The sequence below is a fragment of the Brassica napus genome, chromosome A5 (assembly GCF_020379485.1).
Source record: "Brassica napus cultivar Da-Ae chromosome A5, Da-Ae, whole genome shotgun sequence".
NCBI lineage: Eukaryota > Viridiplantae > Streptophyta > Magnoliopsida > Brassicales > Brassicaceae > Brassica > Brassica napus.
The window spans coordinates 19493179-19559853 of NC_063438.1; the positions used below are offsets into that span (position 1 = coordinate 19493179).

Genomic DNA, 66675 nt, shown 5'->3' on the forward strand with positions numbered 1-66675 from the left:
CTGGAAAATGGTTGGAACAGATGTAGGAAACAAACTATTCTTGAAAGAGCCATCAGCCAATGTAATTTTGTTAGATTGCATTTCATCTGAGTCCTGAGAAATGCAAAGTTGTGACATATTTTGTCAGATTACATTTGATTATGTCTCCAAGTAAGCTATAATATATACACGACCTGAAGATGAAAATATATATGGAAGACATGAAGTGCTTTCTCTATATTTCTCTAACGTGCAAGAATATTTTTTCCCTACAAATAATAGGAATCCTAAATAATAATTTTGGGAACTTTTTTCTAATAATAGATCATTATTTTTTATTAAAACAAAATGAGCAGTGGACGACATATACATGTATATGCTAGACAATTATCATAATTTAATCTCCTAAATTGTAAACCAACAAAGTGAAAAATCTAACTAAACAAAATTTACAATCCCCATAAAAGATCAGGACTATTAACACAAAAAGATATTAAAGACCAAGAACCAGAAAATACTATAAAAAAGCAATACCAACAAAATACAAGCTAGAATGCACTTGACATTTTTTTTTTTTTTTTTTTTTAAGAAAAACTTCTTTATTTATTTTGCAAAACCGGATTACAAGGACTAACAAACCTACCTTACTCAAAAAATCTCCAAGGGACTTAACAATGCCCTTAGAAAATACTTAACCAAGAACCTAAGTAAGTAAGAGAGGTGCTGTCTGTGATTCTCATGTTTCGAGATAGAGGATCAAGCTTTGACCGAATAATCTGCTTAACTTCTTGAATAATAGCTTGTGTGGGCCTGCTCACAGATGAATGTAAGCGGGCGTTTCTCTCCTTCCAAATCATATAGAGCACAGCTTGGAATATGAGCTTAACAATGAGGAGAATATTTGTGTCTGTTGAAGAGGTCTTTAGCCACCTAAGACACTCTTCAAACAGGACGGGAGGATGTACACGGGTACGAGAACAGAAATACGCCCACACTTCCGAGCTGTATGCACAGTCGAAGAACAGGTGCTGTCTAGACTCCTCACCGCTTGAGCATAAGAGACAGCTCGGGGAAACCTCAATACCCCACGACCTCAGTCTGTCTCGAGTAGCTAATCTGTTCCAAGCAACCAACCAAGCAATAAAAGCATGTTTGGGAATTCTACCTTTGAACCAGATTTGAGCATGCCAGGGAACCGGAGGAGAGGGAGGGTGCAGAGCAGACCACGTCTTAGCGGTAGAGAAGATAGTTGAAGGGGAATCATTTCCCGTTCTCCATAGGTACTTATCAACACTAGATGATAGCACAATCTGATCTGGCGATGGCAAACATTGCTTCAGTAATGTGATTATGGCGTTCCTACTACGAGACGCACTTAACCACCACTCTCCATTTACTAAAGCTTCTGCCACCGTCGCATCCCTGTGCAGACCCGAAGCTGCAGGTCCTCTTCCTTCTGTTAAGTGGAACAAGGGACCAAGATCCGTCCAATTATCGTACCAGAAGCTAGCTAAATGCCCAGACCCCACTTCGCAACAGACAAAGGGGCGGGCTAACGTCCTCAGCTTACACAGCTGCTTCCAGATCCAGCTGTCCCCTCGTCGAGGTTCCAGTTCCCAGAAATTTTCGGATCCAATTTTATGCCTCCACATCCACGAAACCCACAATGATCCCCCTGCTGCAAACAGAAGCCATATAAGCTTCAGTGCCAGCACCTGATTCCAATCTATTAATTTTCTCAATCCTAAGCCACCTTCATTCTTCGGTGTGCAGATAATGTCCCAGCTTATCTTCGCACCTCTCGCAGACTGTGGAGCTCCACTCCATAAGAAAGCATTACACATTCTTTCAAGGATCGAGATGCATTCACTTGGCAAGATGAAAATCGATGTCCAGAAGGAGATTGTGGAGTAAATGACTGCTTGAATTAGCTGGAACCGTCCCGCAAAGGACAGATGTTTCTTTGTCCAAGAATTAAATCTTGCCTCCACTTTGTCGAGCAAAGGTTTGAAATCTGACTTCTTCATTTTCTTGGAGGACAATGGAACTCCGAGGTATCTCACCGGCAGTGCCCCTTGCTTTATTCCCATAGACTCAGCCAATTCTTGACACAAAGAGTGACTTCCACCATCAATCATAAGCTCAGTCTTATCTCTGTTGATACTCAGACCCGAGATTTGCTTAAACTCATCCAAAATCTCCAAAATCCCTCGCAACGAGTCCTCTGAACCATCAAAGAAAACCAAGACATCGTCTGCAAAACTCAGGTGCGTGATTAGGGGTTCCTCGCATGATGGATGTGGCCTGAAGCGATTGTTCACAACACCAGCATCTAGCATTTTTGATAGAACGTCCATGGCAAGCACAAAGAGGAGAGATGAAATTGGATCTCCTTGCCTGAGACCTTTTTTCCCTTGAAAAAATCCATGAAGCTCGCCATTCACTACTACACTGAAGGAAGTAGTAGTGACGCACTCCTTAATCCACCCAATCAGCTTATCAGGCAGTTCAATGGCTTCTAGCAGGTTCAGAATAAAGTCCCAACTTATATTATCATACGCCTTCGCCAAATCAATTTTCAAGCATCCCCGAGAAACTCTACCTTCCACATGAAAGTCAGTTACTAGTTCCGAGGCCAGAAGAACATTCTCACATAACAACCTTCCTTGAATAAAGCCTACTTGATTTCTTTGCACAACTTCATCAATGAATAGTTTGATCTTCTTTTTTAGAAGTCTCGCTATCACTTTGTAGACAGTAGAGCATAAGGAAATTGGCCTGAACATAGATAGCCTATCAGCGCCAGTTATCTTTGGAACCAGGGAGATGGCTGTGGCGTTGAACTTCCTTAACATTCTCCCAGCCACAAAAAACTCTCTTATTGCAGCCATAACATCATTTCCCACTACTGACCAAGCACTCCAAAAAAACTCAACTGGAAACCCATCAGGCCCCGGCGCTTTACTCTTGGGCATTGACATTACAGTCGCGAGAATCTCCTCATTGCTGGGAATACCACATAAAGACTCAGTCAAGGCCTCAGGACATCTATACGTCATAGTAATCTTCAGATCATCCACTGAAGGGGGGGGGGGGGGGGAGACCAGGGTTGAAACTGATCCAAGCAGGTGCTGAAAGTAAGACACCACCATATCCTTGATCTGTGTCTTATTTGTGATTCTTGTTTCCTGCCCATCAAATAAAAATCTGATGGCGTTCCTTGCCTGATGAGCGATCACAGCTTTATAAAAAAATTTAGTATTAGCATCACCCTCCTTCAGCCATCTGATCCTCGATTTTGTCCTATAGAAGATCTGTAGCGCAGAGTCCAAGAATTTCCACGTTTTCCTTGCCACAAACTCACGCCTGAACAAAGACTCTGTTGGGGAGACTAACATCTCACTCTGAATCTCCTGAAGCTCCTCCATAGCCAGTCTTGTTTTTTGTTGGATGTTTCCGAAACCAAGTCGATTAAGACTTCTGCAGGCCTTCTTTACCTCTTTCAGACGCTGACCCAACGAAAACAGTTCTGACCCCACTGCTATCTCCTTCTGCCATGCTGCTAATATCTCCTCCTGGAACTTAGGATGAGAAGCCAGAAATGAAAAATATTTGAAACTCACTTTCCTAACTTCTGGATCTGCTCGCAAATCAACTACACAAGGTGCATGGTCAGATTCTCCTTGCGCCTCAAATTGAGCAACCACATCTGAGAATACCTCCCTCCAAGCTTCATTCCCCATGGCTCTATCAAGCTTACGAATAATGGGATCTTCTGGTCTATTATTCGTCCAAGTATAAAACACTCCCCTTAACTCCACATCCTCCAACTCACATTGGAATAGACAATCTCGAAACTCCTCCATCCCTCTCAGCGGTAAGTCATAGGGTAGGATAGAGAAATGCTCAGATGCCGTTAGAATTTGATTAAAGTCTCCAAGAATAAGAAAGGGTTTATCCTTGACCAGGTGATGGTCCGAAATATTCACTATCTCTTCCCAAAGCTGCCTTCTCTGACCTTCAGTGTTATACGCATACACAAAACCCACAGTTATATATGTCTGAGTATCAGGATCAAAGACCCCACACACAATCATCTGCTCTGATTTCTTGAACACAACCACTGATAACGACTGTTTCCACACCACCCAAATCCTACCTCCAGCTACCTCCGAATAGTTACTAACACACTCCCAACCTTGAAGTAAAGCAGACATCACAGCAGCAGAATTCTCTTCCCTCACTCGAGTTTCCACCAAAGCACCTACTGACGACCCCAAATTATTCAACCAACTACGGATATTATTCTGACGACCAAAATTATTTAACCCCCTGACATTCCAAGAAAAGATCTTCATATATACAAGATTGAAGACCGACTTGCGGTTAGCGAGCAGAAATCCCAGTCGAGGCTGCACCCCGAGATAAGATAGATGAATCTTTTGGAGGAGTTTTCTCTAGTAAGGAAGCCTTCCACAAATTCTGTCTAAGCGCTTTGCGAACAGCCTTAGGATGCTTGAACCAAACCCTCTCATCTTCGTCTGGATCAATACCAACACCAGGAGACTCTGGCTCAGACACTACTTCTTCCTGATCTGACACCTCTAGTTCACTCACACTAAGAGACTCTTTAGGTGGAACTACTTGTACAACGCTCTTGTCTCTAGCGAACTCATTTTTCCCCCTGAAGTTGGCAGTACCTTCAATAGCAAGATCGAGAGCTTCCATGTCTCCAGAAAGAGACACCGGGCCTCCTTCTCCTCAATCTGAGACTTCGAGAGAGCACTCTCAACTACCTCCGTAGCGCGAGATCTCAACCTACCCCTTCTCTTAGATTTCTTCTTCTTCTTTTTTTCCACCAGCACTTCACTCTTCGCCACCTGAGACTCGGGAAGTTCAAGTCCTACTTCCAGCATATTTGACTGCAGGTTAATCTCTGTAGAAGTTGAGACCATCCTTTCTTGGGACAGACCCACCTGCTCCAGTACCTTCTTCTTCTTGATTATAGGTTGCGTGCAGCGGTTGATAAGGTGGCCAAACTTATCGCAGTTTATACACTTTGGAGGGAGGCTTGGGTAGTCAACTTTGATTCGCACCGCATTACCTTCAGTATCTCTAACTTCGACCAGTTGTGGTGGAGCCGCCTCAAGAGTAATCTCTATCTTCACCTTAGTGTCACCAAAGTGATATGGGTCCAACCTTGACTTTTCCGTATGGAGAGGCTCTCCTATCGCACTCGCTACGACGCTTATCCCATCAAGCGAGTACAACTGAGGTGGGACGTTCCGCAGAATAGCCCAAGTTGGAGCAGTCTTTAGCTCCTTCTCCTGTAGATTTCCTTCTAGAGACCAAGGGAAAACTAAGAAAGCACAATGATCAACTTGCCAGTACCCACCTGTAACACCCACTCTCTCGTTTGAACTGAGGGAACGTATATGAGGCAGCTGGTTGGAGAGACCGTTCGGACAGTGATGTTTCCAAACTTTCCCCAAACCGGGTTTAAATCGGCGATGATTTTTGCCGGGTGAGGTCTTCGACCGTGGAAATGAGCCACTATGTGGTCTTTCCATAGCGTAGAAGCTTGTAGAAGAACGGCCGGTGGAGCTTGGACCACTGGTGTACCGTCTTCGAGATAGGTTGGATTCGAGATCTTACGGAGGTTCCTGAGAGACGATTTGAACCTTTCGGCATACGTCGGAGCTGATGAAGAAGGAATCTCAGCCGGAATGGACGAGACCTGAAGCTTAGCATCGATCTGAGAATCGAAAGCTTGTACTTCTTTGTCCGAGACTGATCGAGGAACTTGAGATTTGGAAACAGCAGCAGCGTAAGAGGCCATTTTGTAAGAAAGGGGGAGGGAGAGTTCTCGTCTTCAGGCGTGAGGCCTGGCGGCAGCGGCGAAAGGGGAGAAACCCTAATCGCACATTTTATCGCATGAGAGAGAAAATCGCTGTTCCGTTTTATCATTTAAAATCGCACTTGACATTTACAATACCCATAAAAGATCAGGACTAAAAATTGCATACAAAAGGAAAGAATTCAAACAAAAAATACATTACATCCATACGCGTGGGACCGATTCTAGGCACCATGCATTTACGTTAGTACATTTTGAAAGAAAAACATACAATACCCTTACACTAATCACTATGTTTTTTTTATCAAATCATTATGTTATTTCGATAGAAAAAGGTATTAAATAATTAGCTATGTTTTGACCAAAAGATAAATAATTAGATAAACACTTATACACACACAGTTAAAAAAAAACAGAAAATGCTATGGTTTAAATGTTAACTAATTCATTAACTAAGCCAACTGGTTAAGCAAACCAGGTCATTACAGTTTTATAAAAAACATAAAATGTTTCTACTCATTTTTTTTCTCATTGAGAAAGCTTCAGTTCAAAATTTAGCTAATTCATTAACTAAATCTATTAGTTAAGCAAATGGGGTTAAGTAAATTTTGTTGGTGTTATATAATCATAAATTTTTGAAAAATTTAAATATTTTTTTTAAAAAAATAGACTATTGGTTGTAAATTTAAGGGGATAGTCCATTAAATTATTTAGAGACTAATTGGAAACAAACTTTATAAATAGTTTTAACTGAACTGAAACATTAAAACAATTTAACCAATTAAACACCATAACTAAAATTTAATTAAGTTTTGATCATTATGCTCTTCACCTTATATATAATTTTTAATTAAAAATTTTATTTTTTTGAATAGCGTAAGACAAAAAGATTGAATAATTTAAAATTATTTTATATTTATCGATAGCTATTTATATGTTTATGATAGATTATAAAATTTATATATTAAAATAAACATACTAAATATATAATCAAAATTTAAATTTAAACAAAAATCCGGGCGTAGCCCGGACCGATCCTAGTATTTGTAATGAGACACCGAAAAAACAAATTTTCACAGAACTTAAAGAAAAAAATAATTATATTATCTTTGGTAGTGTAGTGGCAGAAAAAAAACAATAATATTATCTCTGTCTTATTGGAGAAGGAATTGTTAATAACAATTTATTATTGCCACTAGAATCATTAGAAATGATATATTTTGTTAATACGAGATATTTTTTAATAAAATAATATATATACATATATCGGTATACTGTAAGTGGGCCACGAACCACGAGACAAATATTAGTTAAGTTTGAGCCCACAAAAGTTTAATAATGGACCACTGGCTAGTTTGGATTTTGCCAGGTGGGTCCCATTTGTTTTCAAGATTTCGAAGTTGAACCCCATACGTTTTTAATTATTAGCTAAGGGACACTTGGGATTGTGTGGCTCTTTGCCATGGAATCCAGACAAAAAAAATATAAAGATAAAACAATAAGGATCAAAAGAAAAGGAAAAGAGAAAAATAAAGGAGAAACACAAGCTGTAAAGTTTGACAATAGGAGAATTTGAGAGCATATAATCCAAATTTTTGTGATGGTTAAGAAAAAAAGGTAATGATTGGTTGCCTTAGACTTTTGTAATAATTATATACATACATGTTTAATGTCATGATATAGACTCACTACTTATTAGAAACTAAGTATACGAAAAGACACTATAGTTTATTAGTTTGAAAAAACTAAAGTTCGAATTTCAAACTATTCAATTTCTTGAAAATGATAAGATGTAAATTTTTAGAGGTTTCAGAGTACCGTAGACAGAATTGTTCGATGTGATCTTATGTTGCGGAGAGAGCATGTCTATCAAGAATATCAATGACATATATGCAGAACCGTCCGTCGATCCAAATGTTTCGGGAAAAACTTCATCGTAGAATCATTGTTCTTGGACTTGTCATTATTATCGCATATGTTGCATATAGTTGATCATATGTAATTGAGTTAGAGATTATATGATGATGTAATGTGTACTATTTATTGTTAAAGAAAAGCAAATATATATATATAATCGGTTTAGTTTTGAAGCTGCTCCACTGTACGATTTATTATAAAAGTAAGGACTTTTTTAAGAAAATGGTTTACGTGGCAGCATCTAGTTCAACTTTACAACTTTTAAATATCTTTTTTAAGAATATATATATTTTTATACCAAAAGCTTGTGAAGGCAGTGGTATGAGATACAGCTATCAAAAATATCATCGTTAAACACACTACACTACACAGTAAGATATCAAGTCCCAAATGGTGTTGTTGCTTTGACAAAAAACATCTCTGCATTAAAAGAACGACCGACAAAGAAAAACCGAAAGAAAAAGGGTGATGGTAAAAAAATGTGGAGGTGCTAATTTGGCAAAGGTTGTATGTTTTTAAAGTTTGCACGCGTTGGGCCCCCCTTGACTTCCTTCCACTATTTCCATATGTTTCAATATTATTTCCACTATCAGAATGTTTTGACAAACTTTGTTACATTCGTTTAATTAGTAATTACGGTGGGGGTATTGGATTTAGAAATTTGATAGAATTAGAAGGAATTATAGTTTCCATTAAATTCCACTGTTATTCAATTATTGATTTCATAAATTCTTTTAAATTCTTGTGTTATTGGATTAAGCATTTGTAATCATTTTTTTAGTTACTTTAAATTCTGCTGTTATTCAATATTTGATAGATTTTGTAGTAATGTTATTTGATAAGAATTTAATGGAAAATGTCCATCAAAATACAAAGAACCAATTCTTTGCTTCTGTGAGGAGATTTGTTATGCTCGTGTGAAAACACAATAATAACATCTCTCTGTACTTTCATTTGTTCAAAAAGTACGTTAATATCATAAAATCTCAACAAACCATTTTTAAAAAACGTTTTTTTATTATAGATCTATCATACTCAACCATATAGCAACGAATCCCTATAAAATAGTTCTTATCTTTTTCTTAAAAAAACAAAACCTAGATCACTTCTCTTATATATACAGCACTGCGTATCCAGTCATTCTCAAAGCAAAAAAAATCATCAAGAAAAAGTATAGTTTTCCCAAAAGTTAAACTACTAGTTTTTGTTTCTGTTATCATTACTTCATGGCGTTTTTTCCAGTAGTCTCCAATAGTTTTTGTCTATCATGAGTTTTTATTTCTGTATTTTATATGTTTAATCACTTACGTGTGTATATATCATATAATCTGCTTTTATATGAATGTGAAAGATGACTAATAAAAGTATATTATTTCTGTATTAGGATGGAAACTGGAGAAACGTCGCTACCAAAAAAAGCTAGAGCTGGATATCTGCAATGGACATCTCAAGAGAGTCAATTGTTGATGCGCCTTCTAGTTGATGGTATCAGGCGGGGATGGCGTGATTCAAATGGCTCCATGACCAAAACAAACAAACAACTAATAGCATATAATCTTTACAAAATAGTACCTACTTCAATTTTAAAATTTAGAACTTAACGTTACATATTTCCTATATAACCCATATATCAAAGTAAAAAATCAAAAGTAAAAGAGAACCTCGAAAACCAAATTTCAGTTTCTTAAAGATTCATTTTATAATCCTTGGTTATTTTTTCATGGATCAAAATTTCCACGAAGAAGAAGACATTTTGATGGATATCGATCAAACAAATAATGATGATTTTGATGCAAGCCTATTTCTCATGGTGGTGATGGTTGCTATCGGAGCTCAGTTTCAAAACTCAAGAAAGCGTATCATGGGTCAACATTTCATTGAACGTCCACTTCGTCGACCAGTCACAAACCTTGGAGAACAATACATACAAAAGGTATTAAAAGAAGATTCTAAACATTTTCGGGTGTTGTACCGTATGTTTCCAGATGTATTTCTGAAGTTATCCAGTATTCTGAGAGAGAAAGCTGGTTTACAAGACACGAGATTCATATCTGTCGAAGAGATGCTTGCAATTTTCATGCTTACTGTTGGGCAAAATTCACGATATTGCTCAGTAAAGGATACATTTAAAAGGTCCAAGTTTGCAATAAGCACTGGCTTTAATCGTGTTTTGAAAGCTTTACTTGTCATAGCTCCAAGCCAAATGGTGAAACCAAATGGTTTAGTTCCTATGAAAATTAGAGAAAGTACACGATTCTATCCATATTTTTAGGTACATTATTTCATTTTTTATTAAAATTTTCTGCTATTTCATCTTTGTTATTTTTTTTTTAAAAAATGTGATTTAACCTTTCTTTTTAATTTATTTCAGAATTGTGTAGGGGCGCTAGATGGTACACATATACCTGCAAGGGTAGTTGGACGAGAGGTGGCAAGTTATCGTAACCGAAAAGGAACAATATCACAAAATGTGTTAGCTGTATGTAACTTTGATTTGGAGTTCATATATGTTCTTAGTGGATGGGAAGGTTCAGCACACGATTCAAAAGTATTAAATGACGCTTTAACTAGAAGAACAAACAATTTCCAAGTACCAGAAGGTAAAAATTTACAATTTATTTATAAATTACATGTCTAACCATTATTAATAAATTACATGTCTAACCATTATTAATATTTATCTTTTATACATTTTAGGTAAATTCTATCTAGTTGATTGTGGCTTTGCAAATCGAGTCAATTTTTTGGCTCCATTTCGTGGTGTTCGATACCATCTACAAGAATGGACTGGCCAAGGACGTGATCCTAGCACTGCATCCGAATTATTCAATCTTCGTCATGCTAGTTTGAGAAATGTGATCGAAAGGATATTTGGAATGTTTAAATCGAGGTTTGCGATTTTTAAATCTGCACCTCCTTTTTCTTACAAAAAACAAGCTGGATTAGTATTAGCATGTGCAGCGTTGCATAACTTCCTTCGTAAAGAATGCCGATCAGATGTTGCTGAATTTCCTGCTGAAGAAGACACTCAACAATCTGCAACGACTACGAATCAAATTGTTCAAGAGCCTTTAGGAACACAAGAGCAAGATAGAGAAAATGCAAATACTTGGAGAAAGACTATAGCAGAAGATATGTGGAGAGATGCTACGAGTTAAGATGATCCATAGATTTTATTTATTAGTTTTATGATTTTATAATAAAATTGCTACACTCAATAAAATATTGTAGTACTTATTATTATTTTTCTTTCAGTTTTAATATTAATAAATATTTTATTCGTGAAAATTTTAAAATATATATTTCAACAATTTCATAGAATTTAGAGGAATTAGTATTCTATCAAATTTATGTATACTCCTTTAAAATCCATCATAAAAAGAATTGGATGAATGCATTAAAATCTCATCAATTCTTTTAAAATACTGCAGAAGCTTTTACTTATGAATTCATTCAAATTCAATTACATTCCTGGATCCAATACCACCCCATCTCCCCACTGCATCTGATTCTTACCTACACGAATCATAAATTCTTCATACTGTTTCATTCTTGTAATTTCCAAAAAACAGATCCCAACTACAGAGTCCACTAACTGATGATCCGACCAAACACAAGAACATATCACTATTTTACGTACAAGTTCGCTAGCTCTTGCTATTTTTCCCTAAAATAAATTCACCACCAAAAGCACTCAAACCTTCTCAAGAAGAATGAATAATTTTGTTTTGAAAATTAGAACTTCAGTGGTTTTGCTTTTTTTTGGGTTTTTTTGGAACTGAACCTGTCAGAATAATATAAACACTAATTGTACACAATGCTTAAAAGCACCTCCCAAAAAATTGTCATCACTTGTGAATGGTTTGCCCCGTCTCCTTTTTCCGACTTTAAAATCTTTCGTATCGCCACCACAAGCTATAAACCGCAACTGTCCGAACCATTCCGTGTCTTCTTTTTTTTTTTTTGCTTTTTAAGTTTAAAAATGGTTTCTCGGGCTTCTTTCACTCACCCGCTTGTTGCTTCTGATCTGCGGGTTTAACCTGAACCGCAGAGGGAACCGCGTGTACATACGTGAACCCTGGAGGCCCCAGCTGATGTTGCTGCGTTTTCCCCATTCCACCTCCTCCTTTCACGTTATTCGCTGCTGCGGCTGCGGCTGCGATAGCTTTCGCTGGATCTGAAGTGGCAGTTACGGCTCCGGTAGTACAGCCGGAGAGGGTGACAGAAGTGGCGCCAGCAGCAGCAGCGGAACCTGGCTGTTGCTGATGTCTTTGAATGAAATAACCACCGGAAGGAGATATTGCGATCTGCTGCTGCTGTTGATGTTGAGATTGCATGTAAGGATTAGAAAAGAAGAGCTGGGCTTGCTGCTGCAACCCATGCTTTGACAACTGTTGCTGTTGGGACTTGGATCCAGAGCTCGTGGTGGGGTTTCCGAGAACAGAAGGACCATTATTCCTTCCACCAGTAGATGACGCCACAGATGCAGACTGCAAGTTCTTGGACGGCTGAGATGATGAGTGAGTAGTAGAGGAAGCTTGTCCAGCTTTGTTCACTGCTGAGGAAGCGGAAGCAGTTGTCCTTGGGCTTCCCCCGGCGTTTTTGGAGACCGAAGATGTAGAAGGTGATCCAACTAACATTGGTGGAGACGGAGCTCGGTTGTTGGCACCTCCTTGCATCTGCTGCATAGGTGAACCAGAAGCCATAGGTTTCGAGTTTGCCGCAAAAGATATTTGCGATTGCTGGGGACGGCTTTGCTGTTTATGCGAGACGTTTCTCAGGGACGATGCAGCAGCAGCAGCAGATGATGATGGGGACAGTATTGAAGGAGACTGAGCTTGGGCAGTGCTTGTTGTCCTTGGTGAATTGTTTTTCCACTGAGTTGACTGCACCTGATTACTAGGTGACTGAACAAGGTTCTGAGGAAAGCCTGAGTTGGCATTTGGAAACTTGGCACCTCCCGCGGGCGATATGGTGATACTGTGATCAGGAAAACCACTCCCATTATTCGCCACCGACCCTTTGGTTCTAGCAGCAGATGCAGCCACTGATGTTGCATACCGTTGCTGCTTCTGGAGATACATGGTGGGATAAGGTTGCTGCGATTGATTCCGTTGCATATGCTGCTGCTGCTGTTGTTGCATAAGCTGCTGCTGCTGCTGTTGCATAAGTTGCTGCTGATGAGAAGTCGGCATAGAACTGGAACTCTGTGGCATAGCAGAACCAAGGTTTAGCAAACGGGATGTATCAACGATGCTACCACTCGGTACAGCAGAAACAGATGCATCAGCCAGGTCGTGTTTGTTAGAGAAAGCAATAGACTGCCCACCATTCACACCACTCGTTTTCCCTGTCTTCCTTTGTTCTTCCATCGTATTAGCAGTAGCATTAGATCCAGACTTTCCATCATCTGAAGGAGCACTGTAGTTCATTTTCTGTTGGGCTGCTTGAGCTGCGGCAACATTCGCTGCCATCATTTGGTAACCTTGCCTTGCTGCTTCTGGCATGCTGTGGAACATAGGGTGATTCTGAGGAATTGATGACATGTTCAGGGAAGGAGCACTACTAGTGCCATTGAATGTCGCAAAGGTCATAGCATAACCCTGGGACTGAAACGATTCCATACCAGCCTTTGAACCCTGCTGCTGTGATTTCTTTTCACAATGTTTGCTCGAGGATACGACCACTCCCCCTCCTGGGACTGCTGAACTCATCAAACCCAAGTTTGTTGGTTGCATCTGCATACCATAGTTCTGGCCATAGGCAACACTCGAACGAGAAGACCGGCTATCAGCAGTTGATGGGCTATCTTCTCCTACAGTCTCGCTATGTTGAGGCGTATTTTCTCTATGTTGATGCCTCTGCTGAAAACTCAAAGGCTGAGACTGGACTTTGTGAGTTGGAAATCCTTGGGAGTTCCCATGATTGATCGGCGGTCTCAGCTGTTGGTTCTGCAGATGCTTTTGAGCTGCAGATGAACTAGTGGAAACACTTCCATTCTGGTTGCTTGGAGAATGGCTCTGGGGAATTTGACCAGCTTGCTGCTGCTGCGGTTGCTGTTGCTGCTTCTGTGGCTGAGAAAACGGAGGCTGGATCATTTGGGAGGAGTAGAACGAACCATTAAAAAATGGCATCGGCTGTCCAGGAGCTCCTCTATAAGCAGGTGGTGCACCAACATGTGCTGGGACTTGAAAAGGATAGCCATTATTCTGCAAAATGGCCAGGTACTGCGTTTCATTGCCTGGCATGCCTGGATAACTGAAGGTCATTGTTGGGGCACCAGCTGGAGTAGCCGATGCAGAGCCATTCATGGAGTTTGCAGTAGCTGTCGCACCAGAAGAACCTGTGTTGCCACTATTAGGTCTGACAGATGCGGCAGCTGCATGAGGCTGTTGGCCCACGGGGATAATGAATGTAGGACCATGCTACAATAAAAGAAACAAAATATGAGAAAAAAGAACAATCAGCTTTCAAGAAAGACGACCAAAACTTGGAAGGAGAAGAATGCTTAGATGGACGACAAAGAAAAACTAACCATCATGTTATTAGCTGCTCCTGGAGGCAGAGCTTGTTGGAGTAATATTTGATTTCTCTGACCTGTATCTGAGCCTTTGGAAGTAGATTGAGAGTTGACATCTGGACCAGGATTGGAACTTCTTCCCAAAACAGTCCCCTGCAGTTCTGTGGGAGGCATGAGACTGAGATTGCAGGCCTTGGTCCCGTACAATGGAGCTGAGCCTGCTGCTGCAGGCCAGAACGGATTCATCTTTATGAACTGCTGGTGGGATTGGATATTACGAGCAATGTAGCAGTGTGTTGCACATCTCTTAGGCCTCGGTTGATTAAACAGTAAATGTGGAGGAGGCTGAAAGAGATCAAAAAAATTAAATTAGAAATGAAAGAAGATTCTTCGAACGCATCAGAAAGCTATTAAAATTACCTGCATTGCTGCTGAGGATAAGGACCTAGTAGTATCCGCAGGCACAACACCTTGTGTAGGTGGCATGTACCTGTTTGATAATCACAGAGTTTTCTATTAGTTCAAGTGAAACAAAAAGAGACTTCCCAAAACTTGACCAACTTAAATTACAAAACGCATACCCCATTGTAGGAAGACCTCCAGGCCAGCCAGGCATTGACATATGCAGAGGCATAGGGGTAGCTTGAGCTGGAAAATTCAGGAAATGAATGAATTAAAGAAACCAAAACTTAGCAAGAGTAAGAAACTCGAGGAATATAAGAAGAGATTATTTACCTGTTTCATCTGGAATAGATAGCTGTTGTTGTTGTTGTTGTTGTTGTTGTTGTTGTTGCTGTTGCGGAGGTGCCTGTTTCTGAACATGATGCTTGTTTACTACACCCACATTATCAGATTTCTTCAAGTCGAGTTTGAGCTCACAACTCCTCTCTGACTTATGAGGTTCAGCTTCAGCCACCGCTCTAGATCTCTTCTTCTCCTCAGACTCAATCGTCGCATTACCTCCATCCTCTTTTAACAGAGGCTTTGCTTCCTGCTTCATCATGCATGAGAGAATTAAAAATGGGGCAAAAAGGAACAAGATAAGAAAGAGGGCCAAAAGTAAAAAAGTAGAAAAGTAATGATGGATATCCGCAATTATGACAAAATTACCAAACAAAAGTAGGTCCCACTCACCGTTACCACTTCCGTGACTTTAGGGTTAGCTTCTGCTGCCACACATTCCATCTCACCGCCTCTCTCCGATGTCGATCTAACCGGAGGTGGCGCCTACACCGGTTTAAAAAATAGAAAATAATATTTTAAACAAAATAGGAAGATTTTTTAACAAATCTTACAATTAAAATAAAAATATTTTTTTTTAAAAGGAAAAAATCTTAGAGAATTAATTAAAACAAAAAGAAAAACTGAAACTTACCATCAGATCTATCTCAAACTTCTTCTCTTTCGCCGGCGAACTTCTGCATGATTAAACGGAGACTTCACTGAGCACCAGAACTAAGGGAAGAAAAATAAAAAAAAATAAATGTAAAGGTTGTATTGCTAACATTTTAGCCCCATCACCATCGGATCTAAATCCTGGGGAAGTTTCCACTTTAGGCGATACCGTTTCCTCTTTCGGCGGATTATTTTCTTTCTTCTCCGCTGATCTCGAATCTAACGACGCGTTGCTTTCTCTGGGCTGTGGATTGGTCGAATCCAACACCGCGCTGCCTTCTTCGGCTGATCCCGATCTCTTTAGCTGATCGCCTAACGGAACTTGACTTTTAGTCGGAGCTTCAGCTTCGGATTTAACGGCGCGTGACGGTAGATTAGAACTGTTCTCGTCGTCGTATTTGATAATCCTCGGCTTCTTTCTTTTAGGAACTGAGAAAAATCTAAAATGAGCAAAAAAGGAGAAATCATCAACAGATCATTGTGGATGAAAAGAACTTACCAATGGCTGAAACATTAGACGAGCTTGAATTTGCAGCTAATGTGGTGGTGGAAGACTGAAGAAGAGCTTGTGAATTAGAGATGGGTGAAGATACTCTGGATTTGACGTCCACGGCTGTTTTCGCACCTTCCTCACCGGCCGATTCTTGTTTCGACGCCGCTAGAGGCATGCGCATCATACCGTACAGCACCTCAGCAATCTCTATCTCGATCTCGTCTTGAACAGCCACCGGAGATGATGATGATGATAGCTTGCACGGCGCTGGCTTCGGCGGTAGAGGCTTTTGTTTTGTCCCCGACGGCTTCAGATCAGAAAAAAAAAAGAAAAAAAAATTAGTCAAACGAAAGAGAAGATGAAAAAGAGATTTGAGAGGACGAACCATCTTTTTCCGTGCAGAGACGTTAGATGAAGACGGAGATGTAGGAGCAGGAGGAGAGGGAGACGCTAAATTAGAAGCCGGAGACACTTGGCGGTGGATTTGCTCTCCGGAGGCAAAAACACCACCGCCGCTAGCACTTGATGCCCATGATTCATGCGGTCTCTTTGTACAAGCTGTAACCGGAAGAAGAAGAAAAAATTAGATTAACAAATGAAAAGAGATTTGATCTGCATAAAACTATATTCACCTCTCTACCTGACCGAGCTTTTCTAGGAACGGCTACACCGATCATCTCATCGGCGGCCTTCCACGACGAGACGACAGGTGTCACCGGCGCCGGAGAAGGAGGCGATCTGAAGACTTTCGACGTTGGCGGAAAGTTTTTTCTCTGGTGGTTGTGGCTGTGGTGGTGATGGTGGTGGTGATTTGAAAGAGACGATGAAAAAGAAGCGGCGGAGATGTTGCTAGAAGGAGGAAGCATCTTTAACGAGGACGGTGGTCCTCCTCCGCCGTCGTCATATTCTTCATCGTCGTTGACACTCTCTTCCGAGCTGTCGTCACCGCCGTCGTCTCCGTGAACCATCACTAACCGTTCTCCTCTCCGTCTTTTGCTCCGGCTATGTAACCGATCTCGCTCTCTATTATCCCGTTCTCTTTCCCTCTCACGGTCTCTGTCACGTTCCCGATCTCGTTCCTTCTTCGAACTCCCTCCTCGATCTCTCAGCCTCGCCGCCTCCGGTAACTCCACCGGAACATCCTCCTCTGAAACAGAAAAAAAAACCATTAGAATCATACCTTCAGTCCCAGATCTGAAGAAGGAAATGGATAATACAAACCTGGAGAATCTCTGAAGCTTCCGGCTCTATGCCTCCGCCGTGACAGGCCATTTCCGGCAGCCGCCATGGGTACTCGTCTAGCTTCCCTATTTCTATCCATCTCTCTAATTGCTTCCGCTTCCTTCTCTCTCTTTCTTTCTTCTATCTCTCTATACTTGCTTCCCATTATCTCCTTTATTTGTGCTCCTCATAATAAAAGCAGTAGCGACCCGAATAAATCCACGGCTCATATCTCCTGCCGTATTACCTTTTCTTAATCTCCACCGTCGGTGTGTACGCATCCAACGGTCCCTAATCTGTATGTACCAGCGTGACTACATCTTGGCCCTCCATTATTGAGATCTCACATCAATAACCGATATTTCCTCTTTTATTATTAGCAAAAACGTATTCTTTCATTATTTTAATAGTCAGCATCTAATGTGGGTCCCACACCAAAATATTGGTTATAAAATATATTTACATTTGTATTTTGTTAACATACTTTAATTTCGATATTTTTTAATAATGCTATTCCGGGGTTCATGTGAAAAAATTATTAGGACTGTTACCAAAGTTATTAAACATTAAACTGCCACGTGTCAAAGTTTGACATCGCACACTTCCGTGTATGTTATCGCTACCAATATTTTATTGACTTTATTGTGTCGAGAATTAAAAGAAATGAAAAGAAACAATAAAGGTATTGAGAGTCTCGAACAAGCAGATAATAATATTTAACTAAAAATAAATATACTATTTCAATAAACTATTTATTAAAAATGCTCCTGGGGTAGTGTACTGTTGTCCACTAATCGCGATGACTCGTGTGATAAAGAAAACAAAACACTGACATATACACGCACAAAGATGATATTATTTTAATTCAAATGTGTCTTGAGAAGATGTATCACCGGCTAGTACCGGTACACAAAGACCTTGGTAAAGGTGATCGGACGATCAGAATGGAATCTTTGTGACCACCAATTCACACCGATCCAACCGGTAAAATTAATCATATCAGGTTCCACTTCTCACCCTCTCTTCTCCATTTGTTGTCCTTTAACAAAATCAAGAGAATCAAATGGCTACTAGTTTTTTTATTGGTGGCAGTAACTAAATATTTGATTGGAAGTGCAGTAAATAAAAGGTTCTTATTTACCTTTTCTATAGCTGATTTGTTAATACGAATTTATTACTTAATGTATTCTTTACTTATTATTCATACATGTAATAAAGTTACCACACCATACATAAAGATGTCTAAGATGGGTTTGAAAGAATTAATACCATGTAATAAGTCTTATCTTTTGAACTTTTAAAGTTTTAGAATTTGATTGATAAGGCAAAAAATCAAATAAATTATACCAGGAAATCTCTTTTTTTTTAAAATTATATAGAGGTATCATAATTCCACAAAAGTGATTCAGATTAGTCACATGTTGCCACGTGTCGGTTCTCTGTCTCTGACGATGTCGAAATCGCTTATTTTAACTATTCAAAACTTTATTTTTCATGTTTCAATAAAAATAAATCAAAACTGGGAAGGTAAGAATCAATATATCGATCATTCCTAGGTTAGATTGATACATTAGTCAAATTGACATAACTTCAAATCAAATAATTATATATATGGTCATATATGGATATTTCTAAAATTGAACAATTGATATAATAGTCTCGGGATTTTTTTATTCAATTAGGGAGGAAAACCTATAAAGTAAGTAAGTTGGGCCCACTTTAGTCTAAAATATAATACAACTCATATAATACAAATCGACGGCTGCGACCATTTGTTGCCAATAACGAAATGCTCACTCAGCCGTTAGATTGTTTTCCAGTTTATTGTTTCCATAATTTGCTTAAAACAATCTGACCTGGCAGAAAGCGTCATCCCGTAAAACCTAAAAAGGTGTTGAGTTGGCACCAAACCGGTTGATCTGAGTCGTTCATTAAAGCAACCACTAAACGGCTCAGATGAGAGGAACTTCACTCAAGTCGTGGTCACAGTACTTCCGAGAAGTGTAGGGCCCGCAGTTAGCTGCCAATATGGAGTTGCTCTTCTCCTTCCTTTTTTTTTTTTTTTGGCTAAATCTTCTCCTTCCTTTTTACTACTCTATCTTTTTCAATACATTAGTTTTTTTTTACAATAGTTATTTTAAAGTATTTTCACCTTACTCTCTTTTGTCTTGTTTATTTACCAAAAATAATAAATTTGAATTTAGAATTCTATTATAACTATATTTATATGCACTGAAAATCGTATATCTAATTTTTTTTATTGGATCTTAGGGAATTAAAATTTTAATCGTATATGTTTGGTAATTTGTATTGATACTATTATAGTGTATGCCTGAGCAGATGAAAAATGCTTCGAATGATAAAAGAATGTTGTTTAGTTAGATGTATATTATGTGGTGTATCTGACCCCAAGCGCACACACACACAAATGTGGTGTATGATAGTTATTACATTATTTTCATACTCTGACACGGTCTAAACCATCATCTTGTAAGATGTATGAGTCCAGCAGATCGTCCGTGGGAATAAAAAGGAAATTAGAAATACGGAAAGATTTCTACTTTTAACTTGACAATCAATCAACGTTATTTTCAAATGTATATAATATCTGTTTTACTTAGTAATCCCTTTTTTTTTAAAAAAATATCATAATATGCAACGAATGAATGTGACGTGTAACAGGGCCCATGTAAAATATTAGATTTTGTAGTTAAACACACAGCAATGTTTTTGGTCAATGGTCAGGATCGTAATAAATTACAGTGGAGTAACAAGACTAAAACAGTAGATTTACATATTTAACTAGGTGTTTTCCTGCACTATGTACAATAAAAAAAATTAAAATATTTTGTAACAGATAAATTTAAATTATTTTTTAAAATAATATTTTATTAATATTGTAAATTTTCTTTTTTGTATCAGTATTTTAATATAAATTTGATTTAATTAAACATAAAAATTATATTTAAGAATATGCATGTATATATTTGAAATTATAATCTTTGATAGAATTTTCTATCTATTTATTTTAATTAAATATATTAAATAAATTTGTAAAATTTTCATAATTACAAAAAAATACAAGTAAACAATATTTATAAAATTTGTAGATATATAAGAAAATAATTGTTTTACGATTAAATTTTTATAGTTTTCTAAAAAAAATGTATACATTTTTGAAAATTTTAGTAATAAAATTGTATAATTTAAAAATATATAATTAAATTATATTTCGAAATATATAATGCCATATTTGAATATATTTATTTTAATGATGATTTATGAATTATTTCCATATTGTAAAAAAATTTCCAAAATATAAATTGACATTAAATGTAATATATGAGTTATTACCATATTTTAAAAAGTCTACCAAAAATATAAATTAACACTAAATACAATTGTCCATATAATATTAAGCTATAAGACATGTCATCAATTTCATTAGCCATGTTATATTTGTTTTGTGAAATTGATTGTAGAAAGTACATGTGGCAAAATTCGCAAATATAGTCTAAGGGATTACAATAAAAAACATATTGTTACAAAACATTACGCGGTGCGAAGCGCGTACAAAACAAATCAAAGTTATACAGTGGTTCAGACTGATGCCACGTGACATTTTAGAGATACGACACGTGGACAATAGCTCTCTTTTGATTCGTCTGCTGGGATCTTGTTTCTGTCGATGCTATTCCTTCCGTTTTAAAATCTCTCTGTAGATACAATCAAAGACAGAGTTAAGTGTGAGAAAGCTAATCTCACAGCCGTTCACGCTTGATATGCGTAACAGCTGCTAACTGATTACGTGGTGGATTTAGAGTGGTGTAGTTACGTCATCATGTAGAACTGTCATTTAAATGCCTTTAAAAAATTGAAATATTAAAATAATATAAACACGCAAAAATGCCACGTTGGAGTATGCAAGTATTGCGTCCTGCCAAATGAAATTGTCTGGTTTTTTCAATTTATTTTCTTATATTAAAAAACTTCTCAATGAAGGAACCAGAAAAGATAAATTATAATGAATTATGATTCTGAAAAAAATACTTTACCAAATATTGACGAGTTTAGGTAACACGTGGTGACTTTAGGAGTTTATTGCTTTTTGCCAACGTGTCAACTGTTTTGATCGTTCGCTTAGCCCTAGCCGTCAGAGAAAAAAAATTTCAACAGACCATTAAGCATTCATTAGTCATTACATAAAATCGATTATTTTCTAGTTTTAATAAAAAGAAACATAATTAAATGGTGTAATTATCGTAGAAAACATTTCAAATTTTCTATTAGTGGAGTATATTGTTTATGCTTTGTCGTATGCTAAGATACATAGAAATATGTAAAAAAACCCCTTCATTAACGCACTAACGCACATCGAAAATTTCAATTTATTATTTTATACTTAAACCATACTATAATATTGGTAATTGAATCGTATCTTTTGCTTAAAATATTATTTGGATCATAGATCATGATAGAGGCATTTAAAATAATATATAACGAACATGGCACCATGACTGTTTCTTCTATTTTATAATCGTATACTATCATTCAAATCTAGAAAATGCAGGAAAGTACACAATGCCACAATTGCAAATATTTTATACTATGAAACGAGATTAGTTTAGTATTAAATATTACTTTATTTTAGAAACAGTTGACAGATAGAGAGGATAGGCAACTGACTAGGACGTATTTGTATTGATTTCGTATACATATAATTCAATAGTTAGATAAAGAAAAGTCAAAATATTGAAAATATTTTATATCAACATATAGTGTTAGACATAATCTATTATTTGTGTGTTTAATAATTGATGAGGGAGGAAGAATGTGGAAGCCCTTTTTGCTTTTCCTCTACCATTTTGCTGATGAAGAAATAAAATAAAATAATTAAGGTTATTGGTGATTAATGCTATTATTTGACCTAAACTGCCATGATAACTGAAAACAATAGCCATGATAGATACTCTTATTTTAAAGGACACAACTATATATTATTTTGTTAGCTTTAGAGAGAGAGTCTCTGGTACGTTTGAAAGAAAGTGGTTAAGTACACATAATCCCCTAAAATATTATACTATTTGATGAAAAAGTTTTCTATTATAATTTGACTATTTTTCCTAATGGTTTATTAATAATGTTTTGCTTTATATTTGAAAGGTTTGGGGCCCGAAAAGAAAATAAAGGCCCATACCCTATTTAAAGGATCCACTCGGTCCGCTCTCTCTATTAAACTTTTTTCATACGTAAAGAAAGAATAAAAAAAAGTTGTAGCAGACAAAAAAAAAACAATTTCCGACAAAATCATCTATACTATTATCTTGCGAACTAAGTTTTTGGAATCTATTGTTTATATCCTTAATAAATAAAATGTATAGCTAAACTAAAAAAATAAAAATTAAAAATTAAATTATTTGATTAGATAATTGATTAAAATTAATAATAATAAGAATTATCCAAAATCTGAAAGTATAATTTTAAAAAGATATAATTTTTGTATATATTGTATTGTTACCTGAAAATATATTTTAGTAAAAAGTTAAAAACATGAATTATATAACTAAATATTAATCAAATAAAATTCTTAATTATATAATTAAAAATAGAATATTGAATTAACCAAAATCTAAAAATATAATTAAAAAAGATAATTTATATATATTGTATTGTAATCTAAAAAAGTATTTTAGTAAAAAGTTAAAAACATAAATTATATAATTAAATATTAATCAAATTAAATTTTTACTACAACTATGAATATAGTGTACAAAGAACTTTTCAAAAATTATGCAAATGTTTAAACCCGCATCACGGGCAAAACACCTAGTAATGTATTGATATCAAAAGTATTTTACAAGGACATACACATTTTAACACAAAAATATATGAAACTGAAAACAATTTCGATGAAAGAGTGGAGAGTAACCGTTCTTTTCATAAGAGAGGCGACCATCATTAATCTCAACCTCTTAACTGGAGTTCTTAGCTTCGAGTAATAGACAGTTCTTAACTTTTCTTAGATTTTAACTAAGATAAGCTAAGAACCGTATATTAAATAAGACATATAAGAATCGTCATTTAGCTGAAAAATATATAAAAAAAACAAAAAAGATGTCAAATCATGAGTCAAGAACCCCCGCTAAGAAACTGGAGTTAATCATACATTTATAGACTACAAGATAAAATATATGAAACTGAAAACAATTTCGATGAAAGAGTGGAGAGTAACCATTATTTTCATAAGAGAGGCGACCATCATTAATCTCAACCTCTTAACTGGAGTTCTTAGCTTCGAGTAATAGACAGTTCTTAACTTTTATTAGATTTTAACTAAGATAAGCTAAGAACCGTCTATTAAATAAGAAATATAAGAGTCGTCATTTAGCTGAAAAATGTAAAAAAAAACAAAAAAGATGTCAAATCATGAGTCAAGAACCCTCGCTAAGAAACTTGAGTTAATCATACATTTATAGACTACAAGATAAAATATATGAAACTGAAAACAATTTTGATGAAAGAGTGGAGTGTAATCATTCTTTTAATAAGAGAGGCGACCATCATTAATCTCAACCTCTTAACTGGAGTTCTTAGCTTAGAGTAATAGACAGTTTTTAACTTTTCTTAGATTTTAACTAAGATAAGCTAAAAAACGTCTATTAAATAAGAAATATAAGAGTCGTCATTTAGCTGAAAAATGTAAAAAAAATCAAAAAAGATGTCAAATCATGACTCAAGAACCCCGCTAAGAAACTGGAGTTAATCATACATTTATAGACTACAAGATAAAATATATGAAACTGAAAACAATTTCGATGAAAGAGTGGAGAGTAACCATTCTTTTCATAAGAGATGCGACCATCATTAATCTCAACTTCTTAACTGGAGTTCTTAGCTTAGAGTTATTAACTTTTTTTAGATTTTAACTAAGATAAGCTAAGAACCGTCTATTAAATAAGAAATATAAGAATCGTCATTTAATTGAAAAATGTAAAAAAAACCAAAAAAATGTCAAATCATGAGTTATGAACCTCCGCTAAGAAACTGGAGTTAATCATACATAGAGTACAAGATAAAATCTGTTAGAAAGCCACCGTGATCCCGAAGGACACGGACAAACACCGATGAAGACGAACCTAAAAGTCTAGCCATCACCGGAAAGACGCACTCCCGGAGGGAGAGACAACACACAAACCATTCCCAACTTGTAATCGTTCGTATACTGTCCCGAGAAACCTAAATCCAAATCAATGGAGAGCATCCAGAACATGGCTATCGTAATCAAACTGATGTTTAGGGATTTTCCCCAAACACAGAAGAAAAATTGATTAAAACATCGATGATGATGTGCTATATCTGTAAACAAAAGAAAGAATGAAGAAACTAGAGACAATCATGGACATACAATTTTGTAGCAGACAATTTAAACGTCCTAATTTGTATTGATAGGATGCAAAATATTTATTTTTACGGTGGGTCCCTGAAATGGCAATTAAGTATTATAAAGTTACGAACAGCTTTTCTTCTCCAAATTATTCCATTCTACTAATATTATAACAAAAAGTGAATAAATGAAAATATAGCAAAAAAGAAACCATAAATTTTAACGAAAATCCAAGTACAGAGAATACTTTTAGCAAATTATAGTAACATTCAAGGACGCCGATCCAAAAGTATGGCTCTAGTAGAGGTGATCCGTGATCTATTATACACAAGTGAAAGGAGAGGCATAGACTCTCTCAAGTTCTTTAGAACAATGTTTTGAAACATTAGTAAAAAAAAGATCTTTTTATTAAACGAGATGGCAATTTTAAAATCAATGATAACCAATTGGAGCTGGAGCTTCCTTTAGCTCACGACCTTGGTAGTGAATGTCCTGCAAAGTAAACAACTTTCATTAATCACACAAGACAATGCAAGGGTTAGTTAGGTTTTGGTCAACTTTCAATAACAGAACAACACTTACAGATGCAAAATGGTTAACGTCACGGTGATGAGCCTCGTCAGCACGGACCACCATCACCACATCACGAAGGGTCGCATCAGCAGGGAGCCTCCAGTAATCAATAGCGATAGCCGGAGCAGGTACGTTCTCGATGTTACCTTTGTCAAGTTCCTTGAGGAACTCAGTGTACGAGTGGATAGCTTCTTCTTCAAGGTACCCAACCATGCGGTGAGCAAACTTCGGGGAGATCAAGTAACCGAGGAAATAGGCGTTGAAGAAGACTCCTTGGACGGTGATGACAAGAGCTCGCTCGTACCATTTGGGTTTAGCGACTTCCATGAACGTCATGAGATGCATCCTCTCGTTCTCTGCTTCCTCGAGAAGAGCTTTGATCCATCCTCCGCTTTGCTCAAAGCGCCTGAGAGATTTGCAGTGGAGTAACATTCCTCCTACCATTCCGGGCACTGCTGCTACAGTCTCGAGCATCATAGCTCGGCATCCATATCTCCTCTGCGTTAATCAAATACAACGATTCATAGCATCAAATATCATATCAAAGTAATGGAGAATATTTGCAGTGGAGTAATATTCCTCCTACCATATAAAATGTGAAATATTATAATAGTTCTAGATGGTTTAAACAAACAAATAAATGCTATAATCACAACTGAAAGAACAACAAGTGGACATAATACAAACGCACAACAATATGATATAAATGAAAAAGTTCCAAAAGAGAAAGTAATATTTTAATAATTGCTATAAAAGAGGTTTATACGCAATCAATGACGATTTGGAACGTGTTTCCAATTTCGGTTACAAGAAATATTAAAGCGGAGACGGAGGAAGAAAGTGTACCTGGAAGAAGAGATCGGTAGGCCAACGAAGAGATTTAACAGTCCAATAAGCCAATCTGTCAAGAAACGTCGTCGGAACATGATGCTTCGACAGATCAATCGTCAGATCAGCTTTATACGTCTCCCATGGCTGCCATAACAAACTTCAATTAAAGCACGATCATATTATATAATCACGAAGATTCTATATATAAACACGTACCCTGAAGCAATTCCACTTCCATTCAGTACCGTCCTCTTTAGTGATCTTACTCGGCTCAACACCCCAATAGCTAGCGATTCCTTTCCCTCCCTTGTTGCCTCCGGCGTCACCACCGGTGGATGATTCATTCTCCGCCTTCTTCGGATTCGCATCCGTCGTCGTCGTTTTCTCTCCCAAAGTAACCGTGCTGGCGAACCGCACGCCTCCCATCGCCGGAGCTCGAGTAGTCCAGATCCAACCGCTCATACCAGACGGAGAAGCTAAATCCGCAACCGCAGGTCGCAGAAGATGGCTCGTCTCGTGAGAAATAGAACGGATCGTGCTCGTAGTGGCGGTTGAGAACAACCGTGGTCTAGCAGCCTTCAACAGCGACGACGCCGCCTTGGCTCCACCGCGACTCATCATCGTTATGCTGATCGGTAAACAAGTAATACAAGAATATAGCAAGAGAAATCTTTTTTTTTTCTTTTTATTTCCGTTAACGTTTGTGTTGTGTCTTATGGGTTTCAGACGCTAGCGATGGTTTGTATATATACCAGAAAAATGAACGGTCTGCGTTCCAGATCGTGAACGTGTGCGTAAGGAGATTACGCCGCGTGTCAGTTTCTGGTTTTGGTATTTTTAGAATGACGGTATTGACCCTGGAGGTCGTGAGATGGACTTTGAGTTGTACTTTGCTTTGACTGAGGGTATAGGTGTAAATTAAATGGCGGTGAAGATTTTTTCTTGGAGACCAAGATGTTTGGAGAAGACTGGAAGATTCTTGAGTGGTGAACAAGAGCTAGAATCTCATTGGTCGGATTTAATGCTATCGTGTGGGTATTGTTAGGCGTTGTGATGGTTTTTATCACTTTCTCCATCAAAAAAGAAAACAAATTGGCATTTTAAAATAAAACAAATTGGCATATTTTGTTATTAATGTGGTCATATTTGACAACGAAAAGCAGCAGATGAGGTATGGTTTGTTCAACGTCCAAGTCAAAATTTGACGATTTTTATTATTATCACTCAAGATACAAATTTATTGTAGAAAAGAGCTATTTATTTTGTTACAACGTAAATAATGTCTGAAACTTTTGATGCATATATGGCACTGAACGTTGGTAAGTTTCTATCAATCAAATTAAAACATTGACAAAACATTCTGGCTTCAACCGGTGACCGTTTAATTAAACATCAAAATGAATAAAATAATAAACAAAAATTTAATTGAGAAAATGAACAAATATAAAAATATGAATTTACGTTTAATTCATTCTCCTTCGAAATTGGAGGACGACTTTTTCATAATTTTTTTCATCTCTAAGAAAATGAGAGGAATAAAATGTGACCATTTGATTGTAATTTGACAAAAAAAAATCAACATGAATAGTTTAAAAATTGAAGAATAAAAGTTTCGTCATAATTTTGTTCATAAAATATGGTCCAATTGAAGCCATTATGTTGTCAAAACACATTATGCGGAAGCACCGTGAACGATTAGTTAGGGTTAAATGCTTCTACACAAGATCAAGGATTCGATTTTTACAGAACATACAATTTCTTGTAAATTATAAGATTCAAGCTTTTCAGAAGTTTTAAAAATGCTCAGAGCCGTTCACATTATACTAGTGTGCTGTATAAATAACATGTTTACCTAGAATGTCGTACGTGCAAAGGTATTTATCGATCCGAATGTTACGAGAAGAGTTTCGTCGTGAAATTATCCATGAATTAGGTAATTATCATAATTTGTAATAGATATAGAAATTATATGATAATGTATCCAGTGTAAAAAAACACAGTTTCTTGTATGATTCTAAAACAATAAATAAAACTGAGGAAGGGGATTTAGATCTTTCACAAAATGTCAAGAACATTGCAGTTTCAACAAGTTTTACGTATGTCCGGGTATTGGTTCATGTTTTCGGACCTTTTTAGAGCCCATCTTCTTTTTCCACAATATCTTATATATTAAAATAGAAGTCATGACTTTTTTCATATGTGATATTTTATTTTGGGCTCTCCACTAGAAAAGTCATTAGATTAAGTTGTTATATCATTTAGTTTCATATTAATATCACATTAAGTCCCACATTGCCAACAACAATTACATAAATAAAAAATGTCTATGTTTTAAGAACATAATCAAACCTTTATATATGCAGTCATAAAAGAATCAAACCTTTATATATTATATACATCGTGACTTCTATAATAAACCTTTCAATCAAACGCTATATGATTTCAAGTCATGTTTATTCTGCATGTTTACTATATCTATCGTTTACTCAAAGTTGTTTCATAGACATTTTAAGCAGATCTCTGAAACCACTCTAAACATTAGCATATATGATGGTATCAATGTTGTGTCCAAGAACGAACATGACTTGAATTGTTACTAATAATGTTTTCTGTTATTGCTCGTGTCATATATATATTAGTCCTTTTTGTTCAGGTTCTGTTAGCATGCACAAGTCTGACTTGTAACGTTACTAGAATAAGAAGCAATTGACTTTTTGTTAATTTCCTGTACTATTATCCATATACCTTTATCAGTACAGTATACATTTGGAGAAGACGAAGTCGACGGAGTATTCAATAAGAAAACAGAAATTATTGCATCAATTATATGGGTATATTCTTCTAACATAACCCAAATTAATTTGGTCTATATTAAAAAACGAGTAATTAATATACAAAAATTTCGGTTTTCGTAACCATTTTTGTTAACTATCCAGTTAACCTTAGAGAAAATCTTGCCAAATAGTTAACAATATCTTCAAACTGAAGTATTCCCCAAATCGTGCTCAAATATCCATATATATCACCCATTTATTGATTACAAAATAAAGTATATTATTTTTTTTACTAAAATAATAGGTTGTATATTCTTGAGAAGGAGCAAGTTGTTCGTGATATACAAACCGTATATTCTTACTAAAATAATACCTAGGTGATATTTAAATTACCCATGCATTTTCAAAACATGTGTTCAAACACACGTAAGTGCAGATATTTTGAGACCAGCGTGACAATCTGAATGTTTGTGTATATTTTGTTTCATATAGTATTAATACAGAACAATATATAAAAATTATATATATATATATATATGGCTGAACATATGAATGGTGTTATCTCTGGTTTTATCATTAACAGCTATTCAAAAAAAAAAAGGTTTTATCATTAACAATCACTAGAGATTGATTCGCACATCTTCGCGGTTAATGGTTCAAATATTTATATACATTGATAATTGTTTTTATAATTAATGTCATATATTTTTAGATGTATCATAATATAAGTAGTTATATTCAAAAGAGCTGGACCGAATCGGGTAATATGGTTATTTTGGTACAAATATCCGAAACCGTTTCAGATACATTTGTTATTTAGATATTTTTAGGTTTTTATACATCAGAACCGAACTCATCCAGACTCAAAAAAACCAAACTCAAAACTCATACATAAATTTATAATATTCAAGTGGGACATAATTTCAAAAAAAAAAAAAAAGCTGAAATGAACAAACCGTACCTAAATAGATAGTCAATGTTCATGTCTAACTGATTTTATAAACTAATAAAAAGAATTCTTGTATGAATTTGGCTAAATTAAATGAAATAGAAATAGTTTTTTTATTTAGTAAAATAACTATGTGGAGTGAAAAATTAAGTGACAATAAATGTTATACATTTTTAAAAATCTATGAAGTTATAATAACACCCGCCCGGTTAGGCGGGTCGAGATCTAGTGATTTGGTTAAATGATGTTTTGGGTTCAAATATAGTTTGTTATACATGTTATGGATTTTGTGACTATACATTTTTAAGATAATGATTATTTTAGTTTAGTTGTTTTAGATATCATATCAAAATGGAAATAAAATAAATTATTTAAAGTAATTATCTAAGTTCTAAATACTTATTTTAAAATATCATATATTAAACAAGTAATTATATAAGATTCAAATACTTATTTCAGATACTAATCTGAATCTTTGAACCATGGTTTTCGATTATTTGGACTTTCAAAAAAAAAAAAACAAATTGATATCTAATGACCAAATCATAGACCGCGCAAATAGGCCCATTTAAATACGGAGAAGCCTAACTGGGCCTTGAAGTTAAGAACTCCAAAAAACAAACAACTTCCGTATAGTTTGGGGACTTAAATTTCAGATGCTATAAATATTGTATTTAGTTGGAAAAGAAAAGAACGGGAAAGCTTGAGCGCTGTTTCTTATTCCTCCCTCTGCCACTCTGTGAATCGCCTATTCAATCCTTCTCCCACGCTTTTTTATCTTTCAACGTAATTTTTTGTTTATTTATTTATATTATAAGGCTCTCTCTTTCCAATGACATAGCCTAGCTTTGTATCGAGATCTCAAAGCAACGAGATTGATGGAAACCTAAATTCTTGAATTGTTTTTTTTTTTGGGACAGATGGGACTAACGGAAGAAGAAATCAAAAGAATGTACAGAATCCAAAAGACGTTGATGCAAATGCTCAAGGACCGTGGCTACTTTATCGCCGATTCTGAAATCACGATGACCCTATCACACTTCGTTAGGAAGTATGGGGACAACATGAAAAGGGAGGATCTTGTTACTCTCAGGGCTAAGAGGAATGATAGCAGTGATCAGGTATGAGGCGTCTCTCAATGTGCATTGATTATCTCAACATGACTGCCAAAAGCATAGTGCGAGAGGTTGTTTTCATGTGTTTGGTTTCTTTTTATTTTAAGTCTATGATTCTTGTTCCTGCCCTGTTGTAGCTCTATGTCTTCTTCCCTGATGAGGTGAAAGTTGGAGTTAACACAATGAAAGTGTACACAAACCGGATGAAGTCAGAGAATGTTTACAGAGCAATCTTGGTTGTGCAGCAGAACTTGACTCCTTTTGCTCGAAACTGCATTACTCAGATCTCTTCTAAATTCCATCTCGAAGTTTTCCAGGTAATAAACAAAGTTTCCTTGTTTGTTTTTGATCTCCTCATGATGTGGATCCTTAATCAAGTTGTGTGTGTGTGCAGGAGGCGGAAATGCTAGTGAACATTAAGGAACATGTTCTTGTTCCTGAGCACCAAGTTCTCACCACTGAAGAGAAGAAAACTTTACTGGAGAGATACACTGTCAAGGAGACTCAGGTCACTTGTTCTTCTTTTTTTCAGTTTTTCTTGGTGAGAAACTTTTGGGTTCTGTGTGTGATTAAATGTTTGAAACTTGTGGGTTGTGTGTGTGTGAAGCTTCCAAGGATTCAAGTGACTGATCCAATCGCAAGATACTTTGGACTAAAACGTGGCCAAGTCGTCAAGATCATCCGTCCTAGCGAAACCGCTGGTCGTTACGTTACCTATCGTTATGCTGTATAACCAAAAAGCTTTTGTAGATTTAGAGTTGAACTCTCAGAGCTGTGAAACATAAGACGCTTGTTTTTTTTACCAAACTGTTGACAATGGTTTTTTGCTACCTTTTTTTTTGTGCGCGCGGTTCTTTTTGCTACATGTAAGAATTGAAAACCTTACGAGTATCTTTTATTATCATAAACTGTTAGTGCACAATGGGCAACTTCTCGTCAGCACTTGCCATGATTTAAAGGTTCAGACCGTTCAGCATTGAGATAAGTTGAGAACATAACCAAATTAAGTCAAATCAAGTGTTGATTTGGTTCATACTCTTTATGATGGACGAGAGAATCGTTTATGTTAATGGAAGTGGCCAAGTACAAATAGAAAGGAACAATACTTCTACCCATGTAGAAAATAAATGATGACAAAAAACTTCAAAATAAAATATGTTTGTTTATGAGACAGGGAGCTAACATAGCTTTGACTCCTTGTAACTAAACCCTACTCAGACTCACCAAGCGCTCCATTATTGCCGGGTCGGATCATAACTCAGTAAGAGCTGTTAGGATCCTTTAATCCGAACCCACCAAAGCTGCTCCTTCCACTTGACTGTGAAGAACGGTCTGAACCAAATCCCCCATAACCTCCTGATGAGCGGTTTGAACCTCCTGAACCAAAGCCCCCGTAACCAGAGGAACGGTCTGAACCACCGGAATAACGGCTGCCTGATCCTTCTGAACGATCCCCACCATATCTACCACTCCCACCACCACCACCATAACCGCCTGAACGACCACCATAGCTTGAACTGCGATCCCTCATGCCTCCTCCATATGATCCACCAGATCGACCACCTATTCCTTCAAACATGCTTCCGCTTCCGCGTTCCACAGGAATGCTAGGAAGCTGCATTAATCCAACCCAGTACCAAAGTTTAGTCCAACCATTGTAAACAAAAAGAAAGAGAGGGTAAGTCACAGATGATAGATTCATACCTCAGTGAATTTGCTTCCGACTTCTCTCTCAATCATTTTAACAGCCCTTGATTGCTCTGGACCGTGGATGAGAATCGCATTTCCTTTCTTTCCAGCACGACCTGTTCTCCCCGTTCGGTGAACAAACGTCTCCGTGTTATTAGGAAGCTCATAATGAATTACCTATATTCATTCAACACAATCAAAAGATGAGTTAATACTCGTTAAGAACAAGCAAAGAGTGTAGTTTTTGACTCACCAAATCGACATTAGGTACATCAAGACCACGAGCAGCAACATCAGTTGCAACAAGGATATTGAAATTCCCATCCCTGAAACCAGCTAGTGTTCTTTCTCTCTGGCTCTGTGATATGTCACCGTGTAAAGCTTCGCATTTGAAGGTTTTGGCCAATCCATATGAAAGGCGATCAGCATCACGTTTCGTCTGTGTAAAAACAATGCATTTTCCTCCTTTACCATGCGCCTGCAAAAGGAACAACAAATGTACTATAAACCCTTTCCACCCATATATGACTGATAAAATAAAACAAGAAAAAATCACATACATACCTCTACAAGAGGACCAATAATGGATGCTTTTCCATAAGAATCAGCTGAGATAGAGTACATTGTAATCCCATCTGCAAGTTTCTGATCAGAATCTCCAACCTAAACACACACACAATCAGTCACCTCATTAACTAACAACTCTGTTAAACCCCCCCAAGATAAATATATTCACAAGCAGGTATGAGAGATTACTCACAAGATCAATCGTCAAAGGATTGTTCAGGTACTTTTTGGTGAGAGATCTGATCCAACTCGGCATTGTAGCAGAAAACATCATGCTCTGACGCTTCTCAGGCAACTTCTGCAATATAACTTCCACATCCTCGGCAAATCCAACCTGAAGCATCTGATCAGCTTCATCGAGAACAATAAACTGAACCTCTGATAGATTCAAAGCTCCCCTTTTCATCAGATCAATGATACGACCCGGAGTTCCAACGGCTACATCGACACCGTAGTTGAGCTCCCTCATCTGCTGTCCGATGGGTGTACCTCCGTAAAGACAGATGGTATCCAAACTTGGAGCAGACTCCCTGAACTCCTTCTCAACCTGACGAGCAAGCTCTCTTGTAGGAGCCAGAACCAAACAAAGAGGGTTCTTCCCACGCCTGTCACACATCAAAGGCTACATAAAGAGGCAAACAAAGAGTGTAAACACAAAGTACAATCAAGGGAATAAACAAACCCGTGTTTAGCGTTGAACTTGATGATTTTGTCAATAACGGGAATCCCAAAAGCAAGAGTCTTTCCTGTTCCTGTCCTAGCACGTCCGATCATGTCCCGACCTTGCATCGCTGGCTCAAGCACAGCTTTCTATACAGACCAACAAACATTAAAAAGATCAGTGAAAAAGCAGAGAACTTTCAATTGATATGATTGAATAAACAAGAGAGCATACCTGAATAGGAAAGAGTTTATCGATTCCTCTACCGCTCAAAGCTTTGACGATCTCCGGAGAGATCCCAAGGTCAGATATCGCTAACCCATCACCGCCGTTACTGCTGCTGCCAACACTCTCCTCCGAATCTCCTCCGTCATACGAAGGTGCGTAATCTTGAGCCGCGAATCCAGCGGGAGAAGCCATGGACGCTCTGAACTCGGACGGTCCGGACTGGAAATGAAAGTCTCTCGCTTTAACGCCATACGGGTTCGGGGTCTGAGGGAGAGCGACGCCAGATTTGAGATCGGAGACTGTGGCGGCGGCGGAGGAGGATGGAGCAAGGTGGTGAAATAGAGCGGCGTTGAGGGAGGTGAGAGAGGCGGAGAGAGTCTGAGTCCGCCTTGAGGCACCGAGGACGGATCGGCGGAGAACTGTGCTGATCATTTTCAGATCTAAATGTTTGAGAAAGAAAACCCGAAAAGTGAGGATTAGGGTTTTAGAGAGAAGACGGCAAGGGTTTAGTGTGAGGGGCTTTAAAGAAGAAGAAGGCAGGTGACAACTTGAAAGTATCTACGCCTCCTAAAAGTAAATAAAAAAAAAGAAGATATTTTGTTATTATCGCCTGCAGGTGAGTGTATGGTATCTTCCTGTACCTGCGCGAGTTTATTTTTCCTTGAGCCCAAAGGTGTGTGAACAAGGGGCGGAGTTATTTGGTGCGTAAATAATTCCGCATCTCTTTTATAAATACTACTTTGATATTGTCGACTCTTTCGTCATAATTTGAATTGGTTATTTTGACTTTTAACTAATGTTAATTAATTTTAAAAATATCTGTTCAATGTGCATATCTGCATGTCTAACCTACTACTCGGCTGGGAAATGAGAATCATTTTACTGACAAAATAAGTATAGATAGATACACTGTAAACTACTAGCTTATGAAGATTTTCCTGGCGAGTATGACATCTTTACATGGATGCCGTGGAGACTGATAACAAGTCTGGTGATCACTGAGACTAAACTTGCTCTGGTGTCCCAAGGCCATTGCTCAACTTATAGGATTGTGTTTTTCCAATTCTCTACTCTGCTTCACAACATCAGAATTCATATGGTACTTATTAATGAAAACATTCAAGACTAACTACGATATATTGGAAGCCAAATTATGCCCAAAATGCATGTGTCTATTTTTGTTTTGTCAAACAATTTCAATATAAAAATCATCTAACAAACACATAATGAATTGGCATATAACATTGCGCACCAAAATTCAAACTAAAACCATGTCTTTGACAATGTATAGCTGACTTATCTGTTGAATCCCGTAAGATTCAGACATTATTGCAGGATCAGGTCAAAAACCCCACCTGGTAGCTTCTCTTTAACAACCCCTGTCTCATTGACCACCAATGCTTGAGCCATTGATGCTGGCTAACACGGGAGACATATCCAACCGGGTCTTGCAGTGGAACTGCAGCTCGTACTGAGCGCCGAGGATACGGTAACGCTTCAACCAAAAGAGCTTCTTGCTCAGCTCGTGGCTCTGAGCTTTGATGACAAGAAACCGTTTCTTGAACCTCATCTCGAACTGCTCTCTGGACTTCTTGTCGACGTGAGGGGAACGAAGCACCGTGTACAGGGTCCTTGTGTCGGGCATGGCGGCGTAGCGACTGTGAGGAGGAAGACACCAAGCTTCCTTCTCCGGGTTATCGAATGAACGGATCGCTATGCAGATCCTCGTTCCTTTGATCTTTGATGTGCTTTCTCCTCCTTCTTTCTTCTAATTCAAATCCGCAACACACAAGAAACAACTGTATTAGAATCATCTACGAACGAGTTTTAGAGATTGAATGAGAAGGAAACGGTACCTTCTTGCTCACATTCTCTGGAGAGATTTTGATCTTCTTTGAATCTCCGATGCTGCTTTCACTCCCTGTGGCGTAACCTTGAAACGAGATCCCCGCGGGGGAAACCATAGACGGCGCTATGTTACCAAACGAGCTCGGAGACGATGCGGAGGAGAGAGTAGATCCATTTCCAATCAGATTCAGCTTCACGGAGGCTCCGGTGGCGGCTGAAGTGAAATGGTGTGAGGTAACCGAATCAAAGGAGGTCAAGGCGGCGGAGAGAGCCTGCCTCGACGGCAAGGAAGATCTGCGGAGTACTCCGGTGATCATTTCAGATTCGACGGCGACGAAGACGAGAAATGAGACAGGGAGAGAAGAAGGAAATTAAAAAAAAAAACTTGTTCTCAACTAGGGTTTAAGTCAGAATCGCCTGTGACGAGTGTACGCTTTACACATACACGCGCGACACGTTTGATGATAAGTATATACAAAGGGTCTGAGTGGTGACCATTCGGGAAACAAGAGTAACGGATTAAAAAGAAATGTTCGGGAATAAAATAGCAGGAATGAAAAAGAATGATTATCCCTTATCACTTTTAACAAAGAATACTTTTGTTCTTTAATTCTCTACAAAAAAAAAAAACAAAAGAGAATGAGAGAAAATTATTATTCCTTGTGAATAGTAATTTTTTTCAGAAACGTTAAAAAATGCATTATTTCTCGCCGTTCTCTCGTCCACCATTCATACCCAAAGTCTGTTTGCCTGTTTCTATTCTTTTATTTGTAATCATGGCAATTTTCTCAGTGAAGTTAGAAGATGCTAAAAGGCCAAGATGCAAAGTGTTTATAAAATTACATATAATTCTACTAGATGATGATGATGATGACCATGACCAGAGAGAATCAGGGTAGTAATACATTAAGAGAGAAAAAAGCGATCAAAAAGACTTGAGAACATGCAAAAAACTACATCCATGTATCAAATGCCCTGGAATCTCCGGTGGGTATTGTCTCAGAAGGTAGATACACGCTTTGGGGTTTGAGAGATTTCTTCTTCCTTCCTTCCTTCCTTTGCTCTTTTTCTTTCTCTCTGTTTCACTTGTGTATGCTTCTTGTGCTCGGTTTCTTGGTGAAAGATTCTATGATACGGAACATCCAACGATCTAACATTCCTGTTTATCACCATGACATAACATTATATTAGGCTAAGATTTTTTTTGAAAAATGACTATTGAGAGGACTAGATATAGATGGGATGGAACCTGTCAAAGCAAAGGTACCGCCTAACACAGCGCAAAGCCGTGTGATCAAGTGGAGAAAACTACGGCGTTCTTCCTTGATCGTCACAGTGATTGGTGACAGGTCATATAAGAAGTAGACAGCTGAAAATGAAGAACGCAGATGCCATCAACAAACAGAGTAATAACAACCACTGGAAATGAAGTTTGATCGACTAACCTGGCCATGTCCGGTCAAACTCGTTCATTGGTGTGTAATATTCCGTTACAGAGTACTGATTTGTTGTCAGTATGTCTTTTGATAGATATCTATATTCTGTTGGAACAATCTGCAAGCCATACCACACAGAAAGACATCAACTACAAATAATGTTTTCACATCTCACGAAATGGATTCATAAAGCTACTAGCCAGAATCAGATATAGTATCTAAATAATGATATAGTATCTAAATAATGTTTTCACATCTCACGAAATGGATTCATAAAAACTACAAATAATGTTTTCACATTTGGAAGTAACAAATAATGGAGTATACTAGAAGATGTACAGCCATGCAGAGAGGTGAGTGAAAAAAACAGTGATGGATTTAGATAAAACACCTTAATGTAGTATTTGAAGGTTCCACTGGTGTCATGCAGGATTCGGTTTGTGCCATCAAGTGGATTGTGAATTCCGGGGTACTTGGGCCCAAACGATAGATCATGTATCATATGGCTCACGTTAACGTTTTTGGACCCTCCAAATATCTGTTGAGAGAGTAAAAGAGATTAGTTAGATACTACATCATTATCTTCGTAAGTCAAAATATCAGATAGTAAGTCAGTAAATGAGGTGCAAATGCAATTGATGAGAATAATTTAGCGATTATCAATCTTTGTATGTAAAGGTCTGGCTTTATACATTTGACATTGACATATCAATGGAATTCAACATCAATTATGGTCACATGGTACTTAATCAAAAACTAAAGTAAGCGAATGTTGAGTTGTATGTTCTTGGTTAATGGTTTCAGACCCTTTTGAACTTAAGATGGTTTTATAAAGCGAGATAATGTGATACCAACCATTTGAGCAACGTAGATGTTCAGCCCGTGAACTGAAATGTGGAAGTTTCCCGCAACCCTTTGTACATCTAGGACACCATAAACCTGTGTGTTGGAAAACAGCCAAACATATATTAAAGTCTCTGGTTTCTGACAACGCCAATAAGACAACATCTCTAGTTTGTCTATTTCAGAAGTTAATACCCGACACCCTTCTCCATCTGCCAATGCTTGCTTCACCTTCTTAATCATCGTCTCAGCAGCTTCATCAAAGCCAAGTAAATTCAACGCGTCCGTCTCATTCTTGTGTTCATCTTCAGCAAAGCACAAAAGAAACCAAATTGAAGTGATTAAGTCTCTATCCTTATACACAAACCAGAGTCGGCTATCACTGGGACTCTCATATAATAATATGCCTCAATTAAACTTGTTAGATTCTTATAACGTATTTAAGAAAATACACATTTTAGTTTAGGACCTTTAGGTTAAGAATGGTTACCGTGCTTGTGAGATGAGTGATCATGCTCCTTTTCAACAAGATCAGATATATATTCTGTGCCAATGATATGACCGTGACTGTTGAGACGGAGCTGCATATACTCGTAGTTAGTTAGCAATTAAAGTCTATATTATAAACCAGTACACTAGAGAAAAAAAAAAGACTTCGTGATTTTTAGCATTAGCATCTTGATTCATCTTACCTTCCAAATGTTTGTATCAAGATCAACTTCATGCTTCCCTGACATGTCGATAGCATCCATGCTCAATACTACAAATAACAAATAAAGATCAAAGTTTACAACCATTAGCATTCCTGAAAGTAGGAAGTATGTATGTGATGAATGGATTCGAGTTACCATCACAAGGCAAAGATGGGAACGTCATATTTACATGAATTGGAAGCGTTTCTCCACGCTTTAAGTCCACTGACATCTACAAAAAACATGATCCAATTACAATGGTTATATAAGGAGAAGACCCCCTACAAGCCAATCATCAGGAACCAAAAGACATTACCTGATGCACTGTAAGGGTGTTAAGGTAGTAACTGAGCTCGCTCAAGAACAAGATAACCATTATAAGGAGCCCAACAATGGATACTACAAATAACCATAACCAATAAAAATGATAGAAAAATAAGCAAACACACAGTCAAGCAAGCATTAAAGGAGAAGGGAAGCATTACCAACGGCACCAGATTGAGTTTTCTGAAGGAGATGATCCTCAGCTCTTGGGAACGCATCGATGCTCCTTAGAGCCTGCTTCACACCCATCCTACCAAACTACAAACCCAACCAATGTGGCACTAAACAGACGAAACAAGCAGAGAGCTTCTATGGCGGTTTTAAGTTAAAGGGGGTCTCTAGCTCAAAATCAACCAAGCAGATATGCAGGGTAAGATAAGATTAAAGGGGATGGATTTTCGAGAATTAATCTCGAAACCCACAACTAATTATTCGAAATTTAAGAATCTTAGCATGATCTAGGTTTAAAAGTTATCATCTTTTTGAAGAAACGTATGCGTAGAATGGCAATAACAATGGCACGAATCTAAGATATTCTAAAGGGAGATCATTTGAAACGGAGATGGTACCTTGAATCGAGGCTGATGAGGATGAAGCGCGTGTGCGTGCGACGAGAGAAAGGATTGGGGAAGAAGAGAGAGATCTCCAGGTCCGGGGAGACAAAATCGATGTTTGAACGGCGTCGCTCTTTTTCCGTCCTCTCATTATTTATTTATTGCTCCCTTACCTTATTACAAATTTCAATTTAGCATTATTAATCTTATTATTTACGAATCAACCCCTCATCTTCTCAGAACTGATCATTTTGGGCAGTGAAAATGTTTTCGATCATAACGTACATATGCTTCTTTTTTTTTTTTTGCTAAATATAAGATGCATTTTCTATTTTTATTTTTTATTTTTGGTGTAAATAATATGCATATTTTAACTACTTTACCGCATTTTTTTCTTGATAGTTAGCCTGAGGTTTTCAATCTGTTTGATAATTCGTTCTTAGGTACGATTTTTAGTTTTAATTGTATAGGAAGATAACGTTATTGTTTGTTTTGTAATCGCTTACGATACCTTCTTATACCTGAATATGATTTAATCGACTGTTGTTGCTCATTATCGCCAACGACTGTGAAATAAATATGCCATCACATGGTTTTGTATATCTTTAAAGTGGTTAAATAATCTTATGATTTATGAAGCATTAGTGATTTAGTTTCCTTGGTTTAAGTCTAGACTTAATATATGTGCAAGTGATGGAAAGTGGACCAGCTTCAAGCAACACTATAAAGCAAGTATTAAAGACAATCATCTGCTAACATTAATCATGATGTGCGATTTCCACATGGCGGGATTTTGGTTGTTGATGAGAGTTAGAGACTGACAAGAAAGAAAAAAAACAAAAACAAAATTGATTGGGCCGAGTTAATAACGTCATTTGATTTGAGAGATTGGGAGTTTGGGACCCATAAGCCCAAACATAAACTCCCCACCATAAACTAACACCCAAAAGGATGCTTTGTTATACAAAGCAACTTCACGTTTTACATGACTTCCAGACAACAAAACATATACATTGGCGGTATTGCTCTAGTTGCATTGGTTCATCCCCAAAACAAATAGATTGATGGAATCAGTTAGGAAGTTATGTGCATAAACATCTTTAAAAACAAGATCTAAACCATATGTTTTAACTCTTTTTTTAGAAAAGAAAGCTTTTACATTTTTGATAACCAAGGAAATTTATCCATTAAACCAACTCACTGTTAGTATATTGGTATTTGGTGGGATTACTTTAATTGCACTGGTTCATCTCTATAGACATTAAAAAAGTATACTCAAGTCTATAAAGCTTGCAAAAGATAAAATCAACAGCTTTTGAAGAACTGTGGTTTGACAATTGGTGCAATTGGCAAGTCGTTGGTCTTCAACCTAATTTTCCTTCTTCTGATTCCTACTTTCCAGAGTGATATTTTTCCTCTTTGACCTCTCCCATCTTTTTTCTGTTTCTTGTGTTTTAATTTATCTCCTGCAAGCTTTGTATTTTATTTCCTTTATTCACCTCTGTAAACTATTTTGTAAATGTTTAATTATGAAAGCCAGTTTAAAAAAAAATCCATAAAGATTATATGTTAATAAATCTAGCTGAGAGTAAGCACACTGATAATATATACAGATAAACTCTTGCTAATTACAGCCCTCTAGTTAATTTTTGGGTTGAATAAACCTTTCGGAAATTGTATCTCTTAGATTAATCATCCTCTCTTAATACATAATTAGTGTTGTGTACTTCCTCATAAAGGTCATGCCATAATGTCGCGGGTCAAATGGTCTGTGTCGTAAAAGTAGATAAACATCAAAACACTGGCCACATCTTTTCACTTACATATTTCGATCAAAGTCACATTAATTTCCCATGCGTCCACTTCTCAACTTAATAATCATGTTCTTGTGTTCTTATTCTTAATTAAAAAAATAAAATAAAATAAGATCACGTGACTTGTGAAACGTGAACAGTTTGCAAAACTTGCAAAATGCATGCTTCACGTGTGTTAATTCATCCACTAATGTCAACTTCTCTATACCTACCTTTAACTTTTTTTTTTTTTTGTCAACACCTACCTTTAACTTTAGTCTTGCTTTTCCCACTTCAATCCTCACTTGCATTCAGTTATGACATATTTTCTCTTAAATTTAGTTTTCATTTATTTTTAGCCATTTCGATTAAACCAGCTCGTGTTTGATGTGTGAACTATGAACTACATATACAGTTTCTTAACATTTATACCAAAAAAAAAAAACTACATATACAGATGAATTATGTTATAGATTTTGAGTGGTACTGGTAAACTAGCTAGTGAGATATGGTAAACTGAGTCCATTAATTAACATAAATTATACAATTTTCCAGTTATCAAAATAAATAAGTGAGGGAAAAAAAGAAATGCTTTCTGTAATGCAATAAAGTGATACAACAAAAAGAAAAATAAAAAGAAAGGAACTGATCTTCTTCTTTTTTTTTAACACCGAGAAAGGAACTGATCACCAGCCTCTTTTAGGAATCGACTTTCTATTTGTGGGAAGTGTATTAAACCAAACTTCTCCAAACTCCACATGGTACAAACACTGCATGTGGCCAATATTTCTCCAAACATAAAAGTCAAGCTCTTAATTTTGCCTTGATATTCTTTTGAAACAGTTTATATACTGATAGTTCAAAAGAATTATTTTAATTTGATAAAACACAACACTGATGCAACATTAACGTATATCAGTGTATGTGTTATGCATTTGCACATATACATATATATATATATATACTATGCTAACTCATATAGTTATAGTTGAATATACATTGAACATGTATATATTGAACAACTAAACCTTATAACAACAAATATAAATAATTTGTAGCACACAATATTAATACACAGAATTATGTAAATGGAGTTATTAATAGTAATACATACAAACCTGCAAACAACTAATATAATTATTAACTAGGTGATAACCCGCGCCCTGCGCGGAGCAAGTGAACAAAAGCGATTTTTATTTTTTAATTTATCGATATTAAAAAATTAAAATTATAGGCACAAATATTAGATTTAATGATATATATCAAACGAAATTCTGCATGTATATATAATGTAAGATTAATTGTTTTTTTTAGAAAAAGTTTGTGTAATTGGTTATGTGTAAATTAAATATATTGTATGGAAAAAATGTATAATAGTATGCAACAACTTATATTAATTTATTATGAATTTAAGACAACACAAAACATAGAAAATAGAATTACTCTTTCATAATAAAATTATAATTATAAAATTAAAAGAAACATAGGTAATAGAAAAATAAAATACGAAAGAAACAAATTATAAGGAAACAAATAAAAAACTGATAAAACCAAAATGCCGTGAAAAGGGTCTTTAGAACTCCTGGTTTGCAATCCTATAGAGAAACATAAATAAGAATTAATTTACGAAACTAAACATACCTACTTACCAAATTTACTAAATGAATTGATATACCTCTTTCTGAAAGCATCGATTTCTGGAATCTCAAAAACACAAATGATCGCATTGTCACCACGTCCTTGAATAGCATCACTTACATCAGTAGCAAAGTTACCCCACAACACCATTGAAAGCCGTTCATCCCTACCATAAGTTATAATTGATCAAATCTTATCATACTTTAAATCATGACATATGAATAACTAAGAAAATATAAAGACTTGTCATACTTTTCATTACGAAGCTCCACAGTCAGTTTATGAGTTTCTTTCCCATTAGCTGATACTACTTCAATTGGGGTCAATTCAACAATCTGACCAATTACATCTGAAACATAAAAGCTATGAGTTATAATCCATAAAAACAAAAACGCGTATTAGCAAGAAATCACTAAGTTAGATAACTTACCAACCAAATAGTCCGTAGAGAGTGTACCATCTAGAATTTCCATGTAGTTGACTGGTTCAAAACCGGTTAGGGCTTCGGGCAAATCGTCACAACTTTTCACACGTGTTATCCATAGAAAACCAATTATGTATGGATGTATGGTTGTCCGGTATGAACCGTAAGAGGGGTTGAGTGAAAAGTTTAGGAGAATCTTTGAACTTCCTTGTGTCAGGAATGAATCAAATTGATGAGCCAGATCTTTTTTCACAGAAGTGTTAATCTTAACACCCTATAAAAAATCAAATAATAAACTTTAAGACAATGACACATGAAGCCAACACAATGTTAATAACATGAAGATTATAGGATTCTTACGTTAGAATCGATTAGCACCATCTCAATGGTTAAGCCACCGGCTGCAGAATACTGCTTCCACAAACTTATGATCTTGACCCTAATCTTCCACATAGTCTTGAACGGTTTTAAATCAGAGACAGCAGTTATAGCAGCCATCGTAGAAGAATGAGGGAAGAGTAGTTAGGTTTTGTGTGATTGAGATGAGTAACAATGGTTGGGGACATGTGTTTTATATAAGTTCCAAACCCTAATGCTTCTAACTTAGTTTCACCGTTAAAATCTTATTGATTATCAAATATTTTTGCCTTGGCCAGCACAATAAGATTTAATTATATTGACAGAAAGTGGTTCTCTACATTGATTATGATATATTCTTTGCCTTGCGCAAAAATTTCTTAATTGGTTATCTATATTGATTTCAATTAACTTTCCAATTCAGAACCGATCGGTTCGGTTCGGTTAACCAAAAACCATAAGTTCCATACCGAAGTAATAACTTTCATGTAGGCAGAGAACAGTTCTCTGGACACTCTTGACGTACAGGTCTTTCTTCTCACCAGGAACGAAGTTGGGACCCATAATCTTGACCTTCGTACCATTAGAGACCTTACCAGAAAAGACTCGACCAATTTGGACTGTAAATATTCATAAAATTCCTTCTCACCAAACTTCATCTGGACACCAAGCTTCTGTAACATAGGCCACAACTTGTCTTTCTGGTCGTTCATGCAAGTGGCAATAATTTTACTTCTTTTTTTCTACGTGACTCTCATGATGAACTGGACAAACACACGCTTGCAAAAAACTGTAAAACAGAAGAAAATAATGGACTCTTCTATCTCCTCTTTTCTTATCTCATCTCCTTTGTAACCATGTGAAAAACAAAGTACGTCAAAGATGGAGAATTGAGATTGATTGGCTTCTCTCTGTGACAGAGTACGTCAATGGAGAAGTGAGAAGAAGAAAGTAATAGTTTCGATCACAGTTTGTGATGACAGTGTCATACTGATCATCGAGGGGACCTTCATACAAGTTCTCAACACGGTACCTCTGAGCAGTGTGGGGGAGACGGAAGGTGGAAGATCATCATGTCAAGTAGTGCAGTACTTGCAGGGAGCCATGTCTGCATAACACGCTTCATCAAAGGTTTACCCATGAGCTTCTTCTCATCAGACTTCATCTAGATATGGTGGATTCTGTAACATAGGCTACAACTCGTCTTTCTGCTCGTTCATGCAAGTGACAATAATTTGCTTGTTGGGTTCATAACAGAAATTCGCAAACCCACACTTGCAAGTACCAGTAACGATGATACATACACAAGTCACAAAAACAGCTCTTGTCCAATTCACGTGAAAAATCAGAAGCAAAAGGTTTTTTCCAATTCAGATAAAAAAATCAAAAAAAGGAAATATATTAGCCAGAATTCATCTCCAGCCGACACATGGCAATGCTTGTGTGAAAACATTTACTCTCGTGCATCCCTTTTAATATATAAGGGATTCATTCAATACACAAGTAAGGTATATTTCACGAATTATTAATTCATTAAATACACAAATTTATGTAATATTAATTACAAACACTAAAACATACCACAAACGACCAAATTACAAAGGTATGCATTTTTTTTGTTGCTAAAAGGTAAATATTTATTAATAAAAATGAAGATGATACAAGTTGTTTAAGTCCCAAAAAGATGGAAAAGACTTAAGGAACAAACTAGTAGATTTAAGTTTCGAGAACGAATTTTAAAGCTACAATTTTTGATCAAACCATCGCTAAAGTGAATAGAAAATCCGACGATGGCAATCGGCACGAGCCCCACCTTGGTAAAGGATGTGGCACATGCCACATACTGATTAATATAATTTTCATGTGAAATGTTAGGACAGATAAAAATATGTAGCTTTTTTGGTCTAAATTGATATACCGTGCCCCACCCAAAACCAAGTTTGAAACTATTAAATTGTCTTTTTAGTTTTTAGTAGGGGTGTTCAATCCGGATATCGGTTCGGTTTTGGTTCGGTTTTTTTCGGTTTTCAGTATTTCGGTTAGTAAAATATAACTACCATTCTAAATCCATATTTACTTCGGTTCGGTTCGGTTTATATACCGTCGGTATTCGGTTTATTCGGTTTTATACCAAAAAACATAATTATTTTGTTTGAGATCATATTATATGAATTTTAGAGTCATATTGTCAACACAGTCATTTATTAAAAATATATTACATGTTCAAATAGATGAACAAAAAAGTAAAAATGCTTCTACCATCAAATAAAATAATCAATTCTATAACTAAAATTAAAGCTTGAAATTTTAAAAATAAAAATATGAAACAAAACAAAAACATAAAAGAAAAGTTTTTTCACTCTTCCATATTTAGTGTTCATTAAAGTCATGTTTTTTCAATTGAAAATTTCCCATTAATTATTGTCTATCAAATTTATAATCTTCATATTAATTAAGTGCATACTAAAATAAATCAAAAATATCAAAAAAGACTTAGAAAATAAGATGTATGAATTGCGATGTATTGTTATTTAGTTATAGTTCAAGTGTTTTACAAATTAAGGTTTTTTATTACTATAAAATTATGGTAATAGTTATTAATACAAATTTAACTTATGTAACAAATAGATTTTCATGTATTGTTTTAAAATAGATACATATTTACATGTTTCTACTTTTAATCGGTTTTGTTCGGTTTATTCGGTTTAATCGGTTATATACCAAACCATATCCAAATCCTACGGTTTTTATAAAATTATATCCATTCAGTTTATATGGTATATACCAAAACCAAACCATATTGTCTATTTCGGTTCGGTTCGGTTCGGTACGGTTCGGTTTTACCATATTGAACAGCCCTAGTTTTTACTCTCAGATACATTTTTTGTCATAATCTTCGATACATTTTTAATTACTTTTTAATAAAATATTTTCTTTTTCCTTTATTTTTGTTACCTAAGACCATTTTTTTATTTTCTGAGTTTTCTACGTATTTTTTTGGGTGAAAGTTTTCTACATACTTTTAGTTACTATTTTATAAAATATTTTTTTTCTTCCTCGTGTTTACGTAAAACTATTTTTTTCTATAATATTTTTTTTTGCTTTTCTAATACTAATTTCTATATAAACTATAGTTTATTCTAATTTAGTTCTAACAATTATTCTACTATTTTTAATTTTTCAATACTTAGATTACCAAAACTAAAAGGAATAAAGGTTTTAACTATTATATGCAGTATATAATTTATAACATTACTTAAAGTGAAGATTTAAAATTGTGAAAATTAACTATCAAAAATATAAAAAAATATTGTTTATATGGTTCATTTAAAAATAAGATGTAAAACTCATGTCCCTAATGTAATTTTTGTAAAAAAAAAAACTTCAGTTCCGTTAATTATTTAATAATTTAATTTTATTTATTGTGCCACACATTACAATTTTTTTTTGATCCGCACCTACTCCCGATGACGCTTCAAAAGAACGAACTCTGCTCAGAGTCCCCCGAAGACGATTTGAGCACAAACCGAATACAAGATCAGAGAAACTCGCTTTGGTCCTTAAGTCTTTGGTCAGATGAAAACCTGTAAATGATAGATAAAACTTGTGAATGTTCTAAAACTTTTTTAAAAAAAATTTCGTCTTTCTTAGAACAAAATTTACAGCTATAGAAAGTTTGGGCTTGAATTTAGGTACATATAGTTTACATGATATATCAACGTTGAGTTGGCTTAGTGGTAAAGGGATTACAGCTGTAACCACTGCCACCCGGATTCAATTCACAATGAGAGGGACTATTTACAATGCTTGGGTTCTCGGCAGGGGCGAAACTAGGATTTTTCTTAACTGGATGCACAATAACTGATAAAAATAGCATAGGGGGATTCAAACCTAGGTTGTTAGGAAATTATGGGTGCAAACTTAACCAAATAGCCACTTCCTTCTTATAAGTCCTATGTAAAAAATCAAATATCTAAAAGACACTGGATGCACTTGCACCCATAATGCTTAACCACTAGTTCTCGGCAAAGAGGTGAAACCACCTTTTTTTTTTTTTAGTTTACATGATAGTTCAATAATACATGGTTTGACTATTCTGACGTTAATCGGGAAGCATTCCACTCGAATCAAGCGATATGACAGTCCTAAACGTATTCTTATTAAAACTGATCGAATCAGTCCTAAACATATAGATTACAAAGTTATTACCTGTACGTAACTCAAGATACTTCCTCAGACACTTTGATTGATATATGCATTCTTACCGGTTCCGCCTACTTTTTCCTTTAAAATACCTTTTCCTTCGTGTTGAAAACATGAAGCACGTGACCAGATTTGCAGATATTTGTTTTTTTTCCCTCAGAAAAAATAAAAGTTTATAGCACGTTCTTATTCAGACTTTATATGCAAGTATTTCTATAACTTGACTTCCATCAACTGACCAAAGCAAGAAGAATCTTTACGCAGAGAGGATCATATGGAGAATCGCAGCTTAGATCTCTGCCTATCTTCAGTGACCTCTTCACTTCAATCTTGTCGCCGAGATTCCAAGTGAGTTTTTCTTGTTCAGTTCCAACTTCATTATATTGCATCCATTTAAACCTCTCTTCTTAACTCGTTTTGCTATATACAGGGTTAGTCAATCTTTAGCCACGAGAACTAAGGAGATCAATGCATTCTATAGTGGGAGAGTACGAGAATACGATCTCGTAGAGATCCAGGTAGCTTCTCTATCTGCTCTTGTACATATGTTGTCGATTTATTCATTTTTTTTTTGATTAATGATTTTGATAAATACATTGATGAACATACGAAGATAAGGGCGGTAATAGAGATGGCGAGCAAGGAGCGTGACATAACGGCGTTAGAGTTAGCACCGGTTAGACTAAAATCGCCGTTAGTGTTTTCGGTGAAGAGATCAGTGGAGAGGTTTTTGGAGAAGAGAAAGAAGAGAAGCAAATATGTTACTACACCTTACGGTTACACTTGCAGCTCCACGTCTTCCTCCTCTTCGCGTCATTCCTAAAACCCCACTTATTTTTGTCATTTTTCCGTATACTCAACGATGAACTTCGAGTTTTTTTTTTCAATGTTTTTAAATCAAGATATTTCATTTGTATAAAACTCGGATCATTTGGATCGCTTGTATCTATAATAGCATATCATTTAGCAAAATACGAAAATGCACACTTTTAACAAACAAATTATTATTAATGAGAGAATGCAAAAATGAAGCTAGGCGGATACACCAACGAGTAGCACTAACAAAGTATATAACTAGCATAGAGAACTTGCAGATTACACGTCGTTCACCATCTGCGCTTAGTCATTCACCATTACAGAAACTTTGTCGTATTGTATCAGTATAAGAAACGAGAAAGTCATTTCTAATAAGATAGGTACTTTCAAGATTCTGTATATGCCAAACAATACTTGGTAAAACCAAAGAAAAATACTAAACCAGCTCTATATAAAGTGTACACTCAACTCCCATCACAAAAAAAAAGTAAGAGAGGAGCACATAAAACGAAATTTTGTAACAACCAAGCGAGAGAGGCAACAATATTAAGTAAGAAAGAAAGAGATGGATCCAAGAGTTTTCAAAAGAGGACTTTATGGGAAACATGTCAGAAAAACAAACTTCTAACTCCTTTTCCCAGAGCTGCTTCCACAACCTAAAACCTGTTAAATCCAAGAGATGGCTAGCGCCTAATCCTGCTCTAGCTCCAATCTCACCGGATAAAGGGGTTCATCATCATTCTACACACAAGCACTAATATCATTCGCCTAACAATTTGGAGTTTTCAACATAAAGAGAGCAACAACATATAGCTCCCTACTCCATGTTTCACATTCTTTCCCATCATCATTAATACACAAACCAAGCAGAGTTTGCATTTGTCCACCAAATAATAACACAATAAAAAGAGTTTAAAGTTAAAAAAAAAAGAGAGAGATCAGAATCTAAAAGCACTTGTCACCACCTGGAACCCTTGTGAAAAAAGATTCCTACACCTCCACCAAGTTACTTACAAGTTTGGCTCCTGAGTCCACCACACACATCCCTTCACTGTTTCACACTTCTCTCTCTCTCCTTTTGATCAACCCATCACAGATTCAGAGTTGATCTGACCACCCCTTGCATGCGACGCAGACTCACTAACGGCCGACGGTTTACGACCAAAGTTTAACAAATAGTTCCTCTGGTCGTCATTGGTATGACGGAGGCTCGCACGTAAAAGCTCAGCGGGCATTTCTCTCTTTATCGCCAGCTCCAAAACATCCGCTGCACTCCCTTGGTTCTGGCTACGGATCGTCTCATACTTGCTCCTGCAGTATTTCGTAAGAAGGTTGAAGAACTCATTAAACGAGGCTCTCCATAGTCCATCATTAGAGCTCCCATGGACGGCTCGAGGAACCACCACTACTTCAGCAGCTCTCTCGAGAAGAGATATCAACACAACTGAAGCACCATCCCCTGAAGAGCTTCCAATAGGACGCAGAGGTGGCTGCTCCGAAGAACAAACCACAGCTGCAAGGCAAGCACTCAGCGCTCGGAGGTCCATTGCTTGAACACAGACCGTGACTGTCTTGGCAAGATTAGCAATCGTCTCTGCTGCCAGAGTATCCGAAGGCAAGCCGCCGAAGAGAAACCTCAAGTGGCGGAATATAGCCATACAGACAGCTCGAGTAATCTCAGTGCCTGGAACTAGAAGCTGTATGTACTTTGTAAGCATTTTTCGACCCTTTGGAAGAGTTGCTATACGTAGAAAGACAACATCATCCTTAGCAGTCAGCCCTGACTTCTGCCCGGTTTTGCTGAAGGGATCAGCAAGCTGAAAAGCTGTCGCTAATCCTTCTAGGAGGATCTGGCGTTTTCGCTTAACCTGAGCACCTCCGTCCTGTGGCCTTGTGGATTGGAGAGTCCTGTCAATGTCAACTATGTCGATAAGAACTCCAAGAGCATCTTCAATTGTAACCCTAGCTGCCACAAGTGGTTCCTGCTCCAAATGTTTCCCTGAGCCCTTTTGATCATTAAGACCAGGAGAAGAAGAGTCAACCTCAAGCAACGCACGTGGCCTGCGAATGTAAGGAAGCGTGATCTTCCCAAGAGCATCTACATGAACTTGTTGTTGATGCTGTTCAGAACTATTATTACGGGACTTAGGTTGGTGGTGGTGGTCTTTCAACTGAGAAGGGTAGAAGTGAGTGATTGCTCTAGATCCAGAAGACTTCTTGGCAAGGCGAGCTTGGTGGTAATAATCATTGACATAAGGATCGTTGCTGTGTGAATTAGAGTGCTGCATCTTGAGTATACTCTCTATTTCCTCTGAAGTCATGTACTTTGATCTAAACTGCAATCCACTCTCGCTTTTCTGACTAGCTGCGTCTGATGCCTGTTGAGATATGCCTTTGTTCTTTCGACTCCTATGAGAAGACTTATGCTTGTGTTGTTCCCTAACTTCACCACCCCCAAAAGAGACTTTACGTGATGGTGATGGATAAGACCTGTACAGCTGAGACTGTAGCGCTGCAAGCTGAGCATACGATTGCCTCTGCTGGAGAGCCATCATATGTTGCGACATAAGATCATTTCGAGGAGGCAATTGTTGTTGTTGCGCCAGACTATGTAATAAGCCAGAATGATCTCCGTGGAGAAGACCAGGATCAGTGGCCCAATGAGGTTGCACAACGTTACCAAGGGTAGGACCACAGGAGGCATATCTAGCCAAATTACCACCATAGTGAGGCCCGTGTGAGGGTCCTGAAAGATGAAATCTAGAGTTTGACAGCGGGGAAGGTGCGGTGAAATTCATCTGAGAACCGGTGGGAAGAGAAGGAGCGCGGTGGAGGCTTCCAGGTGAAGTCTGCTGAGATCTGCTGCCTGGCGGGGGAAAGGAGGTGAAAGTTGATTCTGGTACAATGATCGGTTCACTATTGTAGTGTTGCAACGGTGGTGGCTGCTGAGGGTAAGAGGATGTCCTGTATAAAGGTTGTGAATGAGCAGATGACTGTGGCTGCGAGGACCATCTGTTAGCCTCTTGATCTTGCTCGTCCAACCAGTTTGTGAGCTCTGTATCGTGAGTCCAATCGGTGGCAGAAGAACCTAAAGATAAAGTACATTCAGGTTAAGAAGAACCCTAAAGGTATACAGTAGTAAACAAGTTTAAGAATTAAACTCACTCTCTCTTGAAAAGGAACCAGATCCTCTGTCACCAATAACTCCAAGGGGTTTGGGTCCCGTGACATTTCTATTTAGCTACACAAAGAAAATAAGTAGATTCAGAATCACTAACAAAACAACAGTTCAAAGCTGAAGAAGAAGAAGAAGAGGTATATGACCACCATATAATAACATGGCAGTTAAAGATATTAAGATCACTATCATAGCAGTTTTTTGTTTTTTTTTGCAAAAAAGAAGTGAAACAAACCTTTGCAAAAGTCGTGGCAAGATCATCCATGTCAGATAATGACCCTAAACCTGCACCCTGCAATAATCAACATATGTATTTAGTAAAAGGTAGGTAGCTTTGAGAAGAGAAAACACATTACCTCTCCTCCTTTATTAAACAAGTGATACTCATCATCATCATCAGTAGCAGAATGTCCAAGAACAGGAGCGACCACATCGTCATCGTCAATACCTCCCAATGACATTTCGTCAAGATTTTGCCCAAAAAACTCATACTGAGATGCATCAAAGAGCTTACTATTTGAATCTGCAGATACAAAACACAGCCAGTTTCAGCAACATTGTTGAATCAAAGGGATACCAACAACCACATGATTAAACAAAACCAAATCAAAAAGACGCTTTTTAGTATTCAAATAGTTTGTTTGATCATTCACGCAATTGGAGAAGAAGAAGAACAACTACACATAATTTACAGGAAAACAAGAGATAACCTCAGTGTACTAGAAATCCATATAGTATTTATAACTACAAGTAAAATATACAAATTTTCAAGTTTTTACAGATTTGGACAGTCTTTGTGTTTTTAACAAAGAAATTCATGCAAATTCATCTATTAGTAAATCCGTATGATTGAATAACACTAAATTTAGTTTGGATTTTCAAATCTATCAAAATATACCGACCAATAAGCCCTACTTAGCAAAAAATTCATCACAAAGCAACACGGATCTCAGCTAACAACACAAAGAGAAGAAAGAAACATCCTTGACCTGAGGAAGAGCGAACAAAGTTGTACAGGTCCCTGGAATCGGATCTCTCCATGATCGGAGAAGAGGTTAAGGATAAAAAAGATCGAAACTAGAGGAGGCCAGAGAAGGAAGAGAAATCGTATTCCCTCGCGCTAGGGTTTGGGGACGCGGAGAGAGATGAGATTAGATTAGATTGGTTTAGGGTTTTCAATTTTGAAGAAGGGATAAACACAAGTAAACTTGGAAAGAAGGTAGATCTCTCTCTCCGCGTTCGTTAATCAAGAGAGAGAGAGAGAGAGATGAATGAAAGGAAAGAAGAAAGCTGTGGCCTTTGTTGATATCTTCTTCTGTTTTCTTCGCCGTGTGTTGTGTTTCATCGACACATGACCTTCTTATTGCCTAAATCCACACTCCTTTTTTCTTTTCCTTTTTTACTTTCATTTTTGTTACTTGATAAATTCATTAGTCTTAAATGGTTGTTAAGAAAAAATCATTTTAAATGGTTTTAAAATGAAACACAAATCAGACATATGTAATGTACATAAATAAAATTAAAGAGAATTTATTTGATTCTATATTTTAAAATTAACTAATCAATATTATCTTTTTCATTGTTGTTTAAACATATCTCAAGGTTTTAAATTTGATTTCCATGTATTTAATGAATAATCTTCATATGATTTCCATGTATTAAATGAATAATCTTCATATATACTAGTATATTTTTTTAAAGAAAATTAGTAATTAGAAATACACTTGATCGTTCATCCATTTAATCAATAATTGTTTTTGGAACGAATTTTTTCATGTTTAGCCTAAATTGTTTACCAATGATAGAGAGGGTAATAATCAAACTAGACTACAATCATCGACTCATCTAAATAGTTAGCAGACTAGAAAAGTTAATCTGGAACCAACTCAGACGAGGACTAAATATGGTGAGCACTCATCACTTTGGTTAATGATGCTTCTATGAGTCAAAGCAAATGATGCTCTCTCTCCAGATCCCACTAATTCTTTTATTCCTTGTGATTTAAAGGCCACTGCGTTACTTGTTTGAAACTCAACCCAAATATAAAAAAACATTTCAACAAAATATATAAAACTGTACGACACGTTATCGATTGGCCCATGTGAATGTATTTTAGCCCGGCCGTTCAAATTGGTCCACTTCTTTAAACTATTAACACTATTTGCTGTTACTTAGTTGTATTTTTGTTATGATCCAGAATATTCCAAGTAAACTCTTTAAAAAAGAATCTGTCAAAAAAAAAATCAGATGATTATATAAATAACATATCTACGTTTACTCGGTTCTTTTACGATGCAAGTGTTGAGATGGAAACAATCATGAAACCAATGTAACAGAGTGAGGTTATTACAAAGTTGACACACAATCTGAGTATACTATACATACATATGAATCCAATCCTAGAAGAGCCAATGCTTCTTCCTGTATTGTCTTGTGGGAACATCTGGAAGAGTAAGGAACTACTAATTGAGAAAGTTGGAGATTTCAAGATCCAATGAAGCCATGGAGATAACTAAAGACGATTAATTATTTAAAAACAAGAGTTGACAGAAGAGACTTGAGTTTTTACCTCCACTAGAGTATAGAGAATTGTAATGAACTTCGCTCCAGAAGCTAAGCCAAGCCTCTGCAGAACAGAGCAGACGGATTCAAGACACAGAGTAAAGTTGTCTTAGAGAGCGAACAAGGCAGAAAGAGAGGCTTTGTACCTTTAAGAGGATTCTTGTTATGGGGAAGTATCTCGATGTAGGATTGTTCCCGAAATGATGTGACTAAGCAGATCTTCGCTTCAAACTACACTAATGCTGAATCAGCAGCCAGTCATTCATTCAAGTAAAAAAAAAAAGAACGAAAAACGTGAGTGGATCAAAGGTAAACTTTGCAATGATTCTTCAAGATGCAGTTACTCAAGAGAAGACAGAATCTCTGAGGTGTATTTATAAACTGCTGCAGTCTTATAGTAAACCCAAAACATGATGTTATTTTTTCTAAAAAGAAAACTTACACGATCTGCAGCAGCTTGAAGAGTAACGTGATCTCCCCATTCACCCGGTCTAATGACATCCAAGAATGAATCAGATAATAATTTTATCCCTCCCTGGTACAAATACAAAAGTAAGAACAAAAGATGACTCACTTTTTCATCTTCCTGGTGTAGTGTCTGTATTTCATCGGTACATATCCTTCGTATAACTTTCGTTGCCTTTTCAACTGGAAAAATGCACATGCTAAATCAGAACAACGGAAGTATTAACTATTAAGTAGAGTATGCGGTCAACAAGTTTGAGATAAACCAAGTCCAGCGGAGTTCACAACTAATGGGATTAGTGTTTAAAAACAACTTCAGGACATGAGGCTTGAGTGCTAAAGCCAAAAAAAAAAGTTTCAGAGACTGAAAACGAAGTCACCAGAGAGAAAAACACAGCTTGAGGGGTGAAGAAGCAAGAGTCAATGGACAATTCAAATACATACAATTAACCATTAATCACTGGTGGCACTGACTAATAAATAGATTCATCCCTCAAGTCATTGGCTATACATACAACTAAGCATGCATCCCTGGGGCACCGACTCTAAATTTGTGAACATGAAACAGAGTTGCACTGTGGTTCTGAGACAGTACCTGCTTTACGATATGCTTCCTAACATGCTTATGGTAATCTGGATTACGGAAAAGCTGGTCTGCTAGAGCTCGGAACTGTCAAACCAGTATAACATATGACAGATCAAAATCATTAATAAAAAAAAAAAAAAGTGAAGAGTCCAAACAAGCTTCTGGCGTACCTGGCAATTACCATCCCCCTCCATCTGTAGTTCAGCTAAACCATATGTGGCCAACCTGAAGAAAAAGGAGAGACCATCAATCAAAACCGATTTGTTTATACACAGCTATATAGATTGAAGAAGGAAACTAATATTCCATCCAAGGCGTTTGACAAATGAATAATCTAAGCAGCATCAAATGAAGATTGCAGAGAGGTATATGAAAGAAAACAAGGAATGTCAGATAAAAAAAAAAGAAAGAAAGATAAGAACCTCACAGAGAGCAGCTCATGGTCTAATGTTGCATCATTTATATCGGGTATTTGATTGTTAACACGAGGAGTGTGCTGCCAAATACGAAATTCCATACAATAAGAAAAAGCAAAAGGTTACTCTCAAGAGTACCAGTAGGACATTCAAAGAAAAGCTACGAATAGCTAACTACCAACACATTCAAGCTTTATATATATGAATGAAGTATGAGTAGGTAAAAAAAAAGAAGAAGCTTATCATACAGGGATAGAATCTAAATGAGAGAGTCTCTTCCCAAGCATGCCCTCTCTTCTTAAGCTATCATCTTCAGTTAATATACGCGCAATGGTCTGATCATCCTCTGTATCCGCCACACTGCTACTAAAACTGGAGTTGGAACTCGCACTTGTACTGCCCCCTGCTCCTCCACTTGCAGTTGCAAATGGATTCCTATTGCGTTCATCCATGGTGTTTGGATTCCACACTAAAAAAGGAAGTGTATCAAAAACATATCTTTAAGAGCTCATAAGCTTTCTTATGGATCTAAAGCCCAACCCAACAAAACAAAATCCCTAATCGTGAGAGACTACTAGCATCAAGTACCCAACCAAACCAAAAATCCAAATGTTAAAATATTGAAATCCGTAACGGAGGATGATACTTTCCCATTCTCAATCGCATCACGGACCAAAGATCACACCCCAAAATTCAAAAATTGATCGAACAGCAAACAAAAGTTGAGAATTTTTTACCGAAAGTTGAGAAAGCTAAGGCGGAAAGTACACTCAATCCGTTGGCTCGATCAGATAAATAAGATTCTATGATTCGTCTTCTCTCAGGGCCAGGGGAGGTGAGGTTTTCTTCTTATTCTTCGTGAGTGTTCCTCTCAAAGACTCGTTTTCGTCTTTCTTCGGCGGTCAAAGGATACGTCAGCCTCCTTTATTTGGCTGAGTCGTACGGTACGTGTAATCCGCGTGTGTGTCTCGTCTCTCTACGTTTTTCTAATTACTTTTTTTGCTGTTTGATACTAATACACAAACTAATCATTTGAAGTCATTAATTTGAGGGTTAATTAACAAAAAAATTTCACGTTAATATTATTTAGTTTATTCTGGTAGTCGGTCTGCGCTACAATATACCTACTTGTTATTTAAGTTATTAAGAATTTTGTAAGGTTTTGTTTGTTGTGTGTTAGTTTTGTAATTGAAAGTGATGCGTACATAGTGATTAGTGATTGCAAGAGCTAAACATGAAGAGAGTTAGATGTGATATAAGTGAGTTTGTATGTTTCCGAAGCTGTTTTCTTAGTATACAAAACTGGTGAATTTGATTTGCCAGAAGAGTTTGATTTAGAGAAGTGTATGGTTAAGATATTTTAAAAACCAAATCAATACATTAGTATACCAATTGATCAATCATACGTTTGATATATTTCCTCTCAGGTCTGAGATTTTGATCAGGAGGATAAAAGGCAAAACATCTTGAAGGAGCTGTCTTGCCCACCACACCACCATAACTCCTGACATTATTGTTCTTAGAGATAATAACGTTTTGAGGATACTCGGGAAATGGATTGTTTCCACGGTTTAACTTTTTCTTAAATTCAAAAAGATTTGCAGGTTACAGAGTTTGTCTGTTTATTGGTTATCACTCTTAATCTATTGTCTTTGATCTATTTATTCATAAAAATCTATGTTTTGTTCTAGATACGACCAAAGAAGAAACAATGCCTAGTAGGAAGAACAGAGGAAACACCAAGTGGGCGGGCTAACTCCGGTCATCGGTGTCACCGTCTTCATCGTTGCCATACGCATCAACGACTTCCCCCAAGACGGCCGTTGGAGCTAAGGGAGATTGCGTTGCAACTTGCACGGTGTTTAAGGTGAGTTTGGTCTCGGTGAAGTAAACAATACTAAAAATGGGTCGAACAGAGGCGTTTATTAGATTTCGAGATGATGTTACAAAGGTGGAGAAAGTAAAAGCAGGCCGGAGCTCGTGAGAGCTTAAACCGGAAAAGTACAAATAGCAGAGAGATGATTGTACGGATGATAAACCCTAATCTCGCCGCTAAGTTTGTGTAGCTCAGTGTTGATGATCTTTCTCCTTTGCTTTCCTCTCCTTTTATACTCTGTTCGATTACCTTAACCTAATCTCTTTTTACTGATTGGGCTTTGTCGGCCCTTCGGGCCTGATTATGAGGCGCTCGTTCCGAGCCGTTTAGTCGATCAGCCTCGCTTCGCTTGCTCTCCGCTTCGACTAACGGCGCTTCCTGGTTAAGTTGAAGCCTCGAGAATCGGCTTCTGCGCCGACGTCGACTCGGTTTGCTGGATTGGGCCTTTTGTTCGATGGGCTTTGTGGATGGGTTAAATCCATCCCCAACAGTAAGTCCCCCCCCAGTTTATTGATGGTCGAGCAATCGATCCTCGATGAATTTGGTGTCTGTGGTTCGGAGAACAAAAGGTTCAACCCGAGCAAGCGACTGACCGTTGAGGAGTCGACCCGTTCAATCGATACTTCTCGATCGAGAGAGTGGATTGACGCGTCCGTTTTTCACGCGTTGCGATCGTGAGATAAATGCTTACGGGTCGAGAAGACGGACCGGCGCATCTGTCGACCACGCGCCTAATTGGGTTTAGGCCCAATTAGGCCTTATTAGGCGTAATGATGGCGCCTTGATCTCCGCGCTTATCTTTTCTTATAAATAGCTCCCCCCCTCTCCACTTCTTTTCATTTCTCTCCGCAGCGCTAAAGGTACTTTCTCTCTCTACGCTCCTTCTCTCTCTTTATCTTTGTTTTTAGATCTGCGATTATCCGAGATGTCGTCACCCCGTCGTTTGACGCGAGAACAAAAGGGAAAGGGGGCGGTATCTTCTCGGGATTCTGACGATACCCATCACGAAGCGATGATGGATTCGGAAAATATGAACTTATCGCAGCGTCTCTTGGTCTCGGAAGCGAGGGAACAGTTCCGGGGCGATGACGACGGTCAGGAAGCGGTCGACACCTCGATTGTTCCGATCAGCTATTATCCCGGGAACATCTTCGCCGAGGAGAGTCCAATGGAGGTTTGGAGAATTCGACCTTCGGTCGTCGACGGACAAGATTGGTCCAACGTCGAGAGGACGAAGTCCACCGTGGAGTCGGTGGAAGCTATCCTCCGAGATCTCAACGCACACGGGGTCTCGTTCATCATTCCAAAGCGGGACCAGAGGCCTTGGTCGCCTCCGAAGGGATATCAGTGCATCTACGAGTCGTATTTCAGGAACGACACGAAATTATGGTTCCCGATTCCTCGAATCGTCACGGCTTACGCGTTCCGCAGAGGAGTCGCTTTGAGCCAGTTGATGAACGGTTCTCTCCGGTTGATGGTCGTTTTATCGGTGATCGCGGCTGAGGCGGGGACATCGATGAGTGTGAGGTCGTTTGAGGAATTGACTTCAGTTTCGATTTCCGACGATGGGCTCGTCTCGACGAGAATGCGCCCAAACTATAACGTGGTCACGGGTTATCCGACCAAAACTTCAGACTGGCAGCGCTCGTACTTCTACGTGAAGTCGAACAGGTCGGCGTTCGAAGAGCCGCCGAAGTCTGGTTACCGCGTTCTCTGGAATGCAGAGATGGGTACTGCACGCTATCTTATGTGACGATTGTGGTGTGTGCTCGTCTAACGCTTATATTTTCTTTTTGTAGTTGGTCATCCGAATCTCGCTACGTACCCCGAGGATTGGAAGGAGAGTGCTCGGATTGTCGCGTTGCAGAAGCAAGATCACTGGGAGGATTTTACTCGGGAGAGAATTCAAAGATCTGTAGAACGGATTGCGAGTCGTAAGTTCTCGCTCCTCCTTTATGTTTCCTATCAAGCGAACAAAGTCTTATTGGGATTTTTCTTTGTTTTTCGCAGAGCGTTGGGTTTCGGACTTGCTTCCTCTCATCAACCGATCGACCCTGAAACGGTTGTCTCTTTTTACCCGAGCCGAGCAAAAGGAAATCAATCAAGCCCGAACAATGAAGCAATTGCCCGATCTGAGCCTTATTACGGCGGGGAAGATAGGTGCCAAAAAGGGTACTGACGGCTCTGCGGGAGTCGAGATTACGGACGTCGTCCCCGTTATCGCCGAGCAGGCGCCCGCTGGCGGTTCTTCTCAGGGAAAGGCCTCGAAGAAGAAGAGAGGCAAGGAGACTCGGAAAGAGTCTGACGAGATAGGTCAAACCGATCCGGATAATCCCTCGAAGAAGAGTAGTAAGAAGAGGAAAGCCGCGGAACCACCTGTGGAAGACGTTCCCAGAAAAACGAAAACGAAGAAGCAAGACTTCTCCGCGCCCCGACCATCCTCGGTTTGTGAAGAGGAACTCCGAGCCTTGGTCCCTGACGCTACTCCCGAGGTTGGGACCTCGGATGATGACGAGAATGAGACCATCGCTTTGCGTCGGAGAAGACGAGAAGGCTCTCAGCAGAATCGCGGAGCCTTAGTGGGTGATCAAGGCCTCTCTGAGACTCCGAGGGAATTGCCAGCCTCTGAAAGACCGCGAGTCCCTCTGAGGGGCGATTCTTCGGCTCATATCACGGAAGGTTCCGAAACCCGTGTGTCCGGCCGTCCCAAGGAGACCCCGGAGGATGGGTTTAAGTTCGAGTTCAGCCGAGAACTCCCGCTGGCCTGTTACCCGGAGGATTGCGCTCGCTTGCTGCGACTAGTCAAAGGCGGTCCTGACTTGCTTCCTTCAGTGGGGGACCTCATCTTTAAAGATGAGTATGAACATGCTTCTTGCTCGTCGGTAAAGGTACGCGGTTGCTTGTTTCCTTCTTTCCTGAGCCTAAAATTATTTTAGCTAAGTCTCTCCCTTTTTTTTTTAAATCAGAGTCACGGCGACTGGAATGTTTTGATCGGGAGGTATGACTCGGCCCTTAGGCGGGCCAGAGAGCAGATCCGCGAGAGCGAAGAAGCCAAGAAGAAAGTGGAGGAGGCTCTTCGGGTGTCTTCGCAAGAAAAGACTGAGGCCGTTGCTCGGGAGAGGTCTCTCAGGAAAGCGTTTGTCGAGACGCGAACATCTGACGCAGCTGAATTGCAGATGTGTAAGGAAGCGATGAACAACCTCGAGGTTGTGGTAGATAAGCAGCGGAAGGAAAAGGTCGACCTAGAAAGGAGGATAGCCGCGGAATCGCTTAGGTATTCCGAGGAGATGACCAGGCTTCGGAAATCTCGTAGGTACGAGGTTACGCACGAGAGGATTCGCGTGTTGATCGCCATGATTGCTAAGGCTGAGAAACGCTTCCATAGGATTTCTCTTCGTGAGGATCAACGGGACAAGTATGACGATGCTAGGTGCCTCTACAGCCAAGCCTTCGGAACGAGGAAATGTCTCGAGCAGATTAAGGCCTCAGGCGTCGAGATCCCGCAGGAAACCATCGATTTCTTCGCTGAGCAAGAGAGGCACTATGAAGAGGAAGCAGAACGCTTGGAAGTAAAGGAAATTCCGGCAGAAGACCTTCGCCTCTCCCCGTTAGTGTTGGAATCCCGGTTTCTGATCGAAGAGATTTGGCGTCAGCTCGACCCGTTTGGATCGAACATTGGTTTAATCGATTCAGAGGCTGCCATTGCTCTTCGTACTCCCCTCGCCGACCGAAATCCCCAATCGGCAGACCCGACGGAGAAACCTGCTCAAACGGCCGTATCGTCCAATCAGAATATCGACCAAGGCGTCGATCCAACGGGGCGAACATCAGAGGGACCGGTTGTCCAGAAAGACGGGGCTGTGCCTACCATCGTGCTGACTGATTCCTCTGCAAAGGCGTCGAAGAACGCCAGCTCGTCGGCTTCCTCGTCAGAAGACCCGGGGAAGGGAGGCGACCTTCCAACCGAGACGCCAGCCGCGAATGTTACCGAGGCAATCCCAACGAAGTTTGGCCGCGTATCGGGTCCCGGAGAGGGTGACGGCAGTGGCGACAAGGATCTTCCTGTGGTCGATTGATAATCCATGTTGTTTGTTGTAACTTCTTTTACTCTTTTTTTTTTTTTGTTGCCTTGATTCCTCGGAATCTATGAATTCGGCATTCTGTAGAAACTTTGAAATTCCTATTAAGTGTTTATTTGGCTTCGAATCGTAATTCGTTTCTCATTAAGTTGTTCCTGACAACCTTGTCCGTAATTGAATATCAAAGATATATAACAAGAAAAAACAAGGCAAGGAGTTTTAACGAGTTTCCGAGGAAAAGGTATCTGGATGCTTCGCGGTAACCGAGAGAGATTTGGTCGGCCAACTCATTATTCTCTGATTTGCGATAAGATCCAGAAATTTCGCTCGTGAGTCGGTCAATGCCTCAAGCATCGGTGACGCGGGACTCTGTTTTTCCCGTCGTTTGATATCTGATCAGGATATCTTCGACCAAGTGGGATGAGTGCTCGTGCGCCGCTTTCGAGTTAAGGGGCTAGCATCATTTGATGGGTCTTTTACTCGGGAGAGTGAGACGAAATGTGTTTTTGTTAGGATTTTTAAGGTGAGTTTGGTCTCGGTGAAGTAAACAATACTAAAAATGGGTCGAACAGAGGCGTTTATTAGATTTCGAGATGATGTTACAAAGGTGGAGAAAGTAAAAGCAGGCCGGAGCTCGTGAGAGCTTAAACCGGAAAAGTACAAATAGCAGAGAGATGATTGTACGGATGATAAACCCTAATCTCGCCGCTAAGTTTGTGTAGCTCAGTGTTGATGATCTTTCTCCTTTGCTTTCCTCTCCTTTTATACTCTGTTCGATTACCTTAACCTAATCTCTTTTTACTGATTGGGCTTTGTCGGCCCTTCGGGCCTGATTATGAGGCGCTCGTTCCGAGCCGTTTAGTCGATCAGCCTCGCTTCGCTTGCTCTCCGCTTCGACTAACGGCGCTTCCTGGTTAAGTTGAAGCCTCGAGAATCGGCTTCTGCGCCGACGTCGACTCGGTTTGCTGGATTGGGCCTTTTGTTCGATGGGCTTTGTGGATGGGTTAAATCCATCCCCAACAGTAAGTCCCCCCCCAGTTTATTGATGGTCGAGCAATCGATCCTCGATGAATTTGGTGTCTGTGGTCGGATGCTTCGCGGTAACCGAGAGAGATTTGGTCGGCCAACTCATTATTCTCTGATTTGCGATAAGATCCAGAAATTTCGCTCGTGAGTCGGTCAATGCCTCAAGCATCGGTGACGCGGGACTCTGTTTTTCCCGTCGTTTGATATCTGATCAGGATATCTTCGACCAAGTGGGATGAGTGCTCGTGCGCCGCTTTCGAGTTAAGGGGCTAGCATCATTTGATGGGTCTTTTACTCGGGAGAGTGAGACGAAATGTGTTTTTGTTAGGTTGGGGCTGGACCCCGTAGAGGGGATGCCTACGTACCTCCGGGGAGGATCAAGCCTTTCGTAGTTCATTTTGGTCCAAGTAAAAGTGACTTGGTAGTCATTTACTTGGACGAGTAGAAGTGACCGTAGGGTGCATCTACTCGGTTTTTTTTTTTTTTTTTTTTTTTTTTTTTTTTTTTTTTTTTTTTTTTTGGGAGTAAAACGGTGATGTAAATCATTTTACTCGTTCCGACAGGTTACTCGTTTTACGAATAGAAGCGACGAAGATGCATGGAGTTCCAAGCTCGTGGAACTGCTTCTCCGTGGGAAGTCTCGAGTCGGTATACTCCTGGTTTGACGACTCGAGTGATCTTATATGGTCCTTCCCAATTTGCGCCGAGTTTTCCAGCGTTGGGTTCCTTGGTGTTCTCAAAGACTTTTCTCATAACCAGATCGCCGAGCTCGAGGGGACGCGAGCGGACCTTTTTGTTATAGTAGCTCTCGATTTGGTTTTGGTAGTTTTGGATTCGGAGTAAGGCTTGGTCGCGCTTTTCCTCTAGCCCGTCGAGGGCATCTAGCAGCATTTCTTGATTAAGTTCGACATGCTGAGGCATCTTGGACCGGCGGAGACTTGTTACATTGACCTCGGCTGGAGCCATTGCTTCCATCCCGTAAGCGAGCGAGAAAGGGGTAGATTTTGTCGCTCCTCGGGGGGTTGTCCGGTGCGACCAGAGCACGCCGTCGAGTTCATCAGCCCAATGTCCCTTTTTGAGATCGAGGCGCTTCTTGATTCCGTCGATGATGATCTTATTCGAGGATTCTGCTTGTCCGTTTCCTTGAGGATACCTCGGCGTTGAAGGGCTTAGTCGGATGTTCCACTTATTGCAGAAATCTTTAAAGTTTCCGGACATAAACTGTGATCCGTTGTCCGTCACGATCTCGTATGGCAGGCCGTGGCGACAGATAATGTTCTTCCAAACAAAGCCGCGAACCTCCTTCTCTGTAACCTGCGCGAAGGCTTCTGCTTCAATCCATTTGGTGAAATAGTCGGTCAATACCAGCACGAAACGACGTTGGCGAGAATTCGGCATTGGTCCGATGATATCCATCCCCCATCGCATGAATGGGTAAGGTGCTGCGGAAGTTCGCAGTAGCTCGGTTGGACTGTGGATACTCGGAGCGTGTCGTTGGCATTTGTCGCATCGTCGGGCATATGCTTCGCAGTCGGTATTCATAGTTGGCCAGAAAAATCCCAAGTTCCGAATCTTCAGGGCTAGTGACCGACCTCCGGAATGGTTTCCACCTGCTCCTTCGTGAGTCTCCGCCATTACTAGCTGCGTTTGCTCGGCAAAAATGCATTTCAGGAGGACCTTGTTAGCCGTTACTCGGTGGAGTTCTCCTTCCATGACGACATAGTGCGCGCTGCGCCTCTTTAATCGTCTTGCGGCCCATTTATCCGTTGGAAGTGTGCCCGCGGTGAGATATTGGATGAATTCAGTCCTCCAGTCGGGTAGTAGCTGATCTTGGTCTATCATCTCGGAGTCGTCGTTGGTCTCTGATAAGGGCGTTGTTTCGGGTTCTGTGGTGACGAAGTTAGCCGACTCCGTCGAGATGTCGATGCTTGGCTTCTCGATTCGGTGGATTGGAATAGTTCTTTTGACTTGATCGCGTAGCTTGCTTCCGAGTGCTGCGAGCGCATCCGCACAGACGTTTTCTCCACGAGGAACCTTGGTGAGCTCGAAGAATTCGAATTCTTTAGCCAATGCTTGTACGACTCGGAGATAAGCATCCATTCTGTCGTTGCGCGCATCGTAATCACCGCTGAACTGACTGGCGACAAGCTGTGAGTCGCAGTATGCACTGAGTCGCTTTGCCTTGACTGCTTTGGCGAGGCGAAGGCCCGCGATGAGTGACTCGTATTCTGCTTCGTTGTTTGATGCTGGGAAACCGAAGCTGAACGACTGTCGAATGAGCTCTCCCGATGGGGATTGAAGCTGAACTCCTGCTCCAGAGCCTTTGTTCGTCGAGGAACCGTCGACATGCAGGATCCATGTTGAATCCGAGGTTTCCAAATCTTGAGCGAGTTCCGGAGATAACTCCACGAGAAAATCGGCGAGGACTTGAGCCTTAGCAGCGGTTCTGCACTTATAGGTGATGTCGAGCTCTCCGAGTTCGATCGCCCATTTGGTAAGACGGCCGGCTCTGTTCGTGTTTTGCAGGACGGTTCTGAGCGGCTGGTCGGTGAGAACTTCTACCGAATGTGATTGGAAATATGGGCGGAGTTTCCTCGCTGATTCGACGACGGCCAGGGCCATCTTTTCGAGTGTTGGGTACCGGGTTTCTGGTCCAGTCATCCTCCTGCTCATGTAGAAAACAGGTCGTTGTTCTCCTCGGTCCTCCTTGATTAGCACGCTGCTGACTGCGGCGGACGAGACCGCAATGTAGAGGGATAAAACGTCGCCTACATCTGGTTTCGCCAGGATAGGGGGGGTCGTCAGGTAACATTTGAGCTGACCAAAAGCCTCCTCACATTTATCATCCCAGACGAATTTTTTGTTTCCTCGGAGGAGATCATAAAAAGGGAGACATTTATCGGTTGACCGGGAAATGAAACGATTTAGTGCTGCAATTCGGCCTGTCAGTCGCTGGACTTCTCGGCAGTTTCTTGGACTGGGTAGATCGAGCACGGCTGATATTTGCTTAGGGTTCGCTTCGATCCCTCGCTGCGTCACTATGTAGCCTAGGAATTCTCCGGATGATACGCCGAAGGTGCATTTGGCCGGGTTTAGCTTCATCTTGTACGCGTTTAGGATGTCGAAACACTCCCGTAAATGTACCAGGTGGTCGTCTGCTCGGATTGATTTGACAAGCATGTCATCAATGTAGACTTCCATCGTTGTACCGAGCTGTTTGGCGAACATGCGATTGACAAGCCGTTGGTAGGTCGCACCGGCATTCTTCAACCCGAAGGGCATTACTTTGTAGCAGTACGTTCCTCGGTCGGTTATGAACGACGTCTTCTCTCGGTCATCAGGATGCATCATGATCTGGTTGTATCCCGAGAAAGCGTCCATGAACGTGAGCATTTCATTGCCGGCG

The 66675-nt window shown here is 38.4% G+C and overlaps 10 protein-coding genes across 16 annotated transcripts; 2 read left to right on the forward strand and 8 right to left on the reverse strand.

The window, feature by feature from the left end:
* Nucleotides 1-11283: 11283 nt before the first annotated feature.
* On the reverse strand, nt 11284-17619 carry LOC106352819 (protein TIME FOR COFFEE-like). 3 transcript variants are annotated; one of them, XM_013792456.2, is made up of 12 exons: nt 17383-17619; nt 16802-17308; nt 16547-16719; nt 16168-16468; nt 15779-16097; nt 15649-15691; nt 15408-15500; nt 15009-15264; nt 14855-14921; nt 14694-14763; nt 14289-14618; nt 11284-14178 (listed from the first exon to the last, which is right to left on the reverse strand). In XM_013792456.2, the coding sequence occupies exons 1-12, from the start codon at nt 17546-17548 to the stop codon at nt 11755-11757; spliced, it is 4749 nt and encodes a 1582-aa protein (XP_013647910.2). In that variant the 5' UTR covers nt 17549-17619; the 3' UTR covers nt 11284-11754. The 3 variants fall into 3 exon arrangements, with proteins under 3 accessions (XP_013647910.2, XP_013647909.2, XP_022548094.2); XM_013792455.3 differs by having other exon boundaries at nt 15009-15267; XM_022692373.2 differs by lacking the exon at nt 17383-17619 and having other exon boundaries at nt 15009-15267; nt 16794-17036.
* Nucleotides 17620-24960: 7341 nt separating this feature from the next.
* LOC106352817 (ubiquinol oxidase 1a, mitochondrial) lies at nt 24961-27238 on the reverse strand. The gene is made up of 4 exons (XM_013792453.3): nt 26387-27238; nt 26186-26314; nt 25349-25837; nt 24961-25258 (listed from the first exon to the last, which is right to left on the reverse strand). Exons 1-4 carry the CDS (start codon nt 26789-26791, stop codon nt 25199-25201), a joined length of 1083 nt encoding a protein of 360 aa, XP_013647907.1. The 5' UTR covers nt 26792-27238; the 3' UTR covers nt 24961-25198.
* Nucleotides 27239-30462: 3224 nt separating this feature from the next.
* Nucleotides 30463-31884, forward strand: LOC106356712 (DNA-directed RNA polymerases II and IV subunit 5A). 2 transcript variants are annotated; one of them, XM_013796441.3, is made up of 5 exons: nt 30463-30679; nt 30814-31014; nt 31146-31325; nt 31403-31516; nt 31616-31878. In XM_013796441.3, exons 2-5 carry the CDS (start codon nt 30814-30816, stop codon nt 31739-31741), a joined length of 621 nt encoding a protein of 206 aa, XP_013651895.1. In that variant the 5' UTR covers nt 30463-30679; the 3' UTR covers nt 31742-31878. The 2 variants fall into 2 exon arrangements, with proteins under 2 accessions (XP_013651895.1, XP_048635219.1); XM_048779262.1 differs by lacking the exon at nt 30463-30679 and having other exon boundaries at nt 31616-31884.
* Nucleotides 31885-32053: 169 nt separating this feature from the next.
* Nucleotides 32054-34702, reverse strand: LOC106352816 (DEAD-box ATP-dependent RNA helicase 9, mitochondrial). The gene is made up of 7 exons (XM_013792452.3): nt 34160-34702; nt 33947-34074; nt 33458-33869; nt 33262-33360; nt 32951-33175; nt 32713-32874; nt 32054-32623 (listed from the first exon to the last, which is right to left on the reverse strand). Exons 1-7 carry the CDS (start codon nt 34583-34585, stop codon nt 32267-32269), a joined length of 1809 nt encoding a protein of 602 aa, XP_013647906.1. The 5' UTR covers nt 34586-34702; the 3' UTR covers nt 32054-32266.
* Nucleotides 34703-35271: 569 nt separating this feature from the next.
* LOC125575015 (40S ribosomal protein S10, mitochondrial-like) lies at nt 35272-36441 on the reverse strand. 2 transcript variants are annotated; one of them, XM_048779261.1, is made up of 2 exons: nt 36010-36441; nt 35272-35918 (listed from the first exon to the last, which is right to left on the reverse strand). In XM_048779261.1, exons 1-2 carry the CDS (start codon nt 36316-36318, stop codon nt 35538-35540), a joined length of 690 nt encoding a protein of 229 aa, XP_048635218.1. In that variant the 5' UTR covers nt 36319-36441; the 3' UTR covers nt 35272-35537. The 2 variants fall into 2 exon arrangements, with proteins under 2 accessions (XP_048635218.1, XP_048635217.1); XM_048779260.1 differs by having other exon boundaries at nt 35272-35921; nt 36010-36405.
* A 379-nt stretch (nt 36442-36820) lies between these two features.
* On the reverse strand, nt 36821-40009 carry LOC106352814 (endoplasmic reticulum-Golgi intermediate compartment protein 3). Of its 2 annotated transcripts, none has more exons than XM_013792449.3 (12): nt 39866-40009; nt 39458-39554; nt 39289-39371; nt 39129-39204; nt 38973-39040; nt 38771-38861; nt 38476-38585; nt 38293-38376; nt 37829-37975; nt 37447-37555; nt 37251-37370; nt 36821-37160 (listed from the first exon to the last, which is right to left on the reverse strand). In XM_013792449.3, the coding sequence occupies exons 2-12, from the start codon at nt 39543-39545 to the stop codon at nt 37084-37086; spliced, it is 1053 nt and encodes a 350-aa protein (XP_013647903.1). In that variant the 5' UTR covers nt 39546-39554; nt 39866-40009; the 3' UTR covers nt 36821-37083. The 2 variants fall into 2 exon arrangements, with proteins under 2 accessions (XP_013647903.1, XP_048635216.1); XM_048779259.1 differs by having other exon boundaries at nt 39458-39634; nt 39866-39975.
* A 3207-nt stretch (nt 40010-43216) lies between these two features.
* On the reverse strand, nt 43217-44203 carry LOC106355516 (replication protein A 70 kDa DNA-binding subunit C-like). The gene is made up of 5 exons (XM_013795451.1): nt 44066-44203; nt 43712-43979; nt 43534-43630; nt 43319-43447; nt 43217-43238 (listed from the first exon to the last, which is right to left on the reverse strand). The coding sequence occupies exons 1-5, from the start codon at nt 44201-44203 to the stop codon at nt 43217-43219; spliced, it is 654 nt and encodes a 217-aa protein (XP_013650905.1).
* Nucleotides 44204-48349: 4146 nt separating this feature from the next.
* BNAA05G17310D (protein JAZ13) lies at nt 48350-49239 on the forward strand. Its single transcript, XM_013796440.3, has 3 exons — nt 48350-48613; nt 48696-48783; nt 48879-49239. The coding sequence occupies exons 1-3, from the start codon at nt 48540-48542 to the stop codon at nt 49086-49088; spliced, it is 372 nt and encodes a 123-aa protein (XP_013651894.1). The 5' UTR covers nt 48350-48539; the 3' UTR covers nt 49089-49239.
* A 667-nt stretch (nt 49240-49906) lies between these two features.
* On the reverse strand, nt 49907-53623 carry LOC106352813 (protein PAT1 homolog 1-like). Its single transcript, XM_013792448.3, has 5 exons — nt 53249-53623; nt 52616-52782; nt 52495-52551; nt 52247-52322; nt 49907-52169 (listed from the first exon to the last, which is right to left on the reverse strand). Exons 1-5 carry the CDS (start codon nt 53298-53300, stop codon nt 50164-50166), a joined length of 2358 nt encoding a protein of 785 aa, XP_013647902.2. The 5' UTR covers nt 53301-53623; the 3' UTR covers nt 49907-50163.
* An 865-nt stretch (nt 53624-54488) lies between these two features.
* Nucleotides 54489-57265, reverse strand: LOC106352812 (OVARIAN TUMOR DOMAIN-containing deubiquitinating enzyme 11). 2 transcript variants are annotated; one of them, XM_013792447.3, is made up of 10 exons: nt 57026-57265; nt 56537-56757; nt 56295-56368; nt 56043-56097; nt 55882-55956; nt 55396-55469; nt 55264-55312; nt 54968-55052; nt 54829-54885; nt 54489-54702 (listed from the first exon to the last, which is right to left on the reverse strand). In XM_013792447.3, the coding sequence occupies exons 2-10, from the start codon at nt 56738-56740 to the stop codon at nt 54659-54661; spliced, it is 717 nt and encodes a 238-aa protein (XP_013647901.1). In that variant the 5' UTR covers nt 56741-56757; nt 57026-57265; the 3' UTR covers nt 54489-54658. The 2 variants fall into 2 exon arrangements, with proteins under 2 accessions (XP_013647901.1, XP_048635220.1); XM_048779263.1 differs by having other exon boundaries at nt 54489-54718.
* Between the last annotated feature and the right edge of the window lie 9410 nt (nt 57266-66675).

What these genes read in the sequence shown, in the direction of transcription:
- LOC106352819 (XM_013792455.3), bottom strand. Translation starts at nt 17,548, where the DNA reads ATGGGAAGCAAGTATAGAGAGATAGAAGAAAGAAAGAGAGAGAAGGAA. An exon ending in GATGGTGATGGGGCTAAAAT is followed by an intron (nt 15,692 to 15,778) that starts GTTAGCAATACA and finishes TTAATCATGCAG; the next exon opens with AAGTTCGCCGGCGAAAGAGA. An exon ending in AAGTCACGGAAGTGGTAACG is followed by an intron (nt 15,268 to 15,407) that starts GTGAGTGGGACC and finishes TGCATGATGAAG; the next exon opens with CAGGAAGCAAAGCCTCTGTT.
- LOC106352817 (XM_013792453.3), bottom strand. Translation starts at nt 26,791, where the DNA reads ATGATGAGTCGCGGTGGAGCCAAGGCGGCGTCGTCGCTGTTGAAGGCT. An exon ending in CTACCGATCTCTTCTTCCAG is followed by an intron (nt 25,838 to 26,185) that starts GTACACTTTCTT and finishes TGATTAACGCAG; the next exon opens with AGGAGATATGGATGCCGAGC. An exon ending in ACGTTAACCATTTTGCATCT is followed by an intron (nt 25,259 to 25,348) that starts GTAAGTGTTGTT and finishes TTTACTTTGCAG; the next exon opens with GACATTCACTACCAAGGTCG.
- LOC106356712 (XM_013796441.3), top strand. Translation starts at nt 30,814, where the DNA reads ATGGGACTAACGGAAGAAGAAATCAAAAGAATGTACAGAATCCAAAAG. An exon ending in GGAATGATAGCAGTGATCAG is followed by an intron (nt 31,015 to 31,145) that starts GTATGAGGCGTC and finishes GCCCTGTTGTAG; the next exon opens with CTCTATGTCTTCTTCCCTGA. An exon ending in TCCATCTCGAAGTTTTCCAG is followed by an intron (nt 31,326 to 31,402) that starts GTAATAAACAAA and finishes GTGTGTGTGCAG; the next exon opens with GAGGCGGAAATGCTAGTGAA.
- LOC106352816 (XM_013792452.3), bottom strand. Translation starts at nt 34,585, where the DNA reads ATGATCAGCACAGTTCTCCGCCGATCCGTCCTCGGTGCCTCAAGGCGG. An exon ending in AAGTTCAACGCTAAACACGG is followed by an intron (nt 33,870 to 33,946) that starts GTTTGTTTATTC and finishes GATGTGTGACAG; the next exon opens with GCGTGGGAAGAACCCTCTTT. An exon ending in TCGGAAGCAAATTCACTGAG is followed by an intron (nt 32,624 to 32,712) that starts GTATGAATCTAT and finishes GGATTAATGCAG; the next exon opens with CTTCCTAGCATTCCTGTGGA.
- LOC125575015 (XM_048779260.1), bottom strand. Translation starts at nt 36,318, where the DNA reads ATGATCACCGGAGTACTCCGCAGATCTTCCTTGCCGTCGAGGCAGGCT. An exon ending in CAGAGAATGTGAGCAAGAAG is followed by an intron (nt 35,922 to 36,009) that starts GTACCGTTTCCT and finishes GATTTGAATTAG; the next exon opens with AAGAAAGAAGGAGGAGAAAG.
- LOC106352814 (XM_013792449.3), bottom strand. Translation starts at nt 39,545, where the DNA reads ATGGGTGTGAAGCAGGCTCTAAGGAGCATCGATGCGTTCCCAAGAGCT. An exon ending in ACACCCTTACAGTGCATCAG is followed by an intron (nt 39,205 to 39,288) that starts GTAATGTCTTTT and finishes TGTTTTTTGTAG; the next exon opens with ATGTCAGTGGACTTAAAGCG. An exon ending in CCCATCTTTGCCTTGTGATG is followed by an intron (nt 39,041 to 39,128) that starts GTAACTCGAATC and finishes TGTTATTTGTAG; the next exon opens with TATTGAGCATGGATGCTATC.
- LOC106355516 (XM_013795451.1), bottom strand. Translation starts at nt 44,203, where the DNA reads ATGGCTGCTATAACTGCTGTCTCTGATTTAAAACCGTTCAAGACTATG. An exon ending in TGGTGCTAATCGATTCTAAC is followed by an intron (nt 43,980 to 44,065) that starts GTAAGAATCCTA and finishes GATTTTTTATAG; the next exon opens with GGTGTTAAGATTAACACTTC. An exon ending in GTGGAGCTTCGTAATGAAAA is followed by an intron (nt 43,448 to 43,533) that starts GTATGACAAGTC and finishes AACTTATGGTAG; the next exon opens with GGATGAACGGCTTTCAATGG.
- BNAA05G17310D (XM_013796440.3), top strand. Translation starts at nt 48,540, where the DNA reads ATGGAGAATCGCAGCTTAGATCTCTGCCTATCTTCAGTGACCTCTTCA. An exon ending in TCTTGTCGCCGAGATTCCAA is followed by an intron (nt 48,614 to 48,695) that starts GTGAGTTTTTCT and finishes TGCTATATACAG; the next exon opens with GGTTAGTCAATCTTTAGCCA. An exon ending in ACGATCTCGTAGAGATCCAG is followed by an intron (nt 48,784 to 48,878) that starts GTAGCTTCTCTA and finishes GAACATACGAAG; the next exon opens with ATAAGGGCGGTAATAGAGAT.
- LOC106352813 (XM_013792448.3), bottom strand. Translation starts at nt 53,300, where the DNA reads ATGGAGAGATCCGATTCCAGGGACCTGTACAACTTTGTTCGCTCTTCC. An exon ending in TGTTTAATAAAGGAGGAGAG is followed by an intron (nt 52,552 to 52,615) that starts GTAATGTGTTTT and finishes TGATTATTGCAG; the next exon opens with GGTGCAGGTTTAGGGTCATT. An exon ending in TTGCCACGACTTTTGCAAAG is followed by an intron (nt 52,323 to 52,494) that starts GTTTGTTTCACT and finishes TTCTTTGTGTAG; the next exon opens with CTAAATAGAAATGTCACGGG.
- LOC106352812 (XM_048779263.1), bottom strand. Translation starts at nt 56,740, where the DNA reads ATGGATGAACGCAATAGGAATCCATTTGCAACTGCAAGTGGAGGAGCA. An exon ending in GGAAGCATATCGTAAAGCAG is followed by an intron (nt 55,470 to 55,881) that starts GTACTGTCTCAG and finishes GCATTTTTCCAG; the next exon opens with TTGAAAAGGCAACGAAAGTT. An exon ending in TACACCAGGAAGATGAAAAA is followed by an intron (nt 55,313 to 55,395) that starts GTGAGTCATCTT and finishes GGATGTCATTAG; the next exon opens with ACCGGGTGAATGGGGAGATC.